General features: G+C 36.0%; 3 protein-coding genes and 2 pseudogenes across 4 annotated transcripts; 1 reads left to right on the top strand and 4 right to left on the bottom strand.

Moving 5' to 3' along the window:
• Positions 1 to 9,731: 9,731 nt before the first annotated feature.
• LOC132166932 (protein PLANT CADMIUM RESISTANCE 2 pseudogene) lies at positions 9,732 to 11,024 on the bottom strand (annotated as a pseudogene). Its single transcript, XR_015911319.1, has 3 exons — positions 10,829 to 11,024; positions 10,325 to 10,396; positions 9,732 to 9,967 (listed from the first exon to the last, which is right to left on the bottom strand). The product of XR_015911319.1 is annotated as a protein PLANT CADMIUM RESISTANCE 2 pseudogene (transcript).
• Positions 11,025 to 23,712: 12,688 nt separating this feature from the next.
• On the top strand, positions 23,713 to 28,709 carry LOC148587537 (uncharacterized; annotated as a pseudogene).
• Positions 28,710 to 36,633: 7,924 nt separating this feature from the next.
• LOC132167189 (protein PLANT CADMIUM RESISTANCE 2-like) lies at positions 36,634 to 37,732 on the bottom strand. Its single transcript, XM_088512670.1, has 4 exons — positions 37,663 to 37,732; positions 37,461 to 37,532; positions 37,140 to 37,352; positions 36,634 to 36,713 (listed from the first exon to the last, which is right to left on the bottom strand). Exons 1-4 carry the CDS (start codon positions 37,730 to 37,732, stop codon positions 36,634 to 36,636), a joined length of 435 nt encoding a protein of 144 aa, XP_088368796.1.
• Positions 37,733 to 39,105: 1,373 nt separating this feature from the next.
• LOC148587536 (uncharacterized) lies at positions 39,106 to 50,662 on the bottom strand. Its single transcript, XM_088513698.1, has 5 exons — positions 50,374 to 50,662; positions 50,008 to 50,295; positions 48,943 to 49,428; positions 48,659 to 48,811; positions 39,106 to 39,203 (listed from the first exon to the last, which is right to left on the bottom strand). The coding sequence occupies exons 1-5, from the start codon at positions 50,660 to 50,662 to the stop codon at positions 39,106 to 39,108; spliced, it is 1,314 nt and encodes a 437-aa protein (XP_088369824.1).
• Positions 50,663 to 60,981: 10,319 nt separating this feature from the next.
• LOC132183264 (uncharacterized) lies at positions 60,982 to 64,067 on the bottom strand. Its single transcript, XM_088513697.1, has 2 exons — positions 63,989 to 64,067; positions 60,982 to 63,591 (listed from the first exon to the last, which is right to left on the bottom strand). The coding sequence occupies exon 2, from the start codon at positions 61,789 to 61,791 to the stop codon at positions 60,982 to 60,984; it is 810 nt and encodes a 269-aa protein (XP_088369823.1). The 5' UTR covers positions 61,792 to 63,591; positions 63,989 to 64,067.
• Between the last annotated feature and the right edge of the window lie 8,022 nt (positions 64,068 to 72,089).

The following is a 72,089-nucleotide window of genomic DNA, read 5'->3' as shown; positions in this document are numbered from 1 at the left end:
CAACAATAGGGCACTTTGAAAATCCAAATGCCTTCAATTGGTTTTAAAAAGAAAAAGGAAGAAGACAAATAGTAAAAGATCAAATATTTGATCCCTTATTAGTTCCAACAGATTACACAAACATAGAAATACTTGCAACATTAATTATTACAAGCTATAGCGTACGCCTTGCTTATTATTCTGCATTATAGGCAGCAAACGACACAAAAGAGGCCAGCCACGACACCGTGGGCTTTTACAACAAACCAAACCCAACAAGGTACGACATACATACACTACAAGAAACTGACTCATCAGGGGCGACTTATTAGGGGCGACTATAAAGTCGCCCCTAATACTCAACTATTAGGGGCGACTTTTAAAAGTCGCCCCTAATAGTTAATTATTAGCGTCCACATAAAAGTGGACGCTAATAATGGGTCGAAAGGTTGACTATTAGCGTCCACTTTACAGTGGACGCTAATAAGTCGACCCTAATATACACGCGGGAATTATTAAAGGGGCGCGAAAAATTTAAGGGGCCAAAAAAAACTTTTAGCGTCCAAATTAGTCGACCCTGATAGTACACCTAAAAGCTAAAAATTAAAAAAAAAAAAATTAAAAAAAATTAAAAAAAAAAAAAGATCAATAGGGTCGACTCTCAAAGTCGACCCTAATACTGAAGTAGTCGACCCTAAAGGGTACGTAGAAAAAATTAAAAAAAAAATTAAAAATTAAAATTGATGAGCAATAGCGTCCACTTTTAGTGGACGCTAAAGACCCATCATTAGGGTCGACTTTGAAAGTCGACCCTAATGCTTAACTATTAGGGGCGACTTTATCGCCCCTAAAGAGTAGGTAAAAAAAATAAAAAAAAAATAAAAAAAATACATTGATGAGCAATAGCGTCCACTTTTAGTGGACGCTAAAGACCCATCATTAGGGTCGACTTTAAAAGTCGACCCTAATGCTTAACTATTAGGGGCGACTTTATCGCCCCTAAAGAGTAGGTAAAAAAAATAAAAAAAAAATAAAAAAAATACATTGATGAGCAATAGCGTCCACTTTTAGTGGACGCTAAAGACCCATCATTAGGGTCGACTTTAAAAGTCGACCCTAATGCTTAACTATTAGGGGCGACTTTATCGCCCCTAAAGAGTAGCTAAAAAAAACTTAAAAAAAAATAAAAAAATAAATTGATGACCAATAGCGTCCACTAAAAGTGGACGCTAAAGACCCATCATTAGGGTCGACTTTGAAAGTCGACCCTAATGCTTAACTATTAGGGGCGACTTTATCGCCCCTAAAGAGTATGTAAAAAAAATAAAAAAAATACATTGATGACCAATAGCGTCCACTAAAAGTGGACGCTAAAGACCCATCATTAGGGTCGACTTTAAAAGTCGACCCTAATGCTTAACTATTAGGGGCGACTTTATCGCCCCTAAAGAGTAGGTAAAAAAAATAAAAAAAAAATAAAAAAATACATTGATAACCAATAGCGTCCACTAAAAGTGGACGCTAAAGACCCATCATTAGGGTCGACTTTAAAAGTCGACCCTAATGCTTAACTATTAGGGGCGACTTTATCGCCCCTAAAGAGTAGGTAAAAAAAATAAAAAAAAAATAAAAAAATACATTGATGACCAATAGCGTCCACTAAAAGTGGACGCTAAAGACCCATCATTAGGGTCGACTTTTAAAGTCGACCCTAATGCTTAACTATTAGGGGCGACTTTATCGCCCCTAAAGAGTACATAGAAAAATTAAAAATATAAATAAAAAATAAAATTGATGACCAATAGCGTCCACTAAAAGTGGACGCTAAAGACCCATTATTAGGGTCGACTTTGAAAGTCGACCCTAATGCTTAACTATTAGGGGCGACTTTATCGCCCCTAAAGAGTACATAGAAAAATAAAAAATAAAAAAATAAAATTGATGACCAATAGCGTCCACTAAAAGTGGACGCTAAAGACCCATTATTAGGGTCGACTTTGAAAGTCGACCCTAAAGAGTACATAGAAAAATAAAATTAAAAAATAAAAAGCAAAGTAAACTAAGAAATTGTTTAAAAAATTGTTTACAAAATGGTTTAAAAAAATGACCAAAATGAATATTAAGAACCTCAAGGTTAAAAAAATGGTTAAAAAATAGAATAATTTTTTTTGTTATTACATATGTGTAATTAAAATTTATAACATAGATGGACTCTTTTTTTTTTTTTTTTTGAAAAGTAATGTATAACATAGATTGACTTATAACATACATTGAAACTAAGTCTCTAGATATTTAATTATTGTATTAATATGTATTTGTATATTTATATCATATTATATATGTATAATTTTTTATTATATAATCACATGATTTAATAATCAGTTGATCATGTCATATAATCATATAAATTATAGTGATAATACATTATACTTAAATATTATGAGACTTAATTCATGAAGAATAGGGCAAAGCTTTCTTAAAAAGAAAAAAAAACAAACATTATTAGATCATGTCCATATATGTGTATTATCATTCTAATTACACTAGATCATACTTAATTAACTAATTAAGTATGATCTAATGTAATTAGAATGATAATACATATCATCATATCATTGTTTTTTGAAAATAGTTAACTTACTTAGTAATACTAAGTTAGTATATATTAACGAACAAGTATGTATAATATATATATATTAAGTAACATATAATTTGTTTTTGTCAAAATAACCTATAGTAAATTATACTAGGTTAGTAATTTAATATATTAACTTAGTTAATATGTTAGCTTATTAAGTAACTAGTTATTAAGTCTCTGGGTACTTAATTGTTGTATTTGTATGAGTTTGTATACTTCTGACTTATGTCATATTATATATGTATATTTTGTTATTATATAATCATATGATTTAATCATCAATTGATCATTTTATATAATCATATAAATTATAATAGTAGACCATATGATGTAACATCTAACTTATAATGATATCTACAACATAATACTCTAAACATAACAACATCATATATCTCTAAACAAACACATTGTTGATTCTAATATTAATCACTTAATTTGTGATATATATGATCATATGGTATAATATTTTACATTTTTTTTTTCTTTCTAATTACAATTCAAATAATCTTTAGATCATGTGATCTACCACTTAACTTAATAGTAATACTAAGTTAGTATATAGTAACTAACAAGTATGTATATTATATATTCATAGAAATATTAAGTAACATATAATTTTTTTGTTTGTCAAAATAACCTATAGTTAATTATAGTAACTTAGTAATTTAATATCTATTAACTTAGTTAATATGTTAGTTAATTAGTTTGATTAATCATGATAGATCAAACATCCGATCGATCTTGGTGAATTAGTTCGATTGATCGAGATAGGATCAAATGATTGATCGAACATCCAATCGATCCTACTGAATTAATTTGATTGATCGTGATAGGATCAAATGATCGATCAAACATTTAATTGATCCTAATGAATTAGTTCGATTGATCGTGATACGATCAAATGTTCGATCGAATATCTGATCGATCCTAGTGAATTAGTTCGATTGATCGTGATATGATTAAATGATCGATCAAACATCCGATCAATCCTAATGAATTAGTTCAATTGATCGTGATAGGATCAAATGTTCAATCAAACATTCGATCGATCCTACTGAATTTGTTCGATTGATCGTGATAGAATCAAATGTTCGATCAAACATCCAATCGATCCTAATCAATTAGTTCGATTGATCGTGATAGAATCAAATGATCGATCAAACATCTGATCGATCCTAGTGAATTAGTTCATTTGAACTGTAAACATTCAATTAATCTATTAATTATTTATAAAAAAATATATATATATATATCGTGTGAATGGTATTTTTTTTTTATTGAAAATGTCTTTTATATTGATCGATCCTAGTGAATTAGATCATTTGAACTATAAACATTCAATTAAGCTATTAATCATTTATAGAAAAAAATATTGTGTGAATAGTATTTTTTTTCTTGAAAATGTCTTTTATACCCTTAAAATTGTTATAGAATTTCAAATTTACCCTACATTTAAACTTAAAATTATTTTAAAAAAATTGTAAGTATAATTTAAAAAAAAAATAAAAAAAAATTACCCTAAATAGCGGCGACTAAGCAATGTCGCCGCTGATTGAGGCTTAATAGAAAATATTTGCGCCAACAAGTGGCGCGGTTTCTGAAATTTTCGAACCAAAAATTTTCCCCAAACGCTCGAAAACACGAAAATCCCTAAAATTTTCCCCTCCCTCAAAAGCACTCAGCTCCCTCATCAATCTCACTCTCGATCTCTCTCCAGCTGCTCTCCCTAGCCTAGCTCACCCTCTCTCTTACTCCGGCGAGGTCTTCGGCCACCGGAGTAAGAAAACCCAAGCCCTAAATAAAATCAAAATCAAAAACCAAGAAAGGCCCAAATAGTAATATAATAGTTTGTTGAGGTCCTTGAGCAGCGAAGAGGGACGAAATAGAGTTGCAGAGATTGAGAATGTCGATACTGTTTGAGAGAAACAGAGCGAGAGGACGAGTCTGAGAGATCGAGTTTTCGGGTTTGAGCTGTTGATGCTATGGGTGCCCTTCTGCCAAAGTAAGGATTTTTCTCTTTTAATTGTTTTGATTTGGGATTTCAATTTAGGGTTTAATTTGGCGACTTCCATTATAGTTTAAATTTTTGCTTCGAATCGGTTCTTATAGCTGAGATTTTCCACACTTATTATTTTTTTTTTTGAGTAAATTTATGTGGTTGCAAGCAGTGTTGGAAAGCAGGGGATTACGAGATCACCAACAGGGGCGATGCTGCTTCAACTTCTGGTACTTGTTAGAGCATGCGTTGTTTTTCTTCAATAATAATTCCTTCTTGTTTTTTCTTTCTTTGTTTGTTTTCTTTTTGTTTTTACCGTTTACATGTATGTGGTAGGATTAACATTTAATGCTTTTAACCTTTTTTTTTTTTTTTTTGAACGAGAATCATGTTGTTACTGCATGCGGAAGTAATAACAAAAAAATAAAAAAGAAAACGAAGATACGTGGAACTATTTGATTGTTTTTCTTTTAGCATTCTTTGTAGTGGATTGTCTTACCGCTATATATTGAATGAATATGAGCGGGTACTGGAATTAATAAGGAGCCAGTAAGTGAAAATATATGCATTTTTGGGGCATTAGGTCTTATAACAACAAATCAAATCTCTTGTATTGTCATTATTTTTCAATTTAAATGTGTTTCTTTATCAAAAAATTAGGTCTTGGCATTCTACATTATCAATTTTCATAAATTTTACACGTCATATGGAGTTACAAATTATTGTTTTTCTTATTATTATGGTTAAGAGTTTCTTGTAATTTATATTTAGTTCACCTGTTTGGGCAGTCATTGACATAATCTAACAAAAAGAAAAACTTATAATTGTGTTATTTATAAAAGAATACATTATTGACTGTGGGTCTTAATTGCACAGGTTTTGCGGAGCTTCTAGACAACTATTTGGATGAGGTATACCTATACTCTTCTTTACTTCCAAAATGTTAAGAATCATTACATGCATTAATTTTCATCTTTTCATTTTTTTTTCTCGTCTTTTAAGTGGCAGGTCTGTAATGGAAGTACATATGTTTATGTAGATGTTCTTTACCTTTGCATGCAGTTTTTTTTTTTTTTTTCTTCTAATTTCCTTTCTTTCCAATTCATGTTTGAATCCCTGGGTTTGGTATTCTGATATATTCTGGATCTGATTGCAGGGTGTGTACAAGTGTAGGAGATGTTAGAGCAGTACTAATATTTACCCGAGGGGGATTAATCCTCTGGACATGTAAAGAGCTTGGAAATGCTCTTAGGGGATCACCAATTGACACCTTGATCAGGTCTTGTCTTTTGCAAGAACGACAAGGAGGTGGAAATTTCTGGTAATAACTGCCTTTTCTTGTCTTGTCTTGAATATATGGCTTCTAGCATTTGTGGTCATTATGTTTTAGCATTAATTTTTGTCTAGGAATAAAATATATGTCGTTTATTGTTAAAACACACATTAACTATATGATTATGGTGATCAGAGAATACTATTATAGATGGGCTTTTGGATCCATTTCTTTGCTTTCTCGTTTTGATCCTTGTAGCAAGCATAAGAATCTATGGTTAGTGCTAGGCAATAGAATTCCTGGCATTACCAACCCAGCTTTCATAATATACCCTGTTGTTTGTGATTATGAAAATTTTGGTACTTGAAGAATTTGGCAAACATGTCTGGTCATCTCATGGTGCTGAAGGATTGAGTTAAATACTTGTTTAACAATGAGTGCAAGGTAATTTATATGCTCAATGTGTGCTATGATGACATGATGAAGCAATACAAAAGCATTGCAATTAATCAGTTTAAGGCCAACATGATTTACATTTCTTTAACTAGAAGAACACTATGCAATCAGTGAGAAAATGGAAGTTAGTTCCATTTAATACTAGAATAGTTCATAACTTATTTCATTTTTTTGTGTGTGCTGCATAATATGTGGCGTGTCAATATTCTTGACGTTTATGAGGCATCTACTCGAGATTAAAATTTTTGAACAAGGTGATAAATATATTGCACAAGAGAGATTTATGTTTGATGCTGCTAATGGGCATTATTGTTTTGAAGGCTGGAATTCTACAATCCGCTTCAGTAATGTAACATTAGATCCATACCCCTTACTGGACCTGATTTGAATCATTTGCTGGTGACTCCTAGAACCGTTTGGCAGCCAAGCTTTCATCTCCCCAAACTTCAACCTTTAGTGGGGGGCATCTAGAATGCTTGCTGCTATTTAGAAATGATTTGATATCTTATGCTCAATTTGTTCTCTCAAACTTTAGTGCTCTATCTTTGGCTCTTTTGTTTCTTCTTTGCTCGTCCTTCCTGAGGCATCATTTACCTTACTAGACTAAGAATGCATCTGCATGGCAAATAGAGATGTCCTTGGTGTGCCATTCATATGTAGCTTGTGAATTTTCCTGAGCTTGTAGATGACATGTCAAGTAATCTTGTGTTGGTTTCAGGATCCCTGGGTCTGTGCTTGCTTCTCAACCCTTGGTGCACACAGCTCTTTCAAGCTTGAATGCTGAGTTTATTTCGGAGGCATCTGTAAATGGTATAATAGTTGGGAAAAGCCAATATTTTCGTGAACTGTATTTGAAAAGTTCCTTTATTGTTTTGGATTTATAACTTAAAATAGTTTATCTCTTTAATATCGATTAGATTGTTTTCATTATCCCCTTTCTTTTTTGCAGTCATCTCTGAATTAATACATTACTCAGCAAGAGTAAGCTCTGGTGGTGTTGCTGTACAGATGCCTTTGATTCATGTAATTGTGCCTCAAGTTATGAGTCTAAAGGCACATCTTAAAGATTCTTCAAAGGTATTGCATTTATGGGGTTGTAGATGTTTTCTTTTTCTTGGCCTGTATAATAAGCTTCTAATAGTGTGTATTTTAAGAACGATGTTATTGAGTCAATAGCATCAAGTAAATAGTTTCCCATTAAAGGGTTTTTTTTTTTTTTTTCAAATTAATCGAAATTTTATTAAAAGTGAAAGGCGCAATCCAAGTACATAAGAAGTATACAAGAGAATCATCTAATCAGAGCAAGAAAAAAGATAAAGAAAATCATGATATCTAGTAATACAAAGACAATCATAGGCAGTTTTCCATTGGTATAGGATTTTGAAGAAGACCTTTAGATCCACCACCGTTCTCTCTCAATCATCAAAGCTACAATCATTTCTTTCTCTCTAGATATACCACATCAAGGAAGACAGGTTATCTTTCATACTGCTACATTTTGAGAAGAACCAGTTTGCCCTCTCCAACATGCAAAGAGATCCACTCCTCTCCACGACATGACCCACTGTAATCCATAGAGGTCAAAAATAGGACTCCGTAAGGCATAAGCAATCTCGCAGTGGAGTAGAAGGTGTCCTACTAATTCCTTACTCTTCCTGCACATGCAACTAACCTACTACTATTAAATGTCATTTCCTTAAGTCGTCCATAGTGAGGATCTTCCCTAAAGTGGCCGACCAAGCAAAGAATGCATGTCACTGTTTTCTATTTCTCTAGGTTGTGTTAGTGTGAAATGGCTGCTGGAGACCATGGAAGCTCTGCTTCTAGTAGAGGGGTCAATGGAATTCTATAGATCATCCAGGGTGGGGCTGCCAACTTGAGGATTGACGATGTCTAGACTCTAGAAGGGGCTTCGGGTGGGATTCCGCTTTTATGGGATACAAGGGTGGTGGAAAAAGTGGAGTGTGTGCGGAGTTTACCATTGCTTGTTCTTTTAGGAATGTTGAATATCAATTTACTTGGGCTTTTGCTGGTGTTGGTGTTGGTTATTTTATCATAAAGTATGATTCCATGGCTTTTTTAGCTGAGTAGCAATTCTGGATTGAAACATCACCACTAAACACACGCATTTGGCATCATGTTATTATTGAGAAATTTTGATATGTTTGATTTATTCCCTTATTTTTGGCTTCAGTATTCTCGGCCCAACTTGGATCATGACCTTGACAGTGTACATTGATAAAGATATGCTCCGGTAGTATTGGTCCAGGGATTTTTCTAAATCTGAGAGATTTTGAGATCGATCGCACTCCAGTGCGATTGATCTCAAAATGTAGAAAATCTACTGACGTTGCGATCGATCGCAACGTCAGTAGGTTTTCTACATTTTGAGATCGAAAACTTACTGACGTTGCGATTGATCGCACTCCAAGTGCGATCGATCGTAACGTCAGTAGGTTTTCTACATTTTGAGATCGAAAACCTACTGACGTTGCGATCGATCGCACTTGGAGTGCGATCGATCGCAGATTTTTTTTTTTTTTTTTTTTTTTTTTTTTTTAAATTTTTTTTTAGGACCATTAGGGTCCACTTTTAGTGGACCCTAATGGTTAACTATCAGCGTCCACTTTAATTTGGACGCTGATAGTCAATTTTTTAAAATTTTTTTGGACCATTAGCGTCCACTTTGTGGACGCTAATGGTTGACTAAGCGTCGACTACTTCCATCATCTTTAGGGTCAAAACATTGCGCCTTTTAGAGTCGATAAAGTGGACGCTAAAAGTGATTATTAGGGTCGACTCTAAGTGGACGCTGATAGTTAATTTTTTTTTTTTAATTTTTTAGGACCATTAGGGTCGACTTTGTGGACGCTAATGGTTAACTATTAGCGTCCACTTTGGTTTGGACGCTGATAGTTATTATTATTATTTTTTTTAAAGGACCATTAGGGTCGACAAAGTGGACCCTAATGGTTAACTAAAAGTGGACGCTAATGCTTGACTATTAGGGTCGATTTTTGCTTCCGTTTACATTATCTTTAGGGTCAAAACATTGCGACTTTTAGGGTCGATAAAGTGGACGCTAAAAGTGATCATTAGGGTCGACTTTTAAGTGGACGCTGATAATCAGACATTTGATCATTAGGGTCGGACTATTAGCGTCGACACCTTTAGGGTCGAAAAGTCGACGCTGTTGGCAACAGCGTCCACTTTAGGACCTTTAGGGGCGACTTTAAGTCATTTAAAAAATCACCAATTCATTTTGAATGGATCAGTATTATTGGAGTTTGGATCCAATAATAATTTTTACTATTACATCAAGAAGCATATACTTGGAAGTGTGAGAGTAAGAGTGATAAGCCATTAAAGTAAACATTTAGTTCAAGTAGTTATTGATAGAGAAGTATTTTACCGACAGACACATCAAAACCACGGTTTTTGAGCTCACGATACTCTTGGCACAAGGCACAATGAAAGCAGAAAAAATGAACACAGCAATCCCAACATGGGCTCTCCTTCAACATATATTGTCTTCGCAGTTTAGATCGATAATAGCACGAGTAATAGAAACCACAACCAGTGAAAGCACTGAGCAAGTAAAGCAAGGCCGCATTTGCACCGCAAGCTGAAAATTCCCTCAAATAGCACATCCATGTTAAAAAAGTCAATATATATATATATATGAAAACTATATGACCATTGTGATATAATTGGCAGTTTAACATGGTATTAGAGCCAAAAGTCATTAGATCAAACCTTGATTCTGTTAAATCACCTCCCATTTAAATTAAATATTTCACATGTTGTGCAACTGGTAATTTAACAAAAATGATGTGGTAGTGCAAATAAACCATTGATTTTACTTTTTTACAAGTTCTTGTTCATTCAATGGCTGATTTGTACTGTCATCTCTTTTCAATTATATAACAATCGTATAACAGTATTTTAAAGAGCATTACTCAGAGTTTTTTGTCCTACTTACAGGATGATCCTCTATCTACAATCTCGGAGACTTGCCCGAAAGTAATACATGGACACCAAAATGTCAAGCAACCTGCAACAAGATTAGCATATTAATTAGTTTTAAACCCCAAATATTACACAAGGATTTTCTTTATAGATCATGGAAAAGAATTTGTTAGTAATTAGTTAGTTAGTTAGTTAGTTTTTTTTTTTTTTTTTTTTTTTTTTTTTTTTTTTTTTTTTTCAATAAACAAGATATTTGGGGCTTTGCCCTAATTAGGTCTTTGAGACATCATGTAAAGCGCCCCACCTACATGGCCGGTCAAGTTATAATGCTTTGGCATTCGCCCACGATCATGGCCCTAAGAAATTAGTTGTACTCAAGGCGGATCGAGGGTTGAACTATGTAACTTACCACTCGAGTTAATCCCTTGGGTGAAGAAAAGAAGTTTTAACATTGCTTAATGCAGAACATAATCTCTTCTTCAAGTAAGACTAAAAAAAGAAAGGAGAAGGAATTTACAGCTACGCATGTCAGAGAAGCAGCTCCAGAGGCCGGTTGACCAAGGACCTTCATCCTTTGGTTGAACCATTTTGGAGGCAGCAGCAACCTTATTTCAATGAGCTCAGGTTTGCACAAAAATGGGAGAAAACCAGAGAGGAGAGAGGAGAAAGCTTTGCATGGAGAGAGCTGATTATTCAGATTGTATATATAGAGAGAGAGGGGAGAGTGAAAAAAGTGGGCATGTGAGCAAGTTTTCCTCTGTTCACACAGGCTAGCTACTTTGTGGCTAGCTCATCATGGAGAAGTTAAGATACCTTATAATTATTCAAAAGTGCCATTTTGGGGGTCAATGACTCAATGGATGGTTGGGATTGGGTGATGGTATATATATAAAATCATTTTATGGTATTCGAAATTGCATATCGCAAGGCATATTTTAAGAGCCATCCAAGTGAGCAGAGTTGCATTGTTGAACCTCAACAATCTGTATTCTCTTATTTGTATTGAAAGCATATGAACGCAAGAAAAATATATATTCTATATTATATATTATAAGCTTACTAAAAGACTCTCAAAATGTCAATCTCCTTTAGCAATTTAGCAATTTTGTTCCAAATTGTGCGTCTTTAGCCAATGTTGCAATCAGACTGGGGAGTGTAGTGATTGGATTCTGAGTTGGACCGCACATTAGAGAATAGTTGCAATGATTCAACCTGGCATGCATGGGACAAGAAACAAATGAGAGATTAGAAGCACTAAGAAGGAAAGGGGGGCCAAGGACAATGAAAAATCATTGAAAAGAAAAGAACCAGATGGCTTTATTTATATATATGGAAGGAAGGAGATGCTTTTGCCTCCCCACAATGCAAAACGAGAGGACACCATACATCTCCCCAGCTGGTCCAATGCATGCATCATGCATACGTAACGTACGTTCACCTCCCTGGTCCCTGCCGCTGAATACGTACGTTCATATATATATATATATATATGATTCAGGAAAGGTTGTAAGGAAGCTATCTTTCCCACTCTTAATCTAAAAGAAAGAAAGAGTTGTGAGTCCTAAAGAAAAACAATAAAAAATCAGAAAATGGGTGAACTCTCTAATAATTTACCCAAAATAAAAACAACAGTGTGAAAATACAAATAAATAGTAGAAAATTGGACAAATAAGTGTCTCAGTCCTCTTAATATGGCCACATATAGAGCGGTAACAAAAGCACAAAGGGACACAGATTAAGGTGAACTTATCTTAACCCGTACTTGAAAACAACAACAACCAAAATCGGAAGAAGTACTGTTAGAATCTGAATCAGAGACGGTAGAAGAAGGAGGCACCAACACAAATTCAACTACAAGTCTCCACAAAGAAATCAAAACACTGAAAATCAGGGAGATAATAACCCACACAACACAAAAAGAACAACAAAATACAAAGAAAGTTGCGAAAATACATAAGAAATACAACATGAAAGCAACAAAAAATTAGTAGACAGTAGCGACGATCGGGGCATGGAGGTTGCGTGGGATATACGCGCCGGCGAGTGAGATCCACGCGTTGGAGCATGGTGGACTGCGTGTAGGGGCGAAACTAACAGAAAATAGTAGATTTAGTTTTGAAAAAACTAGATCTAAAAGCCCAACCAATTTTGAGGAGGAGGTGAGCAACAAAAGTTTAAGCTAATAGAAAGAGATAAATTAAACATCAAATACTTTAACACTCCATCTCACGAGTGGGTTCAAATTTTCTTTTAATAGGTGAAACCCAACACGTTGAATATTTTTAATTTAATGGGGGTGAATGATAAAGTCAATGTTCAAACTCAAAACCTTTGGCTCTGTTATTAAGTTAAATAATTATTTGTAAGTTTAAACTGATAGGAAGAGGTAAATTTAATCATTTAATCAAGTATTTTAACACGCAGCACAGCAGTGCATGGAAGGACGGAGGCGGTATAGAGACTGAGTGGAGAGTATGAAGGAGGCCTCGGAGCTCCTTGTCTAGTAGGAAAGCACAACACAAAAACCACCACCAAAAAAAAAAAAAAAAAAAGACAACAAGAACAAGAAAAATGAAATAGAGAAGAGGGAGGAGATTGGAGAAACCTCACAAAGGAAGTGGCCGGCTACTCTCACCAAAGAGAAAAGAGAATTAAACCCAAGATTTTCCAGAGAGAGAACAAAATTGTTGTTAATCTCTTTTTTCTTACCTCAAAAAGTATCTTTAGCCTCCGTGAAATTTGTATTGTACGTACTCATCAAGTAATGGCCATTGATTAATGGTGCTTTCTGTTAACCAACATGATAAGATATACTTTCCCACATCTGTTTCTGATTCAAATTTAAATTCAAGTTCACATATATCTACAAAGTTATCCACACAGCAACAGCAAGCTAATTCAAGTTTCCCACCAACGTACTGTAGCTTCATCAAGATAGGATATGCTTTGTTATCTCATATTTTGAATTATAAACTGAGTCTTGGATTACTATCCAAACTGTCAATTGTACATCTATATATCAATACAACACCCACGGTTTGGCTAAGTTAGCCAATCACATTAAATCTTTCATGGTATCATACCGGCGATGAATTATATCATGCAAATCAAAAAAATCTGAAAAAGCTTTGGAAATAAATTCACCTCCACTATCTGATTGAAATTGTTTTATTCGACGAGAAAGTTGATTCTATACAAGAGACTTAGACTTTACAAAAGAGATAAAAACATCAGAATTTCTGAGATAATGGATAGACCCAACAAAAACGACTAAAGTCATGTATGAAAACTGCATAATAACAACAACCACTGAGTGACATAAATAGACGGTGATGACCAAACATCTGAGTGCACAAGTACCAAAGGTGAGGATGACCCTTGAAGAATGAGCATAAGGTAGCTGTTTGGCCATGCCATACTGACAGAATTCACAAACAGTCAAAATCAAATCTTTCACTTTCTTCCCTTCTAAGAAAAAAAGTGATTGAGTATATCGGCGAGTTCAAAAACTAATTTGCTACACTGGTAGGTAGGGCCGGTTCGATTTTAATATTTAAATATTAATTAAATAATATTTATTTTGAATTAATATTATTTTTTTATTCAAAAATCATTCTTCTCACTTTTGAGATTTAAAATTGTTAATTTTATTCAAAATCATTCTTATTGCCTATAACAAATTTATGACTAGATTAAAATAAATTTTAAAAATAGAACCGTAAAGAAATATTGTGTAGAAACCAAGGAAATATATTTAGGCTTATGCAAGTTTAGTGAACCTATACGAGATAAGTAGTACACTAGTACTGAAACTTAAGGTTTACTTCAGGTTTGTTGCATCAGAACCCTATCTCTCTCTATAGTGAGTATGGCTATATGTTTATTAGTGTTTTCATATATATATATATATATATATGTATATATATATATATATATACATATGTGGGGGTAAACCTACTTATTTTGACAAAATACGAAGTACTGAAAGTAAATAAATAACTAAAAGAAGAAAGAGAGTGATTCACTACAAAAAATGATGTTTTTTTACGTGGCAAACAGTAACCTACCTTTTGTCACGTCAATAATTATTGACGTGGCAAAAGTGGTACGAGAATAATTATTTTATTGACGTGTTGAATGCGCCACATCAATATTTAATTAGTGACAAGGCACATTCTACACATCAAGAAATAACGTGTCAAATATTGCCACATTACTAAATTTAAATTCAATTTAACTTTTAAAAAATTTAATATAGTGACGTGGTAAACTATCACGCGTCAATATTTATTGACGTGTTAAAATGACGCGTCAGTAAATATTGATGTGTGACGTGGCGGAATGACAAATAACACGTCAATAAATATTGACGTGTCATTCCGCCACGTCAGTAAATATTGACGTGCCATTTTGACACGTCAATAAATATTGACGCATCATTTTAACAAGTCAATAAATATTGACGTGTCATTTTGACCCGTCAATAAATTATTGACGTGCCATTCCGCCATGTCAGTAAATATTGACATGTCATTTTGACACGTAAATATTTATTGATGTGCCATTTTAACACGTCATTATTTATTGACGTGCCATTGTTTCACACGTTAAAAAGTAATAATAAAAATCATGTATTTAAATAAAAAAATTAACAATTAATAAAAATTAATAACAAAATAATGATTAACGATTAATAACAATTTGATATGCAGAAATTCCCTCCAAACCGGTATGGAGGAAATATCTTCTAACCCATATAAAATAGTGCCAAGTGTTAATAACAATTTAGCCCCCCAAAATACCAACCATTTCTATTTTAGCCCCCTAATGTGCAAAAAGTGATAAAGTAGCCTTTCAAACTACCAAAAAGTTACAATTTGATCACTCTGTTAGTCAATACTATTAAATTGGATGAAAAATGCAAAACGACGTCGTTTTTTGAAGTTAAGTTACTAAAATAACCTTTTTTTTTTAAAAAAAAATAAATTAAAAATGTCCCAAAAAACAACGTCGTTTTTCAAAAATAAAAAAGAAAAGAAAGTTGCTTTGAGGTGGCTTGCCGGCCACCCCATAGGCCATGGGGTGGCCGGCAAGCTGGGCGGCCAAACCCAGGCCTGTAGGGTGGCCGCTCAGCCACCCCCACAGGCCATGGGGTGGCCACCGAGCCACCCCAACAACTACTTGATTTGTGTTGCAGCAGCACAAACCTAGGCACACTGTTTCTTCCAGGGCCATTAGTGGGGCCCCGACCTTGAGAGTTGCAGCAAAAACCAACCCCCTTCAATTTATCACCGCCTTAATTTAATTTGCTTGTTTATACAAGGATGTAGGAGGTGCTTTAATTCACACCGCACAATGATTGTATGGAAGCCACTCGTCATGAAATGGGTAGATGTAGAAACCTGGCCAAACCAAACCAATGGCTGTGTGAAAGACTTTCGCTCCACATACAACCCACCCTTTTTCCCCCATTTGTTGTCACTTTCTCTCTGGTTTTCCGTCCATTGCATGTGCCTCTCAAATGATTTGTCCCTCCATCCACTAACATATCTGCTTTTACACTGTTCTTCTTCCATAATCTAATTTCCAGATGCACGTGATTTTTATTTTTATTATTTTTTTATTATTTTTATTTTTTTCTGATGCATTTTTTCAAATTGATTATTTTTTTAAAAGGGTATTTTAGTAACTTAACCTTGCCAAAATGACGTAGTTTTAAATTTTCCATCCTATTTGACGGTAATGACTAACATAGTGGTCAAATTGCAACTATTTAGTAATTTGAGAGGCTACTTTATCACTTTTAGAACATCAAGGAGCTAAAATGAAAATGACTAGTAGTTTGGGGAGCTAAATTATATTTTTCCCTGAATTTAATCTAGATTTCCTCCATACCGATTTGGAGAAAATTCTTGTCCATAACAATTAATAATTAATAACAAAATTTAATTTCTATGTGTATAATGATTATTGTAATTAATTTTATTGTTTCCTCCACATGCATTGATTTTTTACTTCGAATTTATATATATTAAGGCCTTTCACAATATACGAAAACTTCACATGCATTGATTATTTTTACTTCGAAATTAATCCAACTTGTTTAATATGACCTTTCATATATATATATATATATATATATATATATATAGTTAGCTAGGGTACGTATAGGACAAAGTTTTTCTCCAAACTAGGTGGGAGGAATTTCCTTCAACCTAATCTATAAATTGAAATAATTAGCAAGCTTCGAACCTATCTAGCTAGCTATAGCTGTTAAGTATATATATATCATAGGGTAAATATACCTTTCATGGACTATCAAAAAATCAAGTGATATAAGAGGCACTTTTTATTTATTTCTTTTCAAAAATTAAATAGTTAATTAGTAGCTAGCTAGGTTTTATAAAACTTAATTACCAATTAAATAATTAAGTACTTACCATATACAATTAGCTGTGTTTTAATTATGGTAATTACTATAATTAAAAACCGGACTAATTATAGTAAGTTAACTAAATAATTAACTTACCGTAATTATAGTAGCTTACCATAATTAATTAGCTAGGTTAAAAACATATATAGCTATTTATGTTAACTAAGTTAGGTAATTATTTTATTTCTGATATGCTACATGTGGCACGCCAAAAATTCTTGATGTGGCACGTTAGCCCATATATTTCTGACATGCTACATGTGGCATGCCAAAAATTCTTGACGTGTCACATGTGGCACGTTAGCCCATATATTTCTGACATGCTACATGTGGCACGCCAAAAATTCTTGACGTGTCACATGTTGACACGTCAAGAATTTAGATTTGGCCACAGATCTCCATGCAAGCTCCTTTTCTTTCCTTTTCCCTCTTCTTTTTTCCTCCTCCCTCGCATAGCTCGCACAGCTCCACCCTTCTCAATGATTTTTGTATTGCCAGCCACCCATTCCTCCGCCATCTCCGCACATATCTCCCGCTCCATCTCACAGTACTCACTCACTCTCTCACCCGCTCCAGCTCGCTCTCTCTCTCTCTCTCTAATGGCCAGACGCCATACGTCTTTGTTCGTCCTCACCGTCGCTGTCTTCGTCTCCGGCGGTTCCCCGGCCTCAATTTCTCCATCTCCGATTGCAGCTTCTCCGCCGATTGGGTATATATATATGTTTTAAATTTATTTATGTGTTTATTTTATTTATTTATGATTTATTTATGATAATTTGGATGCAAATATATGTTTTTTAAATTTATTTTATTTATATGTTTATATGTTTATATATATGTTTTATATTGTATTAATATATGTTTGGATCCATTATATGTTTATATGTTTTAAATTTATTGTATTTATATGTTTATATGTTTTACATCTATTAATTATTGTTGTATATGAACATGCATGCAAAATGAATATATAATGCTAGCTAGGTTCTTGTTTCAAATTAGATTTAATTGTGTTTTGGTTTTAAAGTTCGTATTGTGTAAATGTTCAAAAACTAACCTCAATTTATTGTATTTAGGGTTCCCATAACGAACCTAGGTAGATGTTATAGAAAAACCTTTTAAAATAACTTGGTTAGAATTATTTTGTAAGGGTCTCCACCAAAAATGCATTTAAATTTGGATTGAATTTTTTTTTTTTTTTTTGGTTTTCAAGATTAATTAGATTAGGTAAATGTTAAAAATACACACTTTGGTACTTACCCCATATATAACAAATGCATATCATGATCCTCTCTATTTCAAATAATTGATGTATATTATTAGACAGATTTGGCTCAAGAGTTTTTAAAAAAGTTACGAGAGATTTTCTTTAATTTTTTAATGGTTCAAATTTAATTCTAAGATTCTATGAAAAAGAGAGAGTACGTAAAATTAAATCTAACCCGTTAAAGAAGCTATAAAAAAATCTCCTATAATTTCTTTAAGGCACCTATATTAAATCCTACACAGACATTTAATCATCAATAGAAATATAGAAGTGTCCATTTTTTAAGGGATAGCTCAATCGATTGGAGACCATGCCTTATGAAGCGAAAGTCACTAGTTCGCATCTTCTTCCCTTCCCAAAAAAAAAAAAAAAAAAAAAAAAGGTATCCTATTTTTTCCAAAGTGAAATGGGCAGTGATGTGATATTTTTGTGACCAAAAATATCAATTATAAAAATAACCACTCGCAATAGGACGAATCTTTGTAGGATACGGCTATAGAGAGGGTGTCGAACCTCAAGGACTGCAGGGGTTTTATTATCAAAATTTGAAAGATTAAAATTAACTTAATTGAAAAGAGATTTGTTTTGATTTTCCTTAAAACTAAAGTGCATGAAAATAAAAGAGAATTAAAATAAGAGAAAGAGTGTAGGGTATTGACTTCACCTCTATCCGCACAACAATGGCTAATTGTAATTATTCCCAGAAATTCATTCTATACATGTTATAAATAAACAAGAAACTACCTTATTAAAGAATAAGCATAATCTATCTTCGGTTGGCACGGATCGTCCACCTAACCACTAAGATGCGGTACGACCCGTCTTCCCTAGGTATAAATTATCAAATTCTTTAAAAGGATACATACAATCAATGAATAAGTATAACCCATCTTCGGTTGGCACAGATTGTCTACCTAAATTACACTAAACTAGGGTGTAGTACAATCCGTCTTCCCTAGGCATGGCCTATCAAATCCTATTGATCATATGTCAATTAAACCCATTGTATAACCATCATCCTCATAATCACAGAAAACAAGAATGATTTGATTTCAATAAAAGTAAAATACTTTCTAAGACAAGAGAAGAATTTCACAAATATTGATATTGGAATTTAAGAACAATTGCATTTAATAATTAAGAACATAAATCAATTGTAGCAATCCTCAGAGTTATACAATCAACATGCATAAATTGAAAATCTAGAAAGTAAATACAATCAAACCATTGTGCTTGGATAGGGCTACATCAACACCCTATTACAGAATTAGCCGCTCATCGGGGTGCTAGGATGGCCTTCTGCCATGGATTATCTCCTTTTCAACTTGTCAAGCCTCCAAGAAGATTTTTGTATCTAAAACTAAGCACACCTTCTCTTGAAGGTTAAGGGTCTATTTATAGGGAGCAAGCCAGTCCTAGAAACCCTAGGAAACCTAGAAATTTCGGAGATTTAAGTCCAAGTCCAATTAGGATAAAGAAAACCTAAGTCCAAATCGGAATAAGATTCGCCCAGAATTGCGTTCTTATCTTGCGGGGCGATTTTGGCATTGCGCCGCTCCGAATTAGGAAAATTCTATTTGACAATGATTTGTAGCAATTTGAGTTAGGTTTCCAGTGCCGCTTGAATCACCTCAATTGGATATTTGAGCTGAAAGTTATGACCAAAATACCGAGACGTATGCAGAATCCAAATTTGAATCCAATCCGATTTTGACTCCAATTTGAAAACTTTCGAATTAATCCTTTTCTTTATTTGATTAAACTTAACCATGATTGGTTAAGTTTAACCATATCTTCTAGGTCTTCTCAAAGTGTGCTTTTAAGTCCAAAATCAATGGAATTAATTGCATCTTGATTTATAACCTGAAAACACAAAAACAAAACAAAATCAAACAAATAACAATGCTAAGGAATTAACATATGCAAATTAAGGGGCTTGAATGTGCAACATTCGACGCTTATCAGGCAGGCCAAAGTATATATCATTTTTTCCAAAGCGATAGGTAGACAGCCGACTAACCAAGCTCAGGTCCTACATTTTTGGGTGCATATGTTGATCACTCTACCACCGGATTTATTTTTTATTTTTTATTTTTTATAAATTATTATGCTTTTATTTTCTTATGATTTTTAAATTATTATGCTTTTATTTCCTGAGGTACGTTTAATTGGTTTTAAGGCTCTCCTTGTCAAAATATAATCCTTTTATGATAATGTATTAAAATAAGGAATTGATTTGTTTAAGAATATTAATACTTTGTTAATTTGGTTGTTCTATAAATTGGTGCTCCATATGCAAAACGAAATTAATTATTAAGTTTTAAGAGAATAAAAGTTTATATTATATATGAGACTTAATTTTCTCCTTATCTTCTTTATGGATTCAAGGTTAGAACAAGATCTAGTCTTATCATTCCTTTTTCCTTTTCCCGCATGGAATAGAAATAAATAAATAAATAAAAATTATTTATAATATTAGCTAGCTATAGGTTTCATTCTAATAGATAGACATCATGACATCCTTAAGGCAGCCGTCTTATTAACAGTGAGCATGGGGCCTTCTGGGAGAATTCATGAGATTTGTAACATGCTCATCAATTTTAGGTTTGAATATCAACAAGAATTGTAATGATGGTAGCTAACTTCAGATAAATATTGTATTACGCTCGAATTAGTTCTTGCACGCGTGAGATCAGTGCCCAAGAATACTTGATATATTTGTTAATAACTAATTTAGTTTTCTTTTATTTTGGACCCCATATATAACAAATGCATATATATATCCATGAATATTTATTATATTTGTTAATTAATTGAGAGTTACATTTTCTCATAAAAAATATTAACCTATATATATATAGGTTTATTTTTTTAGGGCAAACTTCACTTACTCTCCTCAAACTTTCGCGCTTTTTGCAAACACCCCTCCATTGTTCAAAAACTCTCACTTTGATGTATCAAACTTTCATTTTCTTTCACTTTGCCCCTTCCGTTAGGATTTTCTGTAAAATCCTAATAGAGGGGTGTAAAATTTCAATCTTGCCCTTATTTTATATATATTTATATATATATATATATATCTTGACCCGTGGGTTTATCGTGAATCTAACCCACCCATATTGTGACCCACGGGTCATATTATTATTATTATATTTTTTTTAAAAAGAAGTAGTGACGGTGGGTCACAAACCCTCCGTGGGTGGGTCACCATGTCACCGCCACACACTTCCCAGCCTTTGCTTCTTCCTCTCCCTTCTCTCCGGTGTAATATCCAACGAGCTCCAAATCCTCATGAAACTCAAATTTGCGCTTTAGGGCTCAACCACCGACGTTTTCAGTTCATGGGAATCCTCCTCCAATCCGTGCAGTTTCACCGGAATCACTTGCAACTCAGACAATTTGGTCATAGAAATCGAGCTTTTGAACAAAAACTTGACAGGGACTGTTCCTTTGGATTCCATATGCCAACTCCAATCGCTGGAAAGGCTCTCCTTGGGGTTCAACCTCTTGCACAGTCCAATCACAGAGGACTTGAAAAACTGCGTGAATTTGCAATATTTGGACTTGGCAAACAATTTCTTCAATGGCTGTGTGACCCACAAAAAAATTGGATTGCGTGATACAATTTGGTTGAAGGTGTGAGCCAATCCCGTTGGTGACACCCAAAGTGACCTCCAGTGGGTCACTTGTGACCCTACGGAGGGTCACAAGACCCACCAAAGGGTCACGCGGCTCACAAAGTGACCCCCGGTGGGGGTTCACTTTTTTATTTTTATTATTTTTATTTTTTTAATATAATAATTATAATAATAATTTTCTATTTATAAATAAGGGTAAATTTATATATTTTTTTTTAAAAAAAAAATTAGGGGTATAAAGGACTTTTACTCATTTGACCGTTTGATTTAACTGTAAAATCCTAATGGAATGGGCAAAGTGAAAGAAAATAAAAATTTGATACATCAAAGTGTGAGTTTTTGAACAATGGGGGGTGTCTACAAAAAATGTGAAAGTTTAGGAGGGGGTAAGTTAAGTTTCCCATTTTTTTATGTGGTTGAAATTAGGTTTATATATATGCATAAGCTTGGAATTAGGTTTATATTTTTTAAGTCTTATATATTTGTTCCTAATTTACGTAGAGAAAAAATGGACAAGAGTTGGATGACAATGTGACGTCCCACATCGCCTGGGTATGGAGATGGGGATGTGTTTAAATGTATACTACACCCTTAATGACAACAACACATTTTAAATGCGTGATGGTCATGATCCCATCAGAACTCTGCAGTTAAGCCTGCTTCTGCTGAAGTAGTAAGATGATGGGTGACTTCCTGGGAAGTTTGGTTTGGGGGAGCCAAAAGCGAACAATATTGTGTGTCATTGAGGTAAGGTGTTACAAATGGTATCAGAGCCATTGCTCAGCCTGAGATGGGGGGAGCATGCACAAGTCCATGAAGGTCGCTAGCGGGCACTCGCTGGGACAGACACCAAGAATGGGCTAATCACATGAGAGTTGCCAGCGGGGATGTTGGGTCCTAAGAAGGGGTGATTGTGATATCCCACATCGCCTGGGTATGGAGATGAGGATGTGTTTAAATGTATACTACACCCTTAATGACAACAACGTGTTTTAAAGCTGTGATAGTCATGATCCCATCAAAACTCTGCAGTTAAGCGTGCTTCTACTAGAGTAGTACCATGATGGGTGACTTCCTGGGAAGTCTGATTTTGGAGAGTCAAAAGCGGATAATATTGTGTGTCATTGAGGTGGAGTGTTACAGAAAAAGTTTAGGGGTACGAGAGAATATAGAGACGGATGTCAATTATTCATGGAGTTTGCAATTAGTAACTGTAGAACCCCTGATTGATTCATTTATTGCCCTTGTAAGATTTGTCGAAATAACAAGTGCCACCTGCTAGGTTTCGTATTCGACCACTTGACAGGGGGTAAAGGAATAATGCTGGAATACACACACTGGTACTATCACGGTGAAAAACATGTACAGGGTCTTGGTACAAGCTCTAATTTGAATAGCTCGACCGCAGATGCGGGTACAAGCGCAAATCAGGGTGGAGACATGCACGCAATGTTGCGTGATTTATTTGGCATGCTCGAAGTTAGGGAAGACAATTGTGAGCCTTAGGTCATGGTGTAAGGGGGTGAAGAAATTGTGAACCAAGAAGCCGCTGAAGGTGACGCACTAAAATATTACGACCTTCTCAAAAAGGTGGAAAAACCACTTCATATTGGGACCAAACATAGCAAATTGAGTACAACTGTACACCTGTACAACTTGAAGTGCATTGGTGGACTTAGTAACTTACTATAGATGTCTACCTTCAACCCTTAATTGAGGAGTTACAAGAACTATGGAATGTAGGCGTACACACATATGACGTCTTAAAGAAAAATAATTTTGTGCTGCGAGTGCAGTTGATGTGGACAATTAATGACTTTCGAGCATACGTAGATTTATTTGGATGGTCTATCAGGGGTGAGAAGGCATGTCCTTGCTGTATGCACTCGACAAGGTCTAAATGGTTAAAACATGGCCATAAATGGTGTTTTATGGGGCACAGGCGACACTTGTCCATGGATCATCCGTGAAGACAGAACAAAAGAACATTTGAAGGCAACCAAGAACTAGAATGTGCCCCTGATGTGCCAAGTGGAGATGAAATCTTGAGTCAATTAGAAGGGATGGTGTTTGGGGATGAGAACGCCGGTAAGGCAAAGCTAGATGATAAAGAAAAGGGAAAGAAGAGGAAGGCAAATACTGGTAATGTAGTGTGGAAGAAGAAAAGTATTTTATTTAAGTTGCTGTATTGAAAAGATAATTTATTGCGGCATAACGTTGATGTCATACACATAGAGAAAAACATGATGAACAACATACTTGGTACAATATTGGACATTCCAGAGAAAACAAAGGACAACCTCCATGCCCGCACAGACTTGCAAGAAATGGGTTTGAGACATACATTTCATCCCTAACTGGTGAGGATGGTAAGACCTATATGCGACAAGCTTCTCACAGGATTTCCAAGGCTGATAAAACACACTTTTTGAAAGTGCTACGAAATGTAAGGGTGCTCGACGGATATGCTTCGAACATTTTCCGTTGTGTACGACTGAAGGACCGTATGATATCGAGTTAAAGAGTCATGACAGTCACGTATTGATGCAACAACTTCTACTTATTGCATTGCGTGGATCATTTCCAGGCAACGTGGTTATACCTCTTGTTGAGATGTCTGCATTCTTCAAGGGTCTATGTTCAACAACATTGACACAAGAGGATATTGACCGATTACCAGGTGACGTCTGTATGACGTTGTGTAAGATGGAATAGGTATTCCCCCCTCGGCTTTTTTACCAACACGATTCATGTGGTCGTGCATCTTGTTCGTGAATACTGACTCGGTGGATCGGTACAATATAGGTGGATGTATCCGGGAGAGAGGTAAAATTTGTTTACGCATATTCTTGATTTTTATTTTTCACTCCAATACAAGACAATTACTAACTGAACTGATTGACTGATCAATGTTCATATTTAGGAGCCTTGGAGTGTTCAAATCTAATGTGCACAACAAAGCGGCTCCTGAGGGCTGTATTGCGAAGGGCTACATAGTAACTATGTTGGTGACATTCTGTTTGAGATATTTAGATAACGCACCAACATTTCACAATAGAATTTAAAGAAATCTAGATGGTTCAAAGGGACATGGAGCACGAGTCGGACTCGACTGAATCACATTGACACAGATTCACCGGTATATTATGTTTAACTCGGATGAGTTCCTTCAACTGCGGACATAAGTCGTGGTCCTTCACTGACATATTTATGTTCAATCAACTTGTACCATTAGTTTTGAATTATAATGAAACTAATTTCGAATTGTAGGATGCACATAGTTACGCTTAGGCGATCATGCAATAGAGGGCAAACAACAGAAGATTAGTTGGAAACCCAACATTATGAACTGTTCTGCGAATGGTACCATGACTACGTAAGACTAATGTGATGTTTAACAAAAGAACTGTTGGAGTATATTTGCTTCTGGTTGAAATCAACTAAAAAAACTAACCTTGCGTTTTCCATTGTACGTAATATATTTATAAGTAAATCGATTCAGGAAGGAACTTGGTGACAAATTGGTAATGCATTGTAGAGGGCCGAGGGGGTCAGCAGTCAGATACAATAGATATGTGGTTAACGGCAAGCTGTTTCACATTATTGCATATGATGTCGGAAAGAGGACTTAGAACAGCGGGCTGTGTGTGCCGACTGTTGATGGCGAAACATACTACGGAAAGTTAATAGAGGTACTTGAGATTGAGTAAAATGATAGGACTAAGTACGTTATGTTCAAGTGTGATTGAGCGGACAACACGAGGGAGAAGGGGTACAAGGTGGACAAGTATGACATAATACTTGTCAACTTCAAAAAGCTTGTCCACACGGGAGAGCTGATTACTGATAAGCCGTATGTGCTAACTTTACAAGTTGACTAAGTATTTTACGTATAAGATGATAGGGACCCAAATTGGGCTTGCGCTGTAAGGACTAAACTTATAAACGTATATGACATTGGTCAGGGTGAATGGCCTCATGATGCATGTGCCAACTACCACGAGTGTGAGCTGCTCCTATTGACTAGTAATATTAATCACAATCTGTAGGATCATATCGAATACGTCAGACCCGACTTTGATCCAAACCAAAACTATATGATTGAATAAAAGTTGAATATATATATATATATATATATATATATATATATATATATATATATATATTGATTGGTAGTTGTTCACTACACATTATATCAACACAATTAATTAATTTGTGTATTGGGTAAAATTTGGTATATATCTTATTTTTAATATGTGGGTCATTTATGTATGGTAGTGAATATTTCATATATTGTATATGTAATTAATTGGATGCGTGCTGTTTTTTTGTAAGTTGCCATGAGTACTAGGGGGAAGACAAGAGGACAGAGGCCCTCGTCTTTAGTGCAGCAGTCTATGTCGCATGGGTCTCTATCGGACCACCTTGATGACAACGAGCTACAAGATGTTGCTCAGCTTATAAGGCAACAAGACGGGTATTGACCATTACTTCCAGGTGATGTGGAAGGGGAAATCCCTGTCCTTAATATATATGGTCCAACAGGCTTGGCCCAGATGAGGTTTTGGCTTGAGCCATCTCCGTACAACAATGATGCATCATTTCATCCAACTCGCTGGTCGACATGCAACAAGTTAGGGCTGAGTTCTCATGGCCATGCGGAACGGCTATACGATCAACCTAGAGCAGGTACGGAAGACAGTGGGACACAGCTCCCGAAAGACATGATTGGTGGGACAGGTACCATATATGACTCGCAGTCCAGTGACACTGCTCTCGCTAGCTGGTTAGGCCCTCGCTAGGTCTAGACGATAAGTAAGAAGTATATTGGCCCAAAATACAAACATATAAGTCTTAATTATTTGTAATTAGTTTTCAATTTGAAATAACTTACATCGGTTATTATTAATCTGTTAGGTATCGATCCAGATGGAAACACCTGTTTAAAGGTGTTCACCATTAACGACTTTCACAGGTTGCCGGGGGTTCCTACCGGGAAAAGGATCGTACTCGAGTACAATAGTTCTTGGTAGCCCATAGGATTTAGCGCTATAAGGTTTAAACGAATGACCGGTAAGATCGTAAGGAGCAGAAATTATGTCCGGATACGGGACGACTGAACGAAGGTACCAGAGCGTATGAAGGAGGATATATGGGACGCCATGATGGTATGTTTTAACTGGATGTTATACGATAGCATGTATATTTTATTATGTCAAACCCTCCTAATACATGTATATATACACTTTATGTTGTACATATGTATGTGTGTTTATATGTATATACATATACACATTTTTGGTTTTTTTAATTTATCAATTTTGAACTTGTGCAGGTAGATTTTTTCGTTTCGTCTGAGTGCAGTATGTTGCCGTAAAGAAGGACGCATTTCGAGATATGGGTACCAAGCTGAGGGCTTGGAGGCACGAGTTAAAAAAAGATCTTGCCATTCAACCAGACGATACTCCGGACACCGTACGAGCGAGAGTGGGGCAAGAAAGGCTCTCCGAGTACAACCCTTTCGACTTGAAGATCTTGTTGGATAAATGGTGTAGCAAGAAGAACTAGGTAGGTCATGAGTTATACTAGAATTTTGTGTAGTTTCATTAATTGTAATTGTGTTAGTATTAACATATTAAGAATGTTAATTGTGTAGGAGTATGCTACGCATATGAAGAGCTTGCAAGCATTGAACAATACGCCTCATTGCACCAGGTCAAAGAGCTACGCTAGGGTGACACATGAGGAGGTATGTGTGTAATTTACCCGATACTTATAGATGTAAACATCCGATATATATATATGTTCTATTTTTTCGGCATACCGTAAGTGTGGGCACTTCTCCTACACAAGCACAGTCTTACATCCGCACACATAAGAAGAAGGATGGTTGATATTCGAATGACATAGTCAAAGAGAGATGTGTATGCTAATCACCTTTCATATGTTGTTTTGTTTATATATGTGTGATAATTTATTTGCGATTAACAGTTGTATGCCGCATCAATAATTAATGTATCATATAGGAGAGGATGGAGGAGCTTATACCCATCGACCCTACAGCATCGTTGAGCATGATAGAGGGGATGGTTTGGTGGGCGCCGAACAACGCGTACGCCCAGGTAATTGGAAATAAGCCTGAGTACTCTAATAGGGTTCGGCAGGTTGGACCGGATGTTCTACCTATGTGGGGCACCATACACTCATACTATACACCGTCACAGGCATGGTCACAGAACATCAGGCACTCCGCGGTCTCACAAGAACTTCTTGACAGAGCATTTGAGGCAGAGAGGGCATAGCACAAGGCACAGGTGGATGCACAGTTGGTCGCAGAGCGAGCACAGATAGATGCGCAGTTGGTCGCAGAGCGGGAGCAGATAGCTGCGCGGGTAGCTCTACAAGTGGCAAAGTAGGTGGCTGCGTAGTTGGTTGAAAAGGAGGCTCAAATGGCATCGCATCTTGTGGAAAAGGAAGCTTAGATGATAGCAATGTTTGAGGCCCGTTTTCGCCAGCTCGAGAAAATGATGTGGTCGAGCTCCACGCCCGAGGTGACTCAATACAAGGGAGCGCCAGATAGAGCTTCCCCACCCTTTGCGATTGTGAGATCGTCGGTCGATAATCGATCAGGTAATGACATTTTTTAATGGTCAATATGGTTTTAGAACTGTTCTTATATATATGTGCACTTCTAAATTTAGAGTTTGGATATATTGTAGTGATTTTTATTAATGATGTTGCAAATCCTGTTGAATTTGGTTTATATCATGGTTGGTTTGGTGGTGGATGTGGGTTAGAGCTTTGCATTTGAAGTGTTTGGTATCGTGAGATGGACCACTATGGTCCTTGTAGAATGTGACGTCCATTTGATTTGATTGTTGGGGGTGTAGATATAAATTTGAATTTGTTGAGTATGATGACCTTTGTTTACATAGTAACGTTGCTCAATGATTAAGACTTGATAATATTCTAGAATATTGTTTGGTAATTGTTTGTTTTATCATTTGTAGCTAGTGGCTATGGAGAGGATGCTATTGATATCGATGATGACTTGGATTGAACAAATGGTTGGCCATTCGCACTTGGTGTACATAAGTTATTTTGTTGATGTAATTGTATTTGTGATAGTTTTCTTGATGTAGTTAGATATATATGACAACAGAGATAGTTTTATTGGTGTATATGTCTTTATTTGTGGTTGGTGTATTGTTTTATTGGTGTATAGTTTTTGTGGTTGGCTATTCGCACTTGGTGTATATGTCTTTATTTGTGATTACAGAGATAATTTTATTGTGTCTTGAAGTTGGTTTTGGTTGATAGTTTGTTAGATGTACATTGAACTTGTATGTTTGTGATCAACGTTGATGGATATGTATTATGTTATTTGCATGGATCGATGGATAATTCTATTGTAGTACATATATAAATTGTATATCAAGTTAAATCCAAAATTCAGGTAGAGCCCCGAAAAAATTCAAAAAATATATAGAGGGGGAAGCAAAAAAAAAAAAATTAAAAATGACCATTATTTTTGATGTGTCAAGTTATGACACGTCACAATTTATTGACGTGTCATAATGGTTGACACGTCAGTAAATTTCTGACGTGCCATTCTTGACATGTCAACCATTACTTTTTGAAAGAAAAACATTTCAATTTCTTTGATAATAATTACGAGCATAAAGCTCTTACATCGCATGAGCACAAAGCCTTGAAAATGGAAATTATAGCCGAAGCTACAAAGATACAATCATTACCTAAAACCTCCGCTAACTTATGACTAGTTTTCAGTTGAGATAACAGATCTGCATAAGACAGACACAATCCAATGCATAGGTAGCTCAAATTCCTCCTCGACCCAAAAGCCAGGATAAAGTTCACGTCCACAACTCAAAGGCCTGGACCAAAAATCACATCCATGACCCAAGGTTTGGACCAAAGTTCAGTTCACATCCAAGCAGGCAGATCGAGGGGCCAAAGCCTTATTACAAACAGAAGCAAGAAAATCGAAATAAAACGTGGGCGAACCAAAGAGGCAGAGCCTTATTACAAGCAAATAACATGAATGAAATACATATAGGGAAAAACAGGAACAAAGACAATACAAGGAAAGTAAAACAAAACGGAAATAGGCACACACAGCGTGGATGCCGATAGTACACTCGCCGAAGACCGACACCGGAAGGGAATGCTGGAAGCTCGACGCGGCAGGGACACGGAAAAAGGCCCAAAATAGTGGACGAAGGGAGGCGAAGCCGATCGCCAGCTGGCCGGAAAACCATCGCAGCAGGGGGCGTTGAGGCTCTTCATTGGAGGGGCGCGAGGAAAAACCCAGCAACGGACGGTGGGTGGCAGAGCGGGTGGAGGAAATCGGTGGTGAACACAAAACAAAACAAGGGGGAGTTTGAAAGAAACCTCAAAATCAGCACCCACACTAAGTGGCACAATTGCAAAGCTACAAGAACAACATACCAAAAACACAGCAAAGAAACAAAAGGGAAAGGAACAGAAAACAACCAGAGAGCCCCGCCAGAGACAAAAACGGAACAAAGAGGAAGGGGCAGCGGAGAAGGGGTAGGGAGGACCCGGGCCCAGGACATAAAGTAAACTACTGGCACCCAGTGCAAGGGCAGGCGAGGGGGAGGAGGGAGGCAGCAAACGGCCATCCCTCTTCCGCTCACCATGGGGGAGGGGGCTTACCTGAGGCTGCGGCACTAGAGAGAAAGCGAGAAAACCCTAGCCTAAGAAAAAAAAATTTATGTCAACCATTACTGATGTGTCAGTAGTGGCACGTCAGCAAAAATTTTGACATGGAAGGAGTGGCACATCAAAGTTTTTTTTGATGTGTCAATACTGCCACATCAGAAATTTTATTGACGTGTTAAATTGCCACGTCAATAAATTGTTGATGTGGTAATTTTACACGTCAATAAATTTTCTAACGTGCCATGAGTGGCACGTCGAAAAATTTAGGGTTAAATACCTAATACCCCCAAGGGTTTGACAACTTTATTTTTACTCCCTTGGGGTTTCATTTTTATCATAGGAGGTCCCTGTGGTTTTGATAAATGACCAAGTTATTCCATCCGTTAGTTGACCTAACAGAATTTCACGTAGACCAATCAGATGTTGACACGTGGCACATACTTAATTGTTTAATTTTTAAATTAAAAAAATGTATTATTATTATTATTTATTTATTTATTTTTTAAAAAAAAAAGAAGGAAAAAAAATTGGGGGTGGCTCTTAGCCATTTGGGGGTGGCCCATGGAGCCTAAGGGGTGGCCGAAACCACCCCCAGCCACCATTGGGGGTGGTTTCGGCCACCCCCTAGGCTCCATGGGGGTGGCCGAGCCACCCCCAGTACCCACTGGGGGTGGGTTTTAGCCACCTCCTTGGGCACCAACGGGCCACCCCGTTGGAGCGAAGCGGGTGTCCGAGCCGCCCCCAGTATCTGCTGGGGGTGGTTTTGGCCACCCCCTTGGGCACCCAGGGGGTGGCCAGGCCACCCTCATGGCCAAAGGGGGTGGCCGAGCCACCCTTTAATGGCCAAGCCAACAACAATTTTTTTTTTGTTTTGTTTTTTTTAAATACATTTTTTTTATTTAATAAAAAATTAAAAAAATTAAGTAGGTGCCACGTGTCAACATCTGATTGATCCACATGAAATTCTGTTAAGTCAACTAATGATCAACTAACGGATTAACTAACTTGGTCATTTATCAAAACCACAGGGACCTCCTGTGATAAAAATGAAACCCTAGGGGGTAAAAATAAAGTTGTCAAACCTCAGGGGGGTATTAGGTATTTAACCCAAAAATTTATTGACATGGCATTTTCTGACTCATCAAAAATTTTTGACGTGTCAGAAAATAACACATTAATAAATTTTTTTGATGTGCCACTTTTTGACACGTCAAAAGTTATTGACTTGTTAGACAGTGACACGTGAAAAAACCATCGTTTTTGACACCCATAATTTTAATGCTTGACACACGTCAATAATGACACGTTAATAAAGTTTAGTGACGTGTCAAACCACCTAACACGTCAAAAATAACCTATCAAAAAAAAAAATTCATTTTTTGTAGTAATTGATTGTGTGGCCACCATTAGTAGAGAGGCGGTTGTGTGGCCACTTCGATCTAGTTGGAATACACACCTACCCCTCATTTGGCGGGTTTGTGTGGTCACCCTTGACTTATTGCATGTGGCGGCTGCGTGTATGTGATCACTTTCAACCACAATAGAGGTGGTTGTATACTTGTATGGCCTTTTTACTGCGTGGCCAACTTTGACCGAGACAAAGGTGGTCATGCAATTATCTCTCTTTTGTGGTTATAAAGTCACTATTTTTTCTTTTAAAATATATATAATTTTTTAATATTTTTAAATAGTAAGTTAGCCTCTACATGGATAGAGTTTTCCTCCAAACCCTGCGTCTGTAAAAATGACATGTATTACTTTGCATATGAAAAACAAGTGCTTTTTTTAATTGCAAAGACAAAGTTGAAATTTTTTTAATTAAAAAGTTGTATAGTTGGAGCAAATGCTTTCGCTCGAGTGGCCTTTGAGTGAAAGCGTTTGCTTTTATAAAGAAAAAGGAAGAAGACAAAAAGTAAAAGATCAAATATTTGATCACTTATTAGTTCCAACAGTATTACAAGCTATAGCATACGGCTTACTAATATATTCTGCATTATAAGCCAGCTGACAACATAAGTTTTTATTTTTATTTTTATTTTTATTTTTTCCGAGTGAAATACAAAGCCGAAGACAATGGGACACAAAAGAGGTTGCTATTATTCAACATTATAGATAAATGAATAAGGTAGCAGCACGACATTAACACTCCCCATGCATGCATGCATATTTTGCTATAATTCAGATCCTCCCACTACACAACACCACTCTACGGCTTCATCGCTCCTTCCACAACTGGAGCCATCGCCACTCCTTGATTCTGCATGTGTATGTTCCCATGCCATCCTATTCATATATATATATAAAACAAAACCAATCGTTCATTCATAACCCATTAAACTAAACATTTAGTTTCAATTGTATTTCAATTGATATATATAGAGAGAGAGGGAGGTAAATATTACCAACAGACATGTCAAAATTAAACCACGGTTTTTGAGCTCACGATACTCTTGGCACAAGGCACAATGAAGGCAGAAAAAATGAACACAGCAATCCCAACATGGGCTCTCCTTCAACATATATTGTCTTCGCAGTTTAGATCAATAATAGCACGAGTAACAGAAACCACAACCAGTGAAAGCACTGATCAAGTAAAACAGGGCCGCGTTTGCACCGCACGCTAAATTTTTTCACAAATAGACATGCACCTCATTATTTCTTTGCATGAGTAATGCTATTTAGAATATGATTATGTTGAAAAATAAACCTTTTAAAGGTTTTTTTAGTGCATTTTGATTTTTTTAGAGTAAAACAAATAATTTTTATTGAAGTTTTTACTAAACAAACCCACTTTTTATTTGACACAATTTTTTAAGTGCTAAAAGTACTTTTAAGTTTCATAACGCAATCCCAACAAGTTCTTTATATATTGCTATATATAGATACGACTATCATACAACTCGGTTATATGATAGTAAAAATTAACCATTAGATTAGTACTTGTAAAAATAACCAAAGGCTAATTTTTCTTGCATGATAATCATATAACAGTCTACTAAACCATGTGAATTGACGAAGTCAGAGTTCAAACCTAGAATTTTTAACTTTGATATCATCTTAAATCACAATTTTTACTAAAAGAGTTTATAGAATTTATTCATTTAACTAATACTCTAACAAACTTTAGATATTGTCTGTATAATATATTCTTTCTGTTCTACTTACAAGTTGATCCTCAATCTACAATCTCAGAGACCTGCCCAAAAGTAACACATGGACACCGACATGAGCATATATTAATTAGTTTTAAACCCCAAATATTTCAATCACCATATGTACACAAGTATTTTCTTTTCTGCATATATACATATATATATATATATAACATCTTCAAGCAAGAAAGAATAAAAGGATAGGGAGTTTACAGCTGCGCATGTCAGAGAAGCAGTCAAAGAGGCCGGTTGACCAAGGGCCTTCTTCACTCTTGGGTTGAGCCATTTCAGAGCCAGCAACCTTGTCTCAACGAGCTCAGGTAATTTGCACATAAATGGGAGAAAATTAAACCAGAGAGTGGAGAGAGCTGATTATTCAGATTGCATGTATATATATAATTAAGGTTGGCTCTTGTAGAATGCTTTTGCGGTGAATTAGGCTTTTTTGCCCCCACAATGCAAACGTAAGGTGAGAAATTAACATCTCCCAGGTGGTCCAATATAATGCATGCATGTCGTGTTCTTGTAACTTGTGTTTGGCAATATGTTCATCTCCCAGCTGGTCCCTGCCGCTGCTGCCACTGAAAATGGAATTTTGGGCCCACCAGATCCACCAACTAGAAAACAACAAACAAATTAACAAAAAAAAGAAAATGAAAAGAACAAGAAAGATTAATTGACATGGAAAACAACAAATAAAACCAGAGTGAATTCGAATTTGTTGCTCCTTTCATCAACCACGGAGGTCGATGGGATAGCTTGGATGGCTATTTGTTTGGGTGGTGTCCAATCTATTTGTTGTGAATTCATCTTGACCTTGGTTTTATTAATTATTGGTCCAAGAAGAATGCAAAAGAATCTGCTTAGTGGGTAAAAAAACCCTCAGAAAAATGAAAAAGAGTCTGCTTAGTGCTTAATATCGATTAACTATACGGTGTCTGGTGATGCTTTCATTAATCTTGCATAATTTGTTAAAATCACCACCACAAAATTCCATGCTATGTGACTATTTTGAGTCACTTAATTTTCTTTCGATTTTGATGGAACTTGAGAAAGTAAAATCACTTTTATTTTTCAGAAAGTACACTCAGAGTTTTCTTGAATAACATTAATAAACGTTACAAAATATCAAATACCACTCTTTGATGGAACTTGAGAGGGATCTCGTAGATCAGAATGGATATAATTCATTGTACCCACTTGTTTTGTAGATATCTGTATTGGACTTGACTCTTTGCTACTTCCTAAAAACATAATGCTCACTAAAGTCATTCCAAGTTGTCACTTCCAAGGAATTGAAGGCTTATTTGCGATACGCCATATTTTTGCCTCCGGCCAATTTCCTTATACCCTTTTCTTAGTTGCTTAAAAAAAAAAAAACAAAAACAAAAAAACCTTCACCATTAAGGCATGTCAAGATTCCTCATCCTTATGACATCTACTGCATGTTTTCTTAATTTACAAGGAAAAAAGGTAATGGCTTGTCCAAAAATTGTCCTACTTATAAGCTTGGCCTCCATTTAGCTATACCTACTTCAAGAGCTTCTATAAGTGGTTAATTAACAACAAAATATTGAAGCTTCTCTAAGTTGTTGGAGCTGTTCAAAATGCCTATGCAGTCTTGTTTAACCACCTTCTTCGCCTTTGAATTGTATTTCTCTCCGAGCTTAACTTCTCTTCACTCTAGAATAATTTTCTCCTGATCAACCTTCATCCTTGTACTATCAACAATATTAACTCCCTCAATTACAACCTCATGTACAATCTCCTCCTCACCTCCATCACTGCAATGCCCCAGATTAGTTAATTAGAATAATTAATGAGGAGAGTTATCAATTAGCAGTACTTCTGAAATTAATTAACTTATAATTAATTGGGGAAACAAACCTAAACACGTATCAAGGTGAATAAAATAGTGGCGTTGCAGCTAATGACCTCTCATTAGCGGCAACATTGGGGTCACTGTTAATAATATGGACGTTAATGAGCAACATTCTTGTAGTGTGAAGTTCATAAATGCTAAAATACAATGACTCCTTACAATCTCACTCCAAATGATCCCAAGCTCCAACTCAATCTTGTACTTGCTAAATTGTGAAACAAACAAATGTTTCACAGGTGGAAAGGGTAGCAACTACGTAAGCAAACATCATACAAAAGTAAAACATGAAATAAGCTCTTAAAATATACTCAAAATGACTTCTAGAATTGCTCATTTGCTATCTTGCTCAATGTCACCTACAAACGAGGGAGGAAGTTTTAGTTTTCTTCATCTTATCTCAGACTTGTTAAAATGAGTAAGTGATCTCTTATGAATTAGCTACACCAATTTTTGTTAAACTGACTTGTTTCATTTTTCTCTTAGGTTTAAGAGTTTGTTTGCTACAAATACTTGTTACGAATGACCAAAAGGGAAGCTTTTGAATATTTTATTAGTTTTCTAATAAGAATTACTAGTTTTCTTTTATTTTGTGTCAATTTTTTGGTTGAATTATTGATTTGGAGAAAAGTTGTGAATCTTGTGTTCACCATCTTTAATTTACAACCGACTATGTCACGCTGCATCACCGACCAACCTTATAATGAGACTTATTTACGGTTAGGGAAGGGACCAAGAAGAAAAATAAAATGTAGATTAAACCATCAGCCCTCCATGATAGTGTAGGCTAAGCAATGGAGACCATATATGGTCCTTTTTCTTTGACATTTCGGCTCAAGATTATGGCCCAATTCGAACTGGCCTTCTCCGATGGACGAGATTACGCCACGCCAACGGGAAGCAAACAATTAGCCCTCAGCGGTGGGACACTAATTTGAAGATCCAAAAGCCGTCAATTGCTTTCTTTCTTAAAGGGAAGATCGAAGACCATAGTAAAAGATCAAATATTTGATCGCTTATTAATTCAAACAGATTACACAAGCACATAAATTATTACAACATTAATATTACAAGCTAGCACACGACATAGCTAGGTTTTTTATTTTAAATACGTACAAAGCCAAAGTACCGAAGGACACACAAGAGAGGCCAGCAAAGCAAACCCAAGAAGGTACAACGTTAAATATTATTATATTATTCCAACTAAATAACACTCCCCATGCACGCATGCAAATGATCGATCAGCATCACCGCTTCATCCCTCCTTCCACAGCTGGAGCCATTGCCAGTACTCGTTGATTGTGCATATGCGCGTTCCCATGCCATCCTAACCATATCCAGCAACCAAAACCAACATACCATTAATTGATATATTAATTTTTAAAGTAATGGTTAAGTGATTAAATTTACCTCTTCTTATTAGCTTAAATTTTTGGGACAAGTGGTGATTTAATATGGTATCAGAACCAAAGATCCTCGGATCAAACCTTAACTTCCGTCAATTCATCTCTCATTTAAATTAAATGTTCCATGTGTTGGGCTTCGCCTATTAAAAGGGAGTTGAGCCCACACGTAAGGGGGAGTGTTAAAATAATGGTTAAGTGATTAATTTTACAAATTCTTATCAGCTTAAGCTTTTGGGACAAATGGTGACTTAATATGTATAACCAATTAAAATTAAATAAAATAAAATTAAACATTATATATTTAGTTTCAACTGTATTTTTTGATATATATATATATATATAATTACCAAGAGACACGTCAAACCCACGGTGCTGGAGCTCACGATACTCTTGGCACAAGGCACAATGAAGGCAAAAAAGATGAACACAGCAATCCAAACAGGGGGTCTCCACCAACATATATTGTTTTCGCAGTTTTTGACGATAAAAGCACGAGTAACAGAAGCCACAATTTGTGAAAAGACTTATCAGGAAAAACAGGGCCGCGTTTCCACCACAGGCTGAAAATTTCCACAAAACAAAACTCAAATGTTAATTAATTTATTTGCTTAATATTTAAACTATATATATATATATATATATATATATATTCTTTCTGCTCTACTCACAGGATGTTCCTTTATCTACAATCTCGGAGATCTGCCCGAAAGTAATACATGGACACCAAAATGTCACGAAACCTGTAACAGAGTTAATTAGCTTCAAAATGGAAAAAAAAAAAAAAAGAAAAAAAAAAAAAGGAAAAAAAAGAAGAGGAAATTAAACAAAAAAGAAATTTTAATATAATCTCTTAAAGAAAAAGGAGTTTACAGCTACGCAGGTCAGAGAAGCAGTCCCAGAGCTCGGATGACCATGGGCCTGCAGTCGTTGGTTGAGCCATTTTAGAGCCAGCAACCTTAATTGTTTCAATGAGCTCAGGCTTGGAAAACAAAAATGGGAGAAAACCAGCTCTGCATGGAGAGAGCTGATTATTCTGATTGTATATATAGAGAGAGAGCACGTGTGGATGTGGTGCATGTGAACTGTAGCAACAAGATCTTCATAATAATGACCATTTTTTAAAAAAAATGGTCATTAATGTGAATAAAAATAAATTTTTATTATTTTTTTATTTTTTAAATATCAAATAAAAGAAGGACCAAAATAAAAATTATTGCTTCAGAAAATTTTTTAATTTTCAATTTTGTTATTTTTTTAAATTAAAAAAAAAAAAAAAAAAAGTAAAAAGTTGGCCCCAAGTTAGACCTGTATCATTCATCATTTTGAAAACTCAAGTTCTTCTAAGTAATTGGAGCATTGGAAAGAATATATATATATATATATATATATATATATATATCAGAGGATTATTCTCTCCTTTCTTTTTAACTCGTTTTCAAGAATTAATATAATTTCTTCCAAATTTAGGTGAATCTGGGGAATTGGCGCGTCTAGCCTATGTGTCGCAATCAGATTCCGAGTTGGACCGCACATTAGAGAGTAGTCTCAATGATTCAACCTGGCTGGCATGAGAGATTAGAAGCAGTAGATGATTAGTCATTGAAATTCCTGTTTGGCAAAGAACCAGATGATCATGATCATGGCATGTGATGCGATGCGGTCTCGTCAAAAGTCCTGTATGCAAGGAAGAACGAGATGCTCCCTGCCCCCACAATTATCACATGTATTCTTGGGCACCATCCCCTTTTTGAATAAGATTCCAGGGAGAGATGTGATGCCTCATGAGTCATGCATCATGCAATACATAATTTATACGACGTCACATTCATCTCCAGCTACAATGGAATTTTGGGCCTACAGTACCCTAATCATCCATTATATGGACGTACATTTTATTATTTTATTATTATTATTAATATTTTGCAATGATGGAGAACCCCTCTAAGAAATGAATTGGGTAAGAATCTAGCTTCATTAGGGAACATGATTCCAAAGAATTGTTTGTCTTTAAAAAGATTCAAACCTTTAGCCCAATAAGAATATTACCACCAACACCAAGAAGGCCATTACCATTTGAGCCATTCAATTATAAAAGTCTTAATTAATAAAAATGAGGACCAGGACTTGTTTGTTTGCACTCTCATGATTTAGGCTCAGACTTGGTCTTGGTTTCAAAAATGCGAAGCCTAATAAAGTATGTGAGTTTTGGGTAACGTTGTCTCTCTCTTTGAAAGAGAAAGAGAGTGACCTGGAGAAAGGATATCAGCAGCTATGAAGAAGCATGGTGTGTAATAAGACAGGATTAGAAGCAGATCATCCGATAATTTTTAAATGATCGCTTTGGCATTTTTCTACGTTTTGAATGTTCAAACGAATTTCCTCGATGACAATAGCTGGTTGAATGTGTATACCTTTCATAAAAAATGGCCAATTAATCTCAAGCAAGAATTCACTAACAAAGTTAATACATATGGGCAATTTTCTTTTCAGCAACACAAAAGATTAAATAAATAACTCTTCAATATGTTAGAATATGTTTCTTACATTGACATTATTCTCCATATCATTGTGATTGAATGTTAGTATAAATATATGGTTGGACAACATATGCTACGATAGGATATTTACCTTTTATCAGATTGATTGTATTGATTGCTTTGATTATCGTAATGTATGAGCATTTTGTATTGTACAAGCATAAATGAATAAGATCAAAATGTAACCCTTAAGATCAAGAAAAAAGCACCAAACTCCCACAAGACAAGAAAACCCACATCAACATAATTAATAATCATAACATTTAGCCCCAGAGGTAATATCAATTCATCATGTAGGACGTGAAATAGGATATATATATATATATATATATATATATATATATATAAAGTTTTAGTTTTATTTTACGGAGCTCATACTATGCGGTCATGCTGCAAAAGGGGTGTTTTACAGCATCCACTCTTGTGATGACACATCACCAAGTTTATTTTAACAAAATAAGATCAAAACACGAGATAATAACAAACAAAAAACCAAACCATCTGCCCCAGCGACAGCGAACCCACTGGCGACAACAAACCCACCGGCGACGGCAGACCCAGCCGTGGGTCACCTTTCCGGCGACTTTGGGTCACCCTCTCTAGCGATTTCTGCCAAACCCAGCCTCAAAAATCGATTCTAATGCCTCAAAAATTGATTCTAATGCCACAAAACTCGTTTCTAATGCCTCAAAACTCACTTTTAGATTTAAAACTAAAACCTAGAGGGGAAGGTTAACCCTTTTTGTGATTTTATCACCCTAAAACCGGAGATCACAGCGCCGGAGCCATGCTGTCACTCACAACGCCGGAGCCATGTGAAAAAACTAAAAAAGCAGACCCAAACCGGAGCAAGACCCATTGGGAAAAACCAAAAAACTAGGCCCAAACCGGAGCAAGACACACGCGGCCAGCATTTTAGCAGACCCACACCCAGCGAGACCCAGCTGTGGGTCTCGGTGGCTGGCCAGACCCAGGTCGGCCGTGGCTTTGCACAGACCCACCCACAGTGTTCTTCTTTCTCTCTTTGATTTCAACTTTTCTTCTTCTTCGAGTTGAAAATCAACTGCATTAGGCTGTAGGTTTTTTTGTGCTTTTTTTTTTTTTGGCTTTATGTGATGTGTCCTTTTATTGGGTGCTCCAAAACACCCCTTTTGCAGCATGACTGTATAGGACGGTTTCTCTTTATTTTATTTCTTTTCCTACTAGGATTATGTTTTTATTTTATTTTATGATTTCTTTTCCAATTATGATTATGTTTACTTTTTCTACTAGGATTAAGTTTACTTTCCCTACTAGATTTAGATTTACTATATTAATAGGATTTCTCTTCTATAAATAAGCTAGCTTATTATGTAAAACTCATTCATTGACTCATTAGATAGAAAAATTACTCAATTTCGGAACTAGGTTAAAATGATACAAATCTTAGTATTTTTATCATTTGATTTAGTCAATTTGATTTAGTTTTTATTTTAGCAAGAAAAATCACTCAATTTCATAACTAGGTTAAAATTCAATTGATTTAGATAGAAGTTTATTTACACAAATACAATTCCCTGTGGATTCGACCTCGCACTTGCAAAATCTATATTGCAAACGACTCGTGTACTTGCGAGTATCATTTAAAACTGACAACAAGTTTTTGGCGCCGTTGCCGGGGAATTGTTTTGATTTGTGAAAATAAATTTTCATTCTAGATTGATTTTATTTTTCAACTAGTTTATAGTTAGCAGTTTTTATATTTTTGCAATTCCATTTTATTTTATTTGTTTCTGTGCAATCACTAAAAAAAAAAAGAGAGAAAAAAATTTTGTTGGTGTTTTTTTTGCAGTTTTGGAGGAATCAGTCTGATGCAGCGTAGGATTGTGGTGAACAAGAAAAACAGCAAGTAGAAGGGATAAATATTTCTAAGATTGTGAGACTATCACAAGAATCAAATAAATCTTCTTAAAAACTATAGATTCTATCTATGGTTTAAGGAAAAACACAAAGAAACTCAACTCTGAGTAATTCTTATTAAACAAACTCAATAATAATCATAAACTGAATTGTTAAAGGCTATAAGCATATATTTATAGCCCAAGACTCCTAGTCCTAAAATAACAATGAAATAAAATTAATTTAGAAGTCTACGAAAGACAACTAAACCAAATAAAAGACTAACAAAGAAACCTAATTCAAATAAAGACTGAAAGATAAGATAGAATAAACAACTAACAAATAAACCTAATAAAAGACTAAAAGATAAGATAAGATAAGATAAGATAAACTTTGAATTCCAATCTACATCACAGTCCCTGCCAAGCCGCTAGAGCGAACATCAATACACTCCAGAACAATCGAGCACAAGGCAGCAAGGAGAAGCAATACGTGCACTCGATCCTTCTAACCTGTGCTCAAGTGCATAGCAGACTTACGCTCGAGCGCACCAGTGCAATAACAGCACCTCTGACGGACCATCGCACGCCTGCGCTCGATCACTCTTCACCTGCGCTCGAGTGCATCTCCACAGACACTAGCAGCAAACTGGCAATAGCTGAGAAAAAAAAAATTGCCAAAACTTTTTGGTCCTTTTTGTGAGTGTTTAGTTTTCTGTTTTGCATTTATTTTCTTTGTTTCTCTTTTATTTTTATTTTTTGAATATTTTGTGTTTGGTAGTTTAGTTTAGTTTAGTACTTTTGGTGTTGTGCATGCTTGGTCAGAGATCTTTGAACTTAGAGTTAATAACTTAGATACCGAAATAGAAAGAACTACTAGGAGAAATCTGAGAACACCTACTGAGTTAGAGGCTGTTGAGATGGGAGGTCGACGTGATATACTCGAGAATGTGGAACATGCTAGAGCTGAAAATGTGGGAGATGCTAGAACTCTTAGGGAATTGTTTGCACCTATTGCAACAAACTCTCTTTCGTGCATAGTATTGCCTGCAACCAACACTACGCACTTTGATCTTAAACCTCACATCATCCAACTCTTACCTTCATTCCGTGGTCTAGATCTTGAAAACGCATACAGTCATGTGAAGAAATTCCTTAACATATGTGCCACATTCAAATTTCAAAACTTTTCTGAGGAGTCTGTACATCTGAGACTTTTCCCATTCTCTCTACATGATAGAGCTAAGGCATGGTTGGACTCCAATATGCCTAGATCTATCACTTCTTGGGAGACACTTCATAGCAAGTTTCTGAACAAGTTTTTCCCAATGTCCAAAGTCAATGAGTGCCAAAGGGAGATTAGTGGTTTCACTCTGGAGGAGGATGAGAAATTTCATGAGAGTTGGGAACGGTTCAAGGGGTTGCTAATAAAATGCCCTCCACACAGATTTGAGACATGGAGGCTCATTTAGTTCTTCTATCATGGATTGACTCAATCCAATTCATTTTTAAGTTTGACGGGAGATGAAGCTTACAGATCTTTGGATAAATTGTCCGACAATTCGCAACAGTGGAATTTTTCAAGTTGTCGGGACAAGTCCACTCGTGCTCCCAAGAAGGGAGGCATCTACGATGTGAAGGAAGACACGGATTTAAAGTTAAAGATAGATGCCCTCACCCAAAAGGTCGACGCTCTCACAGTGAGCCAGTCCATCAATGCAGCTAATGTATTCAATGCTGATAGTTGTTCCATCTGTGCTAGTCCTTTGCACTTAGCTCATAATTGTCCATCTTTGCTGGCTTTTGCCAAGTGTTTGATGGAACAAGTGAACGCTTTCAATGATTATAGGAAGCAATCAAGTGGACCGTACTTAGAAACCTATAATGCAGGGTGGTGGAACCACCCCAATTTTTCGTGGAAGTAGAACCAACCGAGAAATCAGGGAGGAGCTCCTTGATAAGTGCTAGAATATTCATATTTTCAGCCCTTAACTTGCATGTTTTAATCCTTTAGTTTTGGTTAATTAGGCCATTTTACTTCATTTTTGTAATTTCTTTGTTTTATAGGCTTTTGGAAGAAAATAAAGCGTTTCTGGAAAAATTCCAAGCTTAATGGGCAAATTAGGAAGATCTAGAAGATATGGTTAAGCTTAACCAATCATGGTTAAAGTTTAATCAAATAAAGGAAAGGATTAATTCGGAATTTCTCAATTTGAAGTCAAATCGGATTGGATGCAAAATTGGATTCTGAATACGTCTCGGTATTTTGGCCATAACTTTCAGCTCAGATATCCGATTGAGTTGATTCAAGTGGCATTGGAAAGATAACTCAAACTTATACAATTCATTCTGAAATAGAATTTTCCCAATTCGGAGTGCTGCAAGGCCAAAATCACGCCGCAATATAGGACCGCAATTATGGGCGAATCCTATTCCGATTTGGGCTTAGGTTTTCTTTAACCTAATTGGGCTTGGACTTAAATCTCCGAAATTCCTAGGATTACTAGGGCTTCTAGAACTCCCCTAAGCCCTATAAATAGACCTCTAAGCCTCACAATTGGGGGATGAGACGAAGACGCGCCGGGGGCGCCGTTCTTGGTTGCTTTCCGTGTTTTCTGGGTTTTTGTAGCTTGGAACTCGAATTCTTTTGTAAGTTTTTAATTTTAATGAAGTAATTTAGTTTCTTTATGATTTCTTTTGTCATGAGAGGCTAATTCTTCAACTAAGGTTGAAGATGAAGCCTCACCATTGATTAGTTTTATATTTTTATGTTTCGTTCGTACAAATCCGTCGCTTAATGTAATGTATGTTCGTTTCAGTTCAATTGTGTGACAAAATTGTGATTGATTGTTGTTTATAAATCACAAAAATGTTGGATATTCGTTGTGTTTCATCCAACGGATACATCGAATGATTTGATTGAGACTTATATCCATTGTGATTTACGGATATAATGGATGATTTGATCTCAATTGGATATTCGTTGTGATTTGTAATAGAGATGGATTCATCGAATGATTCAATTGGTTTATAAAAAAACAATAGAACATATATAGGGTTTAATTGTTTGTCGGATGCATGAATGAAAACATAAGACTGTATGCTTTGATTTGGTGAGGTGAATTCTAAAACCTTAGTCGTTTATCTTTTGATTATTTTTATTTTATTTAGTTTATGTTAGTTTATTTTCAAGATCAAAATCATTCGGAACTAGGTTAAGATATAATTGATTTAGATAGAAATTAAATTTCACAAACACAATTCCCTGTGGATCGACCTCGCACTTGCACAAACACTATATTGCACATGACTCGTGCGCTTGCGAGTACAATTAAATTTGTACATCACTCCTCATCGTGCTCAGAATCAATACCCTCCCGAATTTCTTCGACCAGTGCAGAATCAAGGTCGCTCAGCCCATCCAGCACAACCTCCTACATTTCAATCTACCACTCAAGTGCCAGCATCTTTGTCACAATCATCTTTGGAAGACACACTATAGACATTCATACAATCAAACAGCCAGACCATACAAGAGCTCAAGAATTTCACTATGGTCAATAGCTAGACCATAAATGAGGTTAAGAATGTCACCATGGTCAACACCCATGCAATTGCTAAAATGGAGAGTGAGATCAGACAAATAGCAAATCACTTGGGTGAAAGCGAGAAGGGAAAGTTCCCAAGTTAACCCGTGCCCAACCCGAACGGACAATTTGAGGTTGGAAATTCTTCAAATCCTATGCACGGGCATGAACATGTGCAAGCTATTGTCACACTTAGGTCAAGGAGACAAGTGGACAATCAAGTGGTTCTGCCAGAAGAGAACCCTGCTGTGCCGCAAGGGCCAGAAAGTCATAACAATGAGGCGAGAGATGCTGAGTCTTCTAGAGTCATACCCATTGTCGAGGATCCCCCAAGGACATTTTTTCCTAAAGCTCCTTACCCAGAAAGATTGCAAGCTCCCAAGAAAGGAGATAAATTTGAGGACATTTTGGAGCTGTTCAAGCAAGTCCAGATTAACATCCCGTTTTTGGATTCCATCCAGCAAGTGCCATCATATGCCAAGTTTTTGAATAACTTGATCACTCTCAAGAGAAGGACAAATGTCCCGAAGAAGGCGTTTCTAACCGAGCAAGTCAACTATATCCTTAAATACAAGCTACCCATTAAGTACAAGGACCCTTGGTGTCTTACAATTTATTGCATGATCGGAGTTAGCAGGATTGAAAGGGCTCTATTGGATCTTGGAGCGAGTGTGAATCTTCTACCTTATTCAGTCTACCGACAATTGGTATTAGGAGAATTGAAGCCCACATCTATGACACTCCAGTTGGCTGATAGGTTTGTGAAGATCCCAAGGGGAATTATTGAGGATGTGCTGATTAGTGTAGACAAGTTTTATTTCCCTGTGGATTTCATTGTGCTAGACACGGAACTGGTTCAGAATGTTGGGATTCAAATACCGGTGATTTTAGGGCGACCCTTCTTAGCTACGACTAATGCCCTAATAAGTTGTAGGACGGGGGTGATGAAGATCTCTTTCGGGAACATGACACTAGAGCTGAATATCTTTGATATCAACAAGCAGCCACTTGAATATGATGAGGTCAAACATGTGTGCTTGATTGAAGAGATAATTTATGAGACTATTAGTGAGTCAAGCATGGAGGACCCCTTGGAAGCATGCTTTGCTCAATTTGGATGTGATTTGGACTTGGATAAGTTACTTGAGCAAGCTTATGCTATTTTGGAGTCTGCCCCAGTGGTGATCGAGCAGTGAGAATAGGGAGACCACAGTGCCAAAGCCCCCCCAGTTGGAACTTAAGCCTCTACTGGACACCCTCAAGTATAAGTTTCTCGGTCTAGCGGATTTTTTGCTTGTGATTATAGCTTTCAACCTGGTTGATGCTCAAGAAGATAAGTTATTGGATGTTTTAAGAGATCACAGCGAAGCTATCAGCTGGACCATTGATGATAAAAAAGGAATCAACTCCTCGGTGGTTATGCTCAAGATACATCTGGAGCAGCATGCCAAACCATCGAGGGAGCCACGAAGGAGGTTGAACCCCGCTATGCACGAAGTCGTGAGAGCTAAAGTGACTAAGTTGCTAGATGCAGGTATCATATACCTGATTTTAGACAGCAAGTGGGTGAGCCCGATTCATGTTGTGCCTAAGCGGGCGAGATTGACGGTAGTGAAGAACAAGGATAACGAGTTGGTCCCTACTTGTATTCAATCAGGATGGAGAGTATGCATAGACTACCACAAGCTAAATGCCACCACAAGGAAAGACCACTTTCCTTTTCCATTCATTGATCAAATGGTGGAACGCTTAGCTGAGCATGAGTATTATTGTTTCCTGGATGGTTATCCTGGATATAACTAGGTCCCTTTGGACCCCGAAGATCAAGAAAAGACTACCTTCACCTATCCTTTTGGTACGTTTGCCTACCGTCGCATGCCTTTTGGGCTATGCAATGCACTCGCCACTTTTCAGTAGTGCATGATCAGTACTTTCTCTCACATGATAGTACGTTTCCTGGAGATTTTCATGGATGACTTCTCAGTCTTCGGTTCATCTTTCGAGGAATGTCTGCACCGCCTCACTCTTGTCTTAGTACGGTGCAAGGAAAAGAATCTGGTGCTAAATTGGGAAAAATGTCATTTTATGGTAAAGAAATGGATTGAACTGGGGCACGTCATTTCTCATCGTGGGATTAAGGTTGACAAAGCGAAGGTGGATTTGATTTCCAACCTTCCTCCCCCACATACAGTGAAGGAAATTCGTTCTTTTCTAGGCTATGCAGGATTTTATAGACGGTTCATCCAGGATTTCAGCAAGATTGTTAGGCCCCTTTGTAAGTTGTTGGTCAAAAAGATCCCATTTGTATTTAACGAGGATTGTGAGCCAGCATTTGGGGCTTTGAAGAAAATTTTTACGTCCACACCGATAATTCAACCACCCAACTTGGGTGTGCCTTTCGAGATCATGTGTAACGCTTCAGATTATGCAGTTGGAGCTGTTTTGGGGCAGCGTGTTGATAAACTCCCCCATGTCATCTATTATGCTAGCAGGATACTAAACGATGCACAACTCAACTACTCCACCACGGAAAAGGAGTTGCTTGCAATCGTATTTGCTTTGGATAAGTTTAGATCCTACTTGCTAGGATTTAAAGTCATTATCTACTCAGATCATGCAGCATTGATGTATCTTTTCTAAAAAAAAAGATGCTAAATCTCTTCTCATCCGGTGGATGTTGTTGCTGCAAGAGTTTGACATAGAGATTATTCGGGATAAGAAGGGTTTCGAAAATGTGGTGGCTGATCATTTGTCCAGGTTAATTGTGGATTCCACTGAAGAGGCCACCCCCATCTCTGTGACCTTCCCTGATGAGCAATTGATGCACATTGCTCACAATTATGCTCCATGGTTTGCTGATATAGTGAACTATCTTGTCACCGGCCAAATGGCTTTGCATTGGGGACGACAAGATAAGTCTAAAAAATTTTGCACTTAGCTAAATACTTTTCTGGAACGATCCATACCTGTTCAAGTATTGTCCTGATCAGATCATTAGAAGGTGTATTCCTGAGCATGACCAATACAATGTTATCTCCTTTTGTCATGATCATGCCCATGGAGGCCATTTCAGTGCTCAAAAGACCACTGCAAAGATTTTGCAGTGTGGATTTTATTGGCCTTCCCTTTTTCGGTATTCTCATGCATATTGTGTTGTTTGTGAGCATTGCTAGAAGCTAGGGAGTATTTCTAGACAGAATATGATGCCCCTCAATCCCATCTTGATTGTAGACATTTTTGTTGGATGATCCTGAAGAAAGGCGTTTGCTTTTGTGAAAGAAAAAATCTAGAACTGCATAGGTAATTGGAAGAATAAATTCCTCTCTCAGGCAAGGAAAATTTTTTTTACTAAAGGTAGTGGCTCAGGCTATTTCTAACAAAAATATCTATCTTTTTTTATCTACTATAAAAGTTAAAGAGTATTAATGACAAATAATTATGTTTTTTAATGTGTGTTGTGTTACATTTGGTACCACTTTCTTTTGCATGTATGAAATATGAAACATTAGAATGTTTAAATTTAGAGTAATGTTATTTAGTAGACTGCTATAACATTTTTCTATTTTTTTGGTTGAAATAACATTTCTCTTGAATTTATAGTTGGGAGTTAATTATATTTATGTATTTTTTTTAGGCATATATGTTCATATTTCAATTGATAGGAATAACTTGCTAGAGTGTTAGGTATAGCTTACTCAATTTTGAAAAGAAAAAGAAGATCTGATGTGGCAATTCAATATTATTGGATGATGTTATATATAGAGCTTATACAAATTATATCCAACCTACGTCTGTGCATAACCAAAAACCCAAAAAAAAAAAAAAAAGTTAATGAAAAGTAAAGCAAAAGGAGATTGGTACTAACAGTACTTGTAGATCCATCGTTTCCAAAAGACGAGCCGATTTCCACTCGGGAATGCAGAAGCCATAGAAGCCAAGGCGTGCAATGGGCTCCGTTGTTGTCTGTCTAGAGCAAGAACCAGACGTGGACACCGTTGAATTAAATCCAAAGCAATATCTTTTGTGTTACGCCAGCATACACAGAAAAAAAATTGAACAAAATGGGAATTATATATATTGCGAAGATTTCGAATCATCAGAAATAACGACCGATGGATTGTTAGACTTGGGCGAAGAGTTCGTTGCTACCTATTCTTCTGTTATATATAGCCTCTGTACAAAGTGTAGCGCCGTGGGCTGCTTTTTCTTGTGTTAGATCTTCCAACGGAGTGAGAGAATAGAGATAGCGACCCAATTCTATATCCCCATTGAGAATAGACTTAATACTTGGAATTATACCAGAAGAAGATTTAATGTTGAGCAAGTTGTTGTTCTTTCTAAGCATGCATGCAGCCATCCTGTAGTTTCCAACATTAATTGTACTCCATGGAGGTGTGTTACCATAGCAATTTGGTATTGCCAAGTCTTCCTCTGACATTAAATCCACTAACTTCTCCACTATATGCTCATGCCCAGCATTAATAGCAATGTAAAGAGCCGTCTCGCCATAAAATGTGATTTTTGCAGCCGCTGCACCCGGTTGGCGCTTAAGGAACTCCTCTGTAGCATTCCAATCACCACTTTGCACAGCTTTCTTTAAGGCCTCATACTGAACATAGTCGTCGTTCTCATTGCCTGCAAAGTTTTGCTTTTTCGTTTTCATGGAATGATAATGAAATGAAGCCATGCATTCTGACATGCAACTATATACCCGATGTTCTTTTTCTTCCATTTTTAATTTCAGAACTAACCCAATATGTAAAGGTCAGTATATTGAATACTTGCCTAAAACTTGTTTATAACATAGGAAGCTTGGAAGGAAATATCTTATTGAAAATTAAAATTATATTTAATTCATTCATTTGGTGAGGGCTGGCCCTTTGCTATGGCCTATAGCCACCGCGCTTCTTTTATTTTTGAATTATATTTTTTATATTTTATATTTTAAATTAGGTTAGATTTACCTAGTGAAACATATAATTGACATATGATTTGTCAAACATAAAATATGTTTCATCAATTTAGTGGTCTAAGGTGGCACACCGTCAATTAATTGAAAAGTAAGGTGACGAATATACGCATTTAAAGCTAAGGTAAAACCTAAAAACATATTTATCACAAGAAAACATAAGAACTATTTTTGATATTTCCCTTAATCTTATTATTTGTTTAGAATGTTTGAGCATCTGCACTGTTGAGAGTTGAGAGAGAGACCTGAGTTGGTATTTTTGTCATACTTTTCTGCCAACGTATCCCATGCAGTTTTTGCCGAACTAATCTCAATAATGTTAGAAAATGTGTCAGGTCCGCATGAAATTTGGGTAGCATGCAAGGCCAAGGAATTCTTCTTACTCCAGGCTTTAAAAGTAGCTTCATCATCTTCTATCCTTGGAGGTTCGGTGGTTGCTTCAATTATTTCCCAAAGATCATGGGCCATTAAATAGGTTTTTACCCGAACACTCCATTCCACATAATTATCTTTCTTAAGATCTTGAAGAACAACTGCACTCAAAAGCAACCTTTGTTTGAGCATGTATGCGCAGTTTTGAGAGAGAGAGAGAGATAGAGAGAGAGAGAGACCTGCCAAAGTATTCCATGCAATTTGAGCCGAACTAGTATGCTTAATCACACACAATGCATCCGGCCCGCAAGAAAGCTGGAGCACATTTAAAGTAGTGGAATTCTTGTTGTTCCAAGCCTTGAAAGCAGTTTCATCATCTTCTTTCTTAGGAGGTTTTGTTGTTGCTTCAACTATTTCCCAGAGATCTTGAGCCATCAAATAGGTTTTCACCCGAACACTCCAAGCCGCGTAATTATGTTTGTCAAGAACGTCAAGAACAGCTACACTCAAGCCATCCTTTATTTCCATGTTTAATCTGTTAGTACATCCAAATGGTGTTAGGAGCATAATGAAACACAGTGAAAATACTAATAGAAAGTCCTTGATGAACTTCCCTAATCCCGTTGCAGACTATTAACAAACTTTTAATCATTTGGTACTTCTTATTTTTTCCTGATTAATTAATATTTATTGGGAAAGCCAACAACCAACAAGCAACATACACCGTTACACGAGATGACCGAATGGGTGTGATGCAAAATGAAAAAAGAAAATTAATTTAGAGTTGGTATTATTTTGTGATTTTTTTAATATTTAATTTATGTTTTTAGAGTCCATATTTAATAATGGGCTTGCCCAAAAGTTAGTCACATTAAGGTTAGAGTTTATAGACAGTTTAAGATTGCATTTGAGAAATTGAGTTTTTAAGTCAAAAAACATTTTTTGGCCATTTTTAAGCTTTTTGGACCCTTAAAACACTTTTAATTTTTTTACCAAACGAATATTTTTTTCTTCAAAATGAACTTTTTTAGTGTTAAACGCACTTTTAGGCTCCTTCCCAAACAGGCCCTTAGTGTTTTAGTCTATTTAAGCATAAGTTTCAATTGTATTTTGGAGACGGTGATTGATAAATAAACAGTTATTTTGTTCTTTTGAAAGTTATGATTACTCTTTTACGTGGCGAGACTCTACGTTGGTGAGACGCCAAATTTTACCAATATTTTATCTTTATTTTGTTCTTTATCCGTGCTACGTACGTTAGGGTGTGAGAGCGAAAAACAAAAATTTACCATCTACTTTGAAATAACTACAAATTCTAAGAAGCATGAAAAACAAAATCGCTTATAATTACAAACGAGTCAATAAAGGAATCAAGGAACCTCAGTTTTGGAATTGGATTTGAGTTTCGTGCTCGTCAAATATATGTAGCATTGTACTCATCTACTTTATAGTTATGGTCAACGGCAGAGCTAGGATTGTCCATATTAAATCATCATTGGTTATGCATGGTTATAAACAACAAGACTTTAGCTCTAGCTAAAACCATGTTAAATTTTTACTTATTTTAAAATCTTAATTAAACTTAATAGAAAAGAAAAATTATCCTAATTCTTCTAATCCTGGTGTGATGCCAAACCCCGGGTGTGACTTTAGGTTCTTTTGTTACTTTTTTTCCTTGATTATTCTCGAATTTCTTACTGTTAGTTCGTGGTGCTGCATGCATTAATTTTAGTATGTCAGGCTAGATTAATGTTTTCTTATGCAATCAACCATCTATCAAGCCAAAGTTCCTCTTATTTATGGTGCTGCATCTCACAAAGTCCATGATTACAAGAGATGTCTTTAGAGGTAACGGAAAACAAAAACAAAAGCCGGAAAAAAGGTCATCGCTACATTAAAAATCCTAAGAAACGATGAAGAAGAAAATCGCTTAAAAAACAGTATCCAATCAAATAAAGATATATATAGCGTATTGTTGTTTTATGTTTATGGCATTAATCACCTTCATACATGTGTACTTGAAAAACTTTTGTGAGGCCATTTATTGGTAAATGGGTCACGCTACAAAGCCCTATCAAAATTATACTCAGAGAAATGCTACATAACCATTAATGTAATCATATATATAACGTGATAAAATAGGAAGATAAAAACGTTAAAAAATCTTTTCATCTTACTCTCGTAATAAACTAAAAAATAAAAAATAAAAATTCATATAACGTGATAATTGCATTCATCACATGCATCTTTCATTTGTTAACAGATGTACAAAACTTCAGCAAAAATAGCCTTTTGCTTCATATAAATCAGTAAGGAAAAAGTTAAAAACTTCCAGGGTTGGAAATAACTTCCAGGGCAAGTAATAACTTACAGGGTTGGACGAGCTTTCTTCCAAAACTGCCGCTTGTAGGTCCAAATGTGCAGTAGATCTCACCCGTAGACGAACTTAAAGAAATGATGAGACACCCACACTGCTTATAGTCAAATAAGTTCATTTATTGCTCATAATCTATTGGAACGTAGTCATTATAATTATCAAATGCAACTTGCTTATTACGTTTCAATAGATTATGATTAAAAATTGTTAAAAAATGTTACATTTGGAGGCGTGGAAGACATCCAATCATATAAGTTCAATTCACCATTCAATCCCGTGCTACTCTTATTTAGTTTTTTAATCTATTTATTTATTAATTTGCTGAATGATGCCAGATATTGAACCGTAAACGGAGGGTCTTTACAATAGAGAATGAATTTGTTCATCGTCGCTTTGTTTACAATAGATATTGACCCGTAACCAACCCGTATTCTATATTGACGTCCGTATAACTTACAGCACATAAGAACAAAAGATGAAGACAAGGATACCGCTGATGATATGTAAATTAAACTATAAAATTCTGGAGGGTCCACGCGTCTCGCTATCGACATGCAGGTTCCTAGTAGGTCACCTACCCATATTGGGAATATATCTTGAAGATAAAGTACAAAAACTCATGAACAATTATCAGTATAGCAAAAGATCATGCAAAACAAAAATTTGCACAAGCATAAGACCCATATATACCTCATGAAATTGGGTAGCACTAGGTGTAGGCGCTCTATCATTTGATTCCTAGATCTTACTCCTCCTTCAATTAATCTACACACGCATGTTAGAGTTAATCTACACACGAAATTTCTTGTTTAAAAATTTTAAAATGTTAGTGTGAATTCTTTAAAGTATAAACGCAAATGCACCTAAGATTAAGCGTTCTATAAAAACTATTTTTATGTGAAGAAAACATATTTTCCAACCCAAATTTAGAAATAAAGCGATAGTCCGAAAGTGTCATTTTGGCAGATAAATAATAACTCACTTGTTAGAAACGGCAGTTTTGTTAAAAATGAATTTCTCTGAGATTCAACCATTTGGTAGAGGATCTCAAAACAAGTACTATGAGCTTTTATTTGACTTAATTTGAGTTCGTTTGACACCTACACGCTGGGAGCCGCACATGAGAAACCACAAGCTCTCTCTCAAGTCCGATTGAGCCATAGCCTGCCCCAGCCCCACCAGAGCATCAATGAAATTCAAGGCGGCTAATACTAACCAAGTATATGTGAAGACTTTCTATTGCGGATATTCGAACCCACATCCTATTACAAGCCTTGACCACTTGGTATTTTCTTAGGTCATTGAACCACAACCCTTAATGGTGCCTACACATCTGACTTGTTATGAAGGTGCGCTCTCTAAAAAAAATTCTCTAAATAACTTGACGCCGTTAGTTGGAAAAATTGACCGTCCATCTCACAATATCTAGTTATTTTACAAAGCTGGATCCCGTGAAAAATGTTGGTGAGATACCCATTAAGGGTGATACGGCAGTCGGTTATTAATCACCTGCTAACAGCATACCACACGAACTGCTAACCCCTTTTGAAGGCGGTTAGAGAAAAACCGCTAACACACACACACACACACACACACACACACACACACATATATATATATATATATATATATATATATATATATATATAACGATAACGTTTTTGTGTTTAAATATATATTAAAATGTATAAAAATTTAAAAACGACATCGTATGTAGTAAGGTATTATCGTATTACCATACATATTTTTTTAAAAAAATTTTATTTAAAAAGCAGTTTGTGATTATTAGAGTTATTAACCGCTATAGCAGTTAGGTAGTTAGCGAATTTTACCCTTAACCACATTTTCAATTTTTAGCACACTAAACTATGTCTTAAATTTTCCAAGTCTCTACAAAAATTGAAAACTTGTAAAATACCAACCTAGGCCATCTACCTCCTGATATTTATCACTTTAAAGGCTTTCTTATTAAATAAATCAAATGCTAGTGTATATAGTAAACAAAGACCAAAGTTGACATAGACCTAGACTTGGATGAAGATTTCGAGCAAGACCCTTTTTTAAGAGCGAGACTTGTTAAAGTAAACAATGCCCATTCACACTGTCATTTAATTCCGTTAGATCCTATTGTTAAACTGGACGTAAAGCACTTAATTTAAGCCAATTATATATCCTAAACCATAAGGACAAATTTATTAAGTTTTTTCTTAAATATGTTATATAATAGTTGCTACAATTTTTAAAACATGAAGCAATTTTTAAACCAAATTGAAGCTATATTGAAGGTGTCGAACCTCAAGGACTACGTACGTAGGTGTTGTTATCACTACAAGAAATTTGCTCATTGGGTCGCCGCTAATGAGCAACACGTCGCCGCTATTGATCAAGGGTCGCCGCTATTGATCAATAGCGGCGACCCTTGGCCGCTTCAGTTGCTGGTATTAATCTGCCACTGATGATCAATAGCGGCGACATTAATAGCAGCGACTAAAAGTCGCCGCTAATGACTTTTTTTGTTGCCGCAAAAAAAGCTTGAAATGGGCCGAGTGTCGCCGCTGATGATGGTCAATAGCGGCGACCATCTGGGTCGCTGCTATTGACTATCAGTAGCAGCGACCATCTAGGTCACTGCTATTGACTATCAATAGCGGCGACCTTCTAGGTCGCTGCTATTGATGACAGTAGTGGCAACCATATCGTCGCCGCTATTGACCATCAGTAGCGGCGACATCTAGGTCGCCGCTATTGATAATCGTAAGAATAAAAAAATCATTAGCGGCGACCTCAATGATATTAAAAAAAAAAAAAAACAAAAAACAAAACCTGCTTATAATAGATGTTGTTATATAACAGTTATGAGAATTACATCAAGCCTATTTATAGTCAAATCGCTCGAGATAACTAAAGTTAATTGGTGCAAGCATTGCATATATATGAAAGGACAAGTGGATTCAAGGATTCACTTCTTATCATGAAACAAATAGTGAAAGAGGGAAACAATAACACAAAATAATGACATGTTGGGGACATCCGGACAATAAGGTTATAATCAAAAATAAACTCATGCCAAGTCAATCAAACTAAACCACCCAATCCAAGGCTTGCCTTTGACTTGTGGACCCTAAGAGCAACAAACCTTACATATATTGAAGGGTTTGAGTCCTCACCTATGAGCACAAACTATGTCCAAAAAAAAATAAAGGACTTCATCTCATCAAGCAAAGCAATAATAGCTAAACCATTAAAATAAGTTGGTGCAAGCATTGCATATGGAAGGACAAGTGGATTCAAGGATTCACTTCTTATCATGAAACAAAAAGTGAAAAGAGGGAAACAACAACACAAAATAATGACATGTTGGGGACGTCCGGACAATAAGGTTATAATCAAAAGTAAACTCATGCCAAGTCAATCAAACTAAACCACTCAATCCAAGGCTTGCCTTTGAATTGTGGACCCTAAGAGCAACAAACCTTACATATATTGAAGGGTTTGAGTCATCACCTATGAGCACAAACTATGTCCAAAAAAAAAATAAAGGACTTCATCTCATCAAGCAAAGGAATAATAGCTAAACCATTAAAACAAGTTGGTGCAAGCATTGCATATGGAAGGACAAGTGGATTCAAGGATTCACTTCTTATCATGAAACAAAAAGTGAAAAGAGGGAAACAACAACACAAAATAATGACATGTTGGGAACGTCCGGACAATAAGGTTATAATCAAAAGTAAACTCATGCCAAGTCAATCAAACTAAACCACCCAATCCAAGGCTTGCCTTTGAACTGTGGACCCTAAGAGCAACAAACCTTACATATATTGAAAGGTTTAAGTCATCACCTATGAGCACAAACTATGTCCAAAAAAAAATAAAGGACTTCATCTCATCAAGCAAAGGAATAATAGCTAAACCATTAAAACAAGTTGGTGCAAGCATTGCATATGGAAGGACAAGTGGATTCAAGGATTCACTTCTTATCATGAAACAAAAAGTGAAAAGAGGGAAACAACAACACAAAACAATGACATGTTGGGGACGTCCGGACAATAAGGTTATAATCAAAAGTAAACTCATGCTAAGTCAATCAAACTAAACCACCCAATCCAAGGCTTGCCTTTGAATTGTGGACCCTAAGAGCAACAAACCTTACATATATTGAAGGGTTTGAGTCCTCACCTATGAGCACAAACTATGTCCAAAAAAAAATAAAGGACTTCATCTCATCAAGCAAAGGAATAACACTATCTTTTATTCAAATGCTTCTAGTATTTGCTATTTACATGCTTGCAAATTCTTATAAAAAGAAGAGCAACTCACATAACGGTGGAACAAACAAATGTTGAAAATAAAATTCACCAGAAAACAGACAAAAATTTAAAAAAAGACCATCCAAATGAGACCTTCTTGGGGTGTCAAACTAGTTGTTAGATCTAACTACAAGCTGGGTATAGCTCACTGATCTGAAACAAACATTCACATGAACAAACTAAAACAAAAATAAAAAATAAAAAATAAAAGAATTAACTAAGACTAAAAGCAATTCTTTTTTCCTGAAACAAATAACTTAAGACAAAAAAAGATTGTCGGCCTTAATTACCACAATCAAACACAAACACAAGCTTATATGATTAATGAGATCACAAACGCAAACCAACAAACAAATATAATCAAAAACCAAACACTCCAATTCACATTCTACTCATCCTTATAACTCCATGCAAGCCTCCCGCTCGCTACATTTCACAGTACTTCCACCAACAAGTGAGTGACAATAGGTTTGAAATAACTTACCATCAATTGAGTCCTTTAATGCAACAATTTCTTGCCTGTCTTTCTCTCCAGCCATTCTACATACACTAAAAAAAGAAAATAGTGTTATATACTTGTATTAAATGGAATTAACTTCCCACCAACAAGTGAATGACAATGGGATTGAAATATCTTACCCCTTGTTATTTGAGTCCTTTAGCGCCACAACTCCTTGCACATCTTCCACTCATGTCATCCTGTATACACTTAAAAAGGAAATATTGTTATATAATATTACTCTCTTGCATTGTTTACTCAACTTGATAAACATGTCAAGAGAGGTTCACTAACTCAAAGTTCTTAAACAAAAAAACTGTTTGAAGTTCTTACCTTCTAACACAAACCAAATTTGTTATAATCTTTGTAATTTTAAAACTTCTTCAACAAAGTACAACTAAAGCACCCTCCAAGTTCTTAAACATTCAAACTATTTAAAGTTCTTACCCTATAATACAAACCTTAAAAATATTAAAACAAAGTCTTAAACAAAATACAACAAAAGCTCTTTCAAATGTTGCTTCCGATTGCTTGAGATCCATAAGAGCTCCCTCCAATCCTAGGAATAATAGAATTCATATCATAATCAATGATCTTTCTAACAATTACTTGATATGTGTGTGAAATAAAAAAAGAAAAAAATTATAGGCAAGATTCTTTTACCCTCCTATATGTTTTAGCAGCATTTCCATTTGTGCTTGCATAGCAGCTTGAGATGCTTTTGACTCCTTAATTTGGGCCTGAAATGCTGCCTCCATAGCAGCTTGTGATGCTTTTGACTCCTTAATTTCGGCCTGAAATGTTGCCTCCATAGCAATTTGTGATGCTTTTGACTCCCTAATTTTGGCCTGAAATGATGCCTCCATAGCAACTAGTTTCTCTTCGGTTTCTAGCTGTTTAGCCAAGCATTCATCATGGTTTTGTTGGTTGCATGAGGAATTTGACTTGGTAGGTTTGGCACCACAACCTTTTCCTCTGACATGTCCTGAGCGGTGTCCACCTAGCACCTTTAAGACAATGTCTTCTTGGCTGGCATTAGTGTTGTCGGAGTTTGCTGCTATTGATTCCATTTCATTCTGCACAATCCATATAAACCTCAACTAAATAAACCATGCAAGTTCATTAGACATATTCATCATGAGTACCCATTTCATTCACTTACATATTTACTCTCAGCGTACTCACTCACAAATTTCCCATCCTTGTTAGTGTGTGTGTCCTTGTATATTTCTATGGGATTGGGTGCAACATTAGTTTTCTTTGCTTGCACATAATACACATAATTAACTGTTACACTGAAGAACATTACTATAAAAGCCTAACACTATATATTCTTACCTTCTTGTGAATGATATTGACGAACGTCGTGCTGCCAGCGGTATGATTTGTTTCCATCTTTGCTCTGTTTTTCTTATTTCGCTCAGATTTTTTCTACAAAAATTCAATCAAAAAACATATTAATTTCATTTTTTATAGCTGAATACAAATCTTAGAATTAATAATTGACTATCTATTTGAATAAGATGTGTTTACCTTCCACATATCAACTTCGAATGAATCACATATAGCAGGCCATTGTTTCGGAGAAATACCAGTTGGAACATTGGCCCTCGCTTCGACTTGAGCATTGGCCACCGCTACTAAATCATCGCTATCCACATTTTTGAAATAAATTTGGTAGTTCTTGAGGTGCAATGCATAGCGTTTCCTATTATAGGCCTTACCTAGTTGATGCTTTAAGGCATCCTTGTGCTTCTGTAGCTCCGTATCCAAAATGAACTTACCCTGAGACATAGTAATTACGAAAACAATGGTCAAAAGTTTGTCACATTATTTGTAGCAAGTGACATAATACACATACACAATGAGATTTATACCTTCACTCGTTCTTCCAATCTTTTCACCATTTCATCTGGGACCATGGTCCAACTCTGATAATGGAGGTTGCAATGATCGAGGACAATCTTAGAAATTATCCTCGACCACGCCCCGGAATTGTCGCCCACAAGTACGACATACTCATCCTTGAATTTCAAATTGAGCGGACCATCCTTATCTATCATATCATTAACCTTGAAATTCTTGTTCTGACCCCTTGACCGTCTAACAGACATGCTAGCTATTAATCAAAATATGAAAACGTAGTTAGTTGTATCTGGAAAAGAAGTTCGCACAGTGTATGCAACAAACTAATAGGAAAAAGATCTTATATTCACTTACAGCTTGCAGTGGGTGCAACTCTCGATGAGGGTATGTCATCAGACCGCTCATGGGAAGAATGGCTATGGCCCTCCGCCGAATCGAGGGTCACCGGTGATGGCATGCCCATATCGTCATCAACATCAACGAGAGTCGGCCTATCACGATCGTCAACATGACATAGGCCTCGGCCTTGACCTCAGAGTTGACCACGACCTTGGACTCGGCCACGCCCTTGGCTTTGCCCTATCACCATTTGTAGTTGTTCTGATAGATTTGCAAACAACACAAAATAAATGTGGATCAGTCATATAACCATAATATTGCATGTTATATGGTTTGGACAAAAAAAATTGTTCATATACTTAATTTAGTTAATTGCACATAAGTGGTCAATATGTAGAAAAAGAAAAACCAAAAATAAAATATGAGTAACAACACATCATACAATTTGTTAATCCAATTCCAACTTGATCATTCTGTATCATAGTCTGTATCATTGTTGCTTGAGGATGACTGTTCGTGTTCAAAGTTCTCTGTGTGTTCAGATTCTGTGTCATAGTTGCTACTTAACTCTTCTTCACTATCGAAATTAGTTGTATGCTCTTCAATCGAAGGGTTATCATCAATGAACATGCTTGCATCAAGTTGCACATATAATTCATCAATAGGTATTGTCGAATCATCTCTACGTAACATAGTAGAGTTTTCAACAATTGCAATATTACCCCCAACACATTCATTTTCCTGGTATACCTCATTGTTGGTTCCTTGGTCACCATTCTCATTATCTTCCCCTACCACTATTGGATTATAGTACGTGTTTCTATTGGTCAACGTCTGCGCTACTTTTCAACTGCCACCCAATTTAGTATCACTCAAGTAAAACACTTGCGCAGCTTGGCATGCTAATATGAACGGGTCGAACTCATACCATTTATGAGAGGTATTCACAATTGTAAAACCTTGTTCCTTTCTTATTCCCCGCGTATTACTCCCAGTGTCCCACCAATCGCACTCAAATAGATACACCCGATTTCGGCCAGGGTAACATAACTCAAAAATGCTCTTCAACTCACCATAATACTCATTGTCTGACGTGTTGTACCCACCTTTCACAACAATACCACTACTTTGGGTAGTACGAGTTTCTGCACATTCTTTTGTGTGGAACCTAACCCCATTCACAATGCAACCTCTATACGATCTAACTTGACGATCAGGCCCGAGTGAAAGATGATATAATTGTTCTGGGACATTTTCTGCATTATGCCCACCACTGTATATATTATCTCGAAACCAGCGCTCAAATGTGGCCTCATGCTTCTTCTCAATGTCATGGCCCCCTCCCCGTTCGATCATCTGATAATGTTCACTACGTAGAAAAGTGTATGTCGTTAGTAATCATCTAGTGTCATGATTAAACAAAAGAGAATCGGATAAGGAACCCAGAATTATACACTTACTGCAAATATGAAGTTGTTTCCTTACAGTTGCTAAGTACATACCATCGAGCCCTCGCAAAAATGTTCTCATCAAGTGTCACATATTTTGCTGCACCCAACGGTCGAACTCGTTGAAAGAACACATCGAGGCCTTGTTCTGTTTCTTCCAGACAGCCATCAGCATTTCGCTCTTCAAGGCTCCATCTTGTCTCAATCCCACGAAGATACATGGAGCAAAACGTCAAACACTCATCAACTAAATAAGCCTCAGCAATTGAAGCCTCCGGTCGGGCTTTGTTTCGCACCTTCCTCTTATATTTACCAAGCGTCCTTTCCATTGGATACATCCAACGGTTTTGTACTGGTCCCCCAAGCTCAGCCACTCGAGGTAAATGAACCGCTAGATGGACCATAACATCAAAAAATGCTGGTGTAAATATTTGTTCCATCTTGCATAGAATCACGACAATGTCGACCTTCATTTGCTTCAAGATATCTACTTTTAATGTCCGTGCACACAACTGCGTAAAAAAATTACTCATCTCAATCAGCGTTTTTTCTATTTTAGGCGTTAATTTTTCACGGATCGCAACAGGAAGTAAGCGCTGTAAAAAAACATGACAATCATGGCTTTTCATTCCCGATATCCTGCCAGGAAGCTTGTTCACACATCGACCAATGTTAGACGCATATCCATCAGGAAATTTTACACATTTCAGCCACTCACATAACTGGTTTTTCTCATCTCTTGTCAAAGTGTACGCCGCAAGTGGCATCTTGGTGGTTGCACCATTTGTCTGCAAGTGCAATTCTTTACGTATACCCATTTCACGTAAATCTCATCGTGCGTTGGCTGTGTCCTTTGTCTTCCCAGGAATATTCATCAATGTACCCAAGATACTATCACATATGTTCTTCTCAATTTGCATGACATCTAAATTGTGTCGTAGTTTCAATGTTGACCAATAAGGCAATTTAAAGAAAATACTTTTCTTCCTCCAATTCGACACATTTATACCGCCATCACTTGTGCGATGCTTTCTCTTGTTCCCAATATGTTTCCCAAACTGCACATGTTCAACATGTATTAGTTGTTGCAGCAGTTGATCTCTGGACATTTTTTCAGGTTCCAATCTATGCTCCTCTGTACCATCGAACAATTCTCTTTCTTGGCGCCACACATGGTCTTGAGGAAGCCACCTACGATGACACATGTAACACTCTTTGGACCCATACTTCAACCTATAAGACATTGTATCCTTGTTACATACCGGACACGCCAACTTTCCCTTCGTAGAATAACCAGACAAGTTTCCATACGCGGGAAAATCGTTTATGGTCCATAGTAATGCTGCATACAACTGAAATGTCTCTTTAGTCAAAGAATCGTAAGTGGTTACACCTTCATTCCATAATGCATGCAAATCATCAACCAAAGGCCGCAAATACACATCAATGTCATTTCCAGGTGCTGTGCAACCAGGGATAATTAAGGACAATATCATATTTGGATCCTTCATACACATCCATGGAGGTAAATTGTACGGCATTAATACTACTGGCCATATGCTATATGTGGTACTCATATTACCAAATAGGTTGAAACCATCACTTGCCAAACCAAGTCGCACGTTGCGGGAATCACGAGCAAACCATTCATGTTCTTTATCAAACTCTTTCCATGCAAGACCATCAGTTGGGTGTCCTAGAGTGTTGCCGTCATCTTTTCGTTCATCTTTGTGCCACCTCATATTTTTGGCCATATCTTCCGACATGAACAATCGTTGTAACCTCGGTTTTATTGGAAAATACCACAAGATCTTTTGAGGAATTTTCTTGCCGCTACCCTTAACACAACTCCATCTTGAAGTGTTGCATGTTGGGCATTGTACTTTATTAGCATGCTCCTTCCAAAAAAGCACACAATCATTCTAGCATGCATGTATAGACTCATAACCAAAACTCAAGTCCCAGCAATATCGCTTTGCTGCTCGGTAGGAGCATGGCAAGGTCTCTCCATAAGGAAGGGCCTCCTTTATCAACTTAATAATCATATCGAATGCCTTGTTACTCATGTTGCAAATCATCTTTATATTAAGCATCTTCAAAATAAAAGCTACTTTCGTAAATTTATCACAGCCTAGATAAAGTTCACCCATGCCATCTTCCCATAATCGACCAAAACCGATTCTATGTTCGTGATTGTCAGTTGTAGGACCCCGACTAGTAGAGGATTCACCTATGTTGGCTTCCAAAAATGTCCCCATTTGAACATCGCCTAACAATTCTTCGATCTCATCAACTTCCTCTATCCTCGCATTTGTATCAGTGTGTAAGTTGGCAGTCACGTTTATACTACACGGATCTTCTTCCCCATGAAATATCCATCGAGTGTATGTGCGATCAATTCCATGTAGATACAAGTGACTCTCCACCAATTCAATATGACGAAAATATCGATTTGCACAATCACGACATGGACACCTCATAATACCATTACATCCACACATGGACGCGCCATTGTAAGGAATTCTTCAAGTCCTTTTAGATATCGATCTGAACATCGAATAGGTTCTTGCATCCAACTCTTATCCATCTCGATGTCACTATCACAAGTTACTCCTTCCCTACATTTAATCTATGTCAATATTGCCACAACAAATGAAGAGGTGATATATATGTTGGTTTTATGCAATACACCACAACAAATATAGGACCCTACTCTCGGAGGACCATTAGAGTCTATGAGGTTGCTCAATACAATACATAAGCACCAATTTTGGAAAAACCTGTATTCTCAGTGAAACATGTGAATATGGCATAGAGCATAACTTAAAAATATTAGATAGGAATTAAAACAAATAAATTTTAGATGGGAATGAACAACTGTAACAGAAGGCTCCTAGAGCATATAAAATGGGATTAAGTAACACATGATAATTGTAGACACATACATAGGATATTAAGATGAATTGGAAGATAAATTTATGATAGCCATTTTGCAAGCACATTAAGCAGAAGTACCTGGTGTCCAAGGCAAACACCCAAAATAAGGATATCCCAGCACTCAAGCAGCAAACGAAGACATATTCCTGTAGGGTTGAAATAGTGTCTAAACATTTCAACAACAAAGAAGCAAAAAGAAGCATTTAAAAAAAAAAAAACCAGAGTAGTCTCGCATGAAAAGGTATTAATATAATATTAACAAGAAACCAAATAAGGGTTCATACCGGAGAGAGGTACGCCGGAGAGATAGCTACTGGAGAGAGTTGAGTGCGCCGGAGAGAGAGCTGCAGGAGAGAGAAACGTGCGCCGCGTCAAAGTGAGAGAGAGAGAGAGAGAGTGAGAGTGAGAGTGAGGGAATGATGAGGGGTGTGGGACTTTGGGGTTACGGGTTAGGGATTTGGGTCAAACAAAATGGTCCAAAAATTTACAGAAAACATAACAAATGGATGAAAATTTCAGAAATTAGCGCCAATTTCAAAGATGGCGCTAATTTTATTTTTCACAATCAATAGCGGCGACTATAATCGCCGCTATTGATCTCAAATAGCGGCGACCCAATATGTCGCCGCTATTTGGGGTATTTTTTTTCAAAAAAAAATTATATTTACAATTTTTTAATTTTTATTTATTTATTTATTTATTAATTTTTCTCTTGTCATATGTTTTTATTATTATAATATTAACTAAAAATTTCCGTTTAATAAATTTTTATGATAAAGATCAACCTTCAATTGTATCCAATTTGATCTATTAATTGATCATATCACGATCAATCGAACTAATTCACTAGGATCGATTGGATGTTTGTTTTTTTAATTTTTCTCTTGTAATATGTTTTTATTATTATAGTATTAACTAAAAATTTCCGTTTAATAAATTTTTATGATAAAGATCATTAAGTTGATATTTATCTTATAATTAATTATAAAATAATACAAAATTCAAAGATAATACAAGATCAATATAACTAAGGCACTAAGATAATATAAAAAGCTTACAGTTCAATTGAATATTCGATTGAACCATCAATTGTATCCAGTTTGATCTATCAATTGATCATATCACGATCAATCGAACTAATTCACTAGGATCGATCGGATGCTTGATCAAATATTTAATCCTATCACGATCAATCAAACTAATTCATTATGATCGATCGGATGTTTAATCGATCATTTGATCCTATCACGATCAATCGAACTAATTTACAAGGATCGATCAGATGTTTGACCGATCATTTGATCCTATCACAATTAATCGAATTAATTCCTTAGGATCGATCAGATGTTTGATCGATCGTTTGATCCTATCACGATTAATCGAACTAATTTACCTGGATCGATTGAATGTTTGATCGATCATTTTATCATACCACGATCAATCTAACTAATTCATTAGGAGCGATCAGACGTTTGATCAATCATTTGATCCTATCACGATCAATCTAATTAATTCAGCAGGATCAATCAGATGTTTGATCGATAATTTGATCCTATCACGATCAATCGAATTAATTCAGTAAGATCGATCGAACATTTGATTCTATCAAGATCAATCGAATTAATTCAGTAGGAACAATCGGATGTTTGATCGATAATTTGATCCTATCACGATCAATCGAATTAATTCAGTAAGATCGATCAAACATTTGATTCTATCAAGATCAATCGAACTAATTCATTATGATCAATCGGATGTTTGATCAATTATTTGATCCTATCACGATCAATCGAATTAATTCAGTAGGATCAATCGAATGTTTGATCGATAATTTGATCCTATCACGATCAATCGAACTAATTCATTTAGATCGATCGGATGTTTGATCGAACATTTGATCCTATCACAATCAATCGAACTAATTCAGTAGGATCAATCGGATGTTTGATCAATCATTTGATCCTATCACGATCAATCGAATTAATTCAGTAGGATCAATCGGATGTTTGATCGATAATTTGAGTCTATCACGATCAATCGAACTAATTCATTTAGATCGATCGGATGTTTGATATAACATTTGATCCTATCACAATCAATCGAACTAATTCATTAGGATCAATCGGATGTTCGATCAATCATTTGTTCTTATCACGATCAATCGAACTAATTCACCAAGATCGATTGGATGCGCGATCAAACATTTGATCCCATCACGATCAATCGAACTAATTCATTATGATCGATCATTTGATCATATCACGATCAATCAAACTAATTCACCTGGATGGATCGGATGTTTGATCAATCATTTGGTCCTATCACAATCAATCGAATTAATTCACCAAGATTGGTCGATTGTTTGATCAAACGTTAAAATAAGAATAAGAAATAGAGAAATTCAATAATAATTAATAGGAGAATTTGTTTTCTTTAAAAGAAAAAAATAAATATTGATTTTTTATATAAAATAAGAATAGAAAATAGAAAAAGAATTCACCAATAATTAATATAAAAGAAATAATGACAAATTATCGGAGGTGAATTTTTGGTAAATAATTTTTTCTATTATATATGTAGGGTCAATAGCATCGCCCCAATCTATATATATATATATATATATATATATTTTTCCCAGGGGTAAATAGCGGCGACTTTCTTTAGTCGCCGCTAATTACCAATTAATAGCAGCGACTTCTACTCGCCGCTAATGAGTTTTTTAATTATTTTTTTTTAATTTTTTCTTATGTCAATAGCGGCCACTATAAAGTCTCCGCTAATGACTACTCATCAGCGGCAACTCAAAAGTGTCGCTGCTATTGACAATCATCAGCGGCCACTTTACGGTCGCCGCTGCTTAATTTTTAATTACTTTTTCCCGTGTTAATAGCAGCCACAGAAAAGTCGCCGCTATTGAGGGGTCATTAGCGGCACCTCAAAAGGTCGCCGCTAATGACCCATCAATAGCGGCGACTTTCGGGTTGCCGCTAATGAGTTTTTTAATTATTTTTTAAAATTTTTTCTTATGTCAATAGCGGCGACTATAAAGTCGCTACTAATGACCACTCATCAGCGGCGACTCTCTGGAGTCGCCGCTATTGACCCTTATCAGTGGCTACTTTAGGGTCGCCGCTGTTTGGAGTATTATTAGCGGCGACCACTGTCGCCACTATTGATTCTTAATAGCGGCGAGCCGTCGGAGTCGCCGCTAATGATGGTTAATAGTGGCGACTTTTAGTCGCCGCTATTGTTGTTGCTGCTAAATAAATTTTTTTTTTTGTTTTAAGCGTCCACTATTAGCGGCAACTCAAAAGTTGCCGCTATTGAGGTGTCATTAGGGGCGACTTAAAAAAGTCGCCGCTAATGACCCATCAATAGCGGCGACTTTTGGGTCGCCGCTAATAGTTTGGTCGCTAAAGACCATATTGCTTGTAGTGTATCAAGCTGGTCAAGATTAAATATAACTATATTCAAAAGATGATTGTTTTGTTCTTCTATAAAAGAAAAGATAAATAGTAATGAAAGAAAAAATAGGGATTGATTTCACCGCTAAGCCATAACAATGCCAGTACGAAAAAAAAAAACATCAATATTTAAAGAAATGGTGAGAGATAATGCTTCAGAATTACAAAGTTGACATAGACATAAGCTTGGATGAAGACTTAGAGCAAGACTTGTTAAAGTAAACAAATGCCCATTAATCACACTATTATTTAATTGTACTTTCCACATTCCGTTAGATCCTACTGTTAAACTGGACGGAAAGTTGCTCTCAAGTCCATGTTTATTCTGGACTTGAGAGCAACATTCAACTTTTATGAGTGACTTGCTCATAATTATTCAAGGCACGTTGTTTTGGCATTTGAAAGACTAGCCTCTTTATATATTATATTCCACATTAATAATAAAATAAATTAAAAAATGAGTATTAGAAAATGTTTCCAATTCACCGGTGGTGATGTCTCCTCCTGGCTCCTCCTCTTCATTTTCGTCATTTTGGTCTTGATTTGATATGTCACTTGTATACTATTAGGCTACGTTGAATCTCGTTTTGTATTTGACTGGTTTGTACTTGATTTGGTTCGACGTTGGAAGCTTTATGATTTAAATGAGATTATTTTATAAAACTTAGTCCCTGGAGCTCTGTCTTGGGCCTGTCAGCCCGTTTCTGTGTTTTGACCCAATTGGGGATCTTATTTCTATTTTCTTTTGTAGTAGGATTTTGTAAAACTTTATATCTCTGTTATATTCATGACTCCTTTATTGTTTTCTCCAAATTAGTGAAACTTTGTTAAAACTCTATAGATGTGGCTCTTAGTGGTGAACCACATAAATCTATATATTTTGTCTGCTTTTTTAGTTTTTTTGCATTCTTCTTAATTTTCGAATCTCACCAATTGTGAGAAATATGGTTAATTTTCTAACAAACACTTCTAGGTTGTCGCCTCTTTATTTTCCAAAGGCAATATCCTCGAAATTTCTTTCTTTCTTTGTTTCACATTGGCTTCTTCCTTTTGTCTAGATTCTCATCCCTCTTTTTTTCAAGGCAATGTCCATGAAATTTCTTTCTTTCTTAATTTGTTTCTGATCATTTGGCTTCTTCTTTTTTTTTTTTTTCTAGATTCTCATCTCTCCTTTTTCAAAGGGAATGAGTAGTATTTTCACATTGTTGCTCCAATTCTCCAAATTTGGCTGCTTTGTCAAATCCTTTTTTTTTTTTTTTTTCATATATATATATATATAGGTGAAGCACTGTATGAGTACTGTATGTGTTGATTTAGCAGCACACGATTATAGTGAATTTGTGAACTTTGTATGATAATGTAAACAAATATATTTACAAATATGAATTGAAATGTTTTGGCAAGTTTGCTTTGTGCACTTCTGAATTGTCATCTCTCTTTTTTCGAAGGCAATGTCCACTGTGAGTTGGTCCACTTACACAATATAATTTTGCATATTTTTTACATGTTAATTGTTACAAACATAATATTAAGCTCGTAACCGAATAATTTTGTAGGTTCTTAGAGGGAACTTAAACCTAACAAAATTAAGTTTTGATTTACTAAGGGTACGTTGCCATTGTGATTTTATAGACAAAAAATGCAATCTTAAACTAAATCGTAGAAAATTGATTATTTGGCATTACTTTTTTAAAAAATTGCAATTTGAAAACACAAAAAATTTGTATTTTAAGTCGAAGGTAATGAGTTGTTTTTTTGAAAACGCAAAATTTTAAAGGATAAACTGCGATTTTGCCAAACACTTAATTACATTTTTAAAAATCATATTTTCAAATCCCATATTTTTAAATCACTATTTTTAAATCGTATTTTTTGAAATCACAAACTCAAACAAACCCTAAATAATTCATGCTTTATCCAAATATTGTTCTTAAATAGAGGCCACAAGACGAATTTAGACTAGGGTTTGGTCTTATAGTCCTATACAAATTAAGACTCTTACAAAGAAATTAAAAAAGAACAATTATAACACACTACGTCCCTTACATGGAAATGAAGACAAAACGCAATTACTACTCCAAGTAGACCACCAAGAGAGGTAAGTACAAGGGTAGAATTACCAATATATATATGAAATGCCAATTCTACCCTTGTGATATAAATGACTCAATACTTTTCAATTCATTTTGAATGGGAGATAATTTTCTTGGGGACCATAGTTCTTTTTTTTTTTTTTTTTTTTTAATAAAATTGGATTTCTATTATCAATCAATCACTACATGGGGTTAATTTGTAATGCACCAAAAATTAATTAACTGTTAATTAACTTCACGGTTCGTCCAAAAGGGAGGGTACTAAGCAGTGGAATCATCAAGCTTCTATAAACATAAATCATTACAAGCATCTACCAAGGATCATCAATGATGAGTGCCAAATATTGTATATTTAGGCCCCTTAACTTGTATTTGTTAAGCCCTTAGCTTTGTTATTTTCTTATGTTTTTAGTTAGTTTTGGTGCTTTAGTGTTTTGCAGGTCATTGAGAGAAAACTGCGGTTTGAAGGTGGAAATTGCAAAGAAGTTGAAGTCCTCTAGAAGAGCGATCGAGCGCATAGTGCCATGATCGAGCGCAAATGCACTCGAGCCCATGCAAGGCACGCTCGAGTGCAAATCCACATTAGCCCTAACACGTAGCACCTAAGTGCTGCGCCGCAGAAGCCTTGAAGACCCGAGTACGCTCGAGCGAACTTAGTGTGCGATTGAGTGCACTCAGGTTGACCTAGAAGCATCGAAGCCCTAGTTTTTTTATTTTTTATTTATTTATAGCATTCTTTTCTTAAGTGTGATCGAGCGCACTCAGGCTGACCTGGAAGCGTTGAAGCCCTAGTTTTTTTATTTTTTTTTATTTTTTATTTATTTATAGCATTCTTTTCTTTTGTAAACACACATCTGGAGGTGCCGTTGAGAGCCTAATTTCAACCTAGAGTTGTTCTTGAGCTTTTTGGGATGTATCTCTTTGTAAGTTCATTTTTTAGATGTTTTCAATTGATTTGATTATGTTGTGTTTAGTCATGAGATCTTAAATCCTTCAACTAAGGTTGAGGATGAAGCCTTGCCATTGATGTACGTTCATACTTTCATGTGATTGTTCATACAATTTCGATATTTAAATAAAGTTTGATGTTCTATTTTCATTTCAATTATGTGATTAAATTTGTGTGATTGATTGTGATCATTTACTTTGCAAAAATTGGATATTCGATGTGTTTCATCCAATGGATACATCGAATGATTCAATTTAAATCGGATATCCATTGTGATTCATTGATTAAACGGATACATTGGATGATTTGGTTTAAGTTGGATATTCGTTGTGATTTGTACAATGGATGGATTCATCGAATCTTTTGGTAGGGTTTATAAAAAATAGAACATATTTGGATTTTTATCATTCTTCGGATTTATGAACAATAACATGAGAGTGTGTCGTATTGATTTGGTGTGATGGATTCTAAAAGCCTTAGCATTTAAATTCATTTGATTTAGTTTATTTTATTTTGCATGACAAAGCCACTCGAACTTCGGAACTAGGTTAAGATATAATTAATTTATATAGAAATTGATTTTTACAACGCAATTCTCTGTGGATCGACCTTGCACTTGCACACACTGTATTGCAAACGACTTGTGCACTTGCGAGTATCATTTTAAAACTCACAGCAACTTTTGGCGCCATTGCCGGGGAGTTGTTTGTTTTTGTGAAAATTAATTTTTGTTTAAATTAATTTTGTTTTTCTACTATTTATAATTAGTATTTTATTTTATTTGTTTATGTGTTTTTATTTACTAAAAAAAAAAAAAAAACAGGAGAAGTTTGGTTGCAGTTTTCTTGTGTGCAGATCAGAGGAGCCCAGTCCCTGTCAATACGCTCAAGTGCACTTTAGTACACTCGAGCGCACTCGAGCCTATCGCAGCAAAGATCCCGCGTGCTTGCACTCGATCCTTCTGCAGCTGCACGTGAACGCACAGCAGATGCATGCTCGAGCGCAAGTCATTGCCACTCGAGCGCACCAGTGCAGCAGCAACACACCCCGTGCGAATTTAAGCTCGATCGCACCTTACCTGCACTCGAGCGCAACTCTATAGCGAGCTTCAGTAGACCAACAGCAACTAAGTAGGAAAGTTTTTCATTTTTTTTTTCGTTTTGATTTATTTTGTGAATAGTTGTTTCTGCTTTTGTTTTCTCTTCTATTTTTGCTTTTTCTCATTTTGTGAATATTTCGTTTTTTGTTAGTTAGTTTATTTTAGAGTTTTTGTTTGGTGCATGCTTGGTCGGATATCCTTGAATCTAGAGTTGATACCCTTAGATCCCGACATTGATAGAACCCTTAGGAGAAATCGGAGAGCACCAGTTGAGATGGTAGATAACATACCCCGAAATGTGGAGCAACCTAGGGTTGAGAATGACGATATGAGAGCTGAGAATGTGGAGCAAACTAGAGCTTGAAATGTGGATTACACTACATCCCTTAGGGATTTGTTCACACCCGTTGCGACTAACTCCCCTTCATGCATAGTGTTGCCACCAACCAATGCCACCCATTTTGATCTGAAGCCACATGTCATCCAACTCCTACCCTCATTCCATGGCCTGGAACTTGAAAATCCTTACAGTCATCTAAAGAAATTCAAGGACATCTGTGCTACTTTCAAGTTT

The sequence above is a fragment of the Corylus avellana genome, chromosome 2 (assembly GCF_965113065.1).
Source record: "Corylus avellana chromosome 2, dhCorAvel1.hap1.2, whole genome shotgun sequence".
Lineage (NCBI taxonomy): Eukaryota > Viridiplantae > Streptophyta > Magnoliopsida > Fagales > Betulaceae > Corylus > Corylus avellana.
The sequence above is the reverse complement of the archived record's forward strand: the minus strand, read 5'-3'. Positions and strand labels throughout refer to the sequence as shown.

Excerpts from the sequence above, each read along its gene's own strand:
- LOC132167189 (XM_088512670.1), bottom strand. The coding sequence starts at position 37,732 with ATGGCTCAACCAACGACTGCAGGCCCATGGTCATCCGAGCTCTGGGAC. Across the intron at positions 37,533-37,662 it reads CTTCTCTGACCTGCGTAGCT|GTTTCGTGACATTTTGGTGT; the intron begins GTAAACTCCTTT and ends ACTCTGTTACAG. Across the intron at positions 37,353-37,460 it reads TGTAGATAAAGGAACATCCT|CCTGTGGTGGAAACGCGGCC; the intron begins GTGAGTAGAGCA and ends GGAAATTTTCAG.
- LOC148587536 (XM_088513698.1), bottom strand. The coding sequence starts at position 50,662 with ATGGAAATAAAGGATGGCTTGAGTGTAGCTGTTCTTGACGTTCTTGAC. Across the intron at positions 49,429-50,007 it reads TGACAAAAATACCAACTCAG|GCAATGAGAACGACGACTAT; the intron begins GTCTCTCTCTCA and ends AAAACTTTGCAG. Across the intron at positions 48,812-48,942 it reads TATATATAACAGAAGAATAG|ATATTGCTTTGGATTTAATT; the intron begins GTAGCAACGAAC and ends GTAACACAAAAG.
- LOC132183264 (XM_088513697.1), bottom strand. The coding sequence starts at position 61,791 with ATGGGTATACGTAAAGAATTGCACTTGCAGACAAATGGTGCAACCACC.